Here is a 72,089-nt window from a genome sequence, read left to right as displayed (position 1 = left end):
GTAGGACCAATTATAAATTCTAAGTATTAACTCTTGTTCATCCCAGGTGGGAAAGATAAAACATTTTATGAAGAAAGAAGCAAGAATAAGTAGGTTCCACATAGGAGAAGCTCTGGTTTTGTGACAATTATTATGTGCCTACAGCTCTGCATCCTCAAGTGGCTATGTATTCTCATATAACTAAAAAAAATGCCTAATGACATCATTCTATAGCTGATGGTTTTCAATAGACAAACTGTAGTTTTGTATATGTCATTATGATGTGAATCCATCAGTACTATGTACTGCTGCAAAACCATCCCCTTAGTTGTTATAAAAACCCTAGAAATTCACCCCATCACAACTTCAGATTCTTTTTCTTTTCCCCTTCCAAAATACACTGGGTTACAAATAGACTAAAAAAAAAAAAAAATCAAATTCCCCTTACGCCATAGAACATAGAACATGCCACATGCTACTGGCACTCTGAGCGCACACATGAGCAGACAGCAGGCATTATCTCTGGCCCAGACCCTTGGTCTTCAGCTTTACGGGTGAGTTATGAAACTCACACCAACCTGGAGCAGCCTGAGCATTGTTTCATTGTCTTTTTCAATATCAGAAGACAAAAAGTGTGACTTGGTGATTCTCTCCTCTGTCTCCAGATCCTGTGTTTGCTCAGGACATGGGTCACCTTCATTTACTATCTTGTTTCTGCTAGCTTCTTCTTTTAAACTTTTAATTGTCTTTGGTCTTAAAACCTCAAGCTGAAAACTATTTAAAAGCCATGCTCTGAGCCCTCCTTTATAAATGGCTGAAAAAAAAAACAAACCTAGTTTGGTAGGCTAGTGAAGTGGCTTGAGTGACTGCATGGGTTTCTTTGCTGCAATATCAGTAGCATGGAAGGAAGAAAGAGAAGAACGAGAAAGGCAGGAAAAATGGAATATTCAGAAATGGAGAAAAAATAACGAAGTCATAGCAGTAAGACTGAGGAATTTTACATGGTGTAGAAAAAGGGAATATATCTTTATAGACTTGTAATATTATGCATCTATATACTCTGCATTTACCACACCAGTCCTTTCAGTTGGCCTTGCTGACCTGCCCTATGGTTCTAATTTCTCATGCTGCCTGTATACTATAATGTCTTTAATTAGATACACTGAGGCCGAGGGCTAAGGCTTTTAAAGGATTAGACATTTATGTAGATAACGATAGCAACCAGGGTTGCATTAGATAAGATTAAACACTTTTTTTTTTTTTTTTCTGAGGAGACATAAGCTTCATATTTTATGGAACAAGAGAAGTTCAAGTGACAGAAAGAAGAAAACTTCCCAAAAGGCAAATTATTTCATAATTGTTCACTAAGGGATTCTTTTGCCTTCTTTAAAGCGTGATGCTAGGCTGCATCACAGATAAAATATCACACTCCAAGGATTCATGTTTGATCCTGTATTCCAAACACGAACCAAAAGTATTTTAACTAATACTAACTTATTTCAGTACTTGATCTCTCAAAACTTTATGACTCTTCTTTTTTTCTTCCCATGATACAGCTAATTAAGGCTGTAAGATCCATTGCCTGAAGCCTATTACTATTTCATTACCTAACAGTGTTACACAGATAGTAATAATTAAAAAGTATAATCGTAATATTAAATCTCGTAGATGGTAATTCTACCCACAAACAGAAGTATATAATTTGAGTTTTTAAATACATTTACATAATAAAAAGTATTAGTAATAATTGTAGTACATTAAAAGTGTGATAAATATACATGTTAATCATGTTTGTCATGTTAATTTTTGAAAAAATGGTAAAGGTCACCTCATTTTTCTCCTACCCCCTCTTCTTCCAGAAATTTTTTTTTATGGCATGTCACTCTCTCTTAAGCAGTTGCTTACTGCACTGTCCAGACTTTATTCTTACATTGTGCTTATCCTTACGTTTTTTTTATCCTAACATGTTTGGACTGAGTAATAATATGAAGCCTAGGAGAAAAGGTCAGTTTTTGGATCTGTAATCTGGGCAGACCAGGGTCCCAAGATGAACTATTTTTTACTCCCAAGTATCTGGTATGTGGTTGTGAAAACCATAATGTGGTAATGTGTCACTTGTATCTATCTTTGAACTGAGAAGCCAGATTTCTTATAAGAGGAAAAATAATATTCTATTGTCTTCAGCAAAGGAAAAGTATCTATCTCATTGAGTAAGCACTTGTTGGCTACCTGGGCTATTGAATTTCTCCATTTTGAAGAATTCTGAACTCAGGAAAGAAAAATATCTTGATAGAAATTTATGCTATTTTGCAATAAGAGAAATGTCGAAAGCTACATCAACCCTAGAAGACCAACTTTCAAAATTCATTTGGAAATACATTCACTGATAATCTATTAAATTGGATTTATTATGCTTTCTCTAGTAACATATTAAATTCAGGAGCAGAACTAGTGCTCAGATGGTCCAGTGGTCTAGGGATAGTGCAAGTATCTGTAATAACTTTTGTTCAAGAACTGCAGCTGAATTTAATGGATGAAAGATCCACCTTCCCTTGTACAGGCCTAAGAAGAGAGAGGGAACTATTAGAGGTGTACAGCAATTGAGTCTGTGCCAAGCCAGGCACCCTATGGATCCAAAACCTGACCCAGCCCTTACACTTGACACAACCTCAATCTCATCACTATGAACCTCTCTAGCAACGTCACCTTTTGGTGGACCCTGGTCACAGTCCCTTGGACCTGCTCTTCTCACCTTGCTCAGGTAGCATCAGCTTTGCTGGTAAAGCCACTGCCATAGCTTGCCTTGTTACTACTCTCAGCTCCTGGAACTTTGCCATTTGGAGCAATGTGCCCTTGCTTCTTCCTGACATCTAAACACACACAGAAAAATCCTGAGATTGCAGCTGGAAGTGTCTGGGGCACCTGCCAAATGGGGAAGCTCTAGATTCCTCTCCAAACATAACCTAATGCTTAACTTAAAATCTGCAATCCTTAACTGAAGAGGGAATAAAACTTAGGGTCCCTGGTCATGAAATTGCATTTATCACAAGTTTGCAAGCAAGTTCACCCTCTTCCTTTTTATTTTCTGTACCAGGAAATCTTTAATTATTCTCTGAAAAGTGTAATGGTTCAAATAAGCAAAGTTAAGAACATCCTATCACCTTGTTATCATAAGAATTAGAATTGGCATACATGATAAGATCAGCAAATTCAAAACACTTCAGGCAAACTACAAGTGAATCATCTAACTACCTTTAACTAAAATGGGAAGGCATTTCTCCTGTATCTTGGGATTAGCCTATTAGATGTTCTTTAAAAATACCCACTAGATTTGAATTGGCAGGCAGAAAGCCCAAAGCTATACTTACATTCCCAGTAAGATTTATTTTAGTAAGTCTTGACAGTTTTTCAGGCTTATGTAGACAAGCTCAGGACCAGTATTTCATTGGTTGGGCAATTTTTTTTCAATAATAATAATAATAAAATAATAAAAAATAAAAAACAAAACAAGAAACAATGTAGTAATAGTCTTTAAATCTCCAGGGTGAGATAGCAAATGAGGAGGACTTGTGGACATTTCACATGTGGACTTAGACATTTCTAGGGACAGACAGAAATTACTTAACGCACTTCTATTTCTTGTACACTTCAAAAAACTGCATAAGATGCCTGCTGAGCTGTAAAAGAGTTCTGAAACATGTAACTTCTGTTGTTGTTCATTTTTGTTATTCTGTAGAGGTACCAGAACAAGCAATTTACTTCCGAAAATGAAAACAGATTTTCATACAGCCAGCTGATAAAGCTAACAATGCAACAATTCTGATTTAAAAAAATCCTTACAGTTGGAAATACAGAATTGTATTCATCAAAATTAAAATTTCTAAGAAGTTTCTATAATTATTTTTGGTGACTGTGAAGGGTAATACTACTCACAGAAACTGCAAGATGATATTTTAGGTAGTTAGAATTTTTATTATGCAAGTTGAGGCTTTGTCAGTTAAGCATACTTAGTACTAGCATGGCTTTTACATTAAATAGCAAAGCTTCTTATCCAATTATGTTGCTCTGTACAATCCCACTTGCTCCTGCCAGAAGCTTTCTCGTGCTGCAGGGCATATGCTTCAAACAGCACCACCTATATATTTCTGTTCACAATGGGAAAAAGAGGTTTTAAGAAACTAAGGTTTTCTTTACAGGAGAAAAAAAGAGGGATCTCTTTCCACATATACTCTTCCAAGGTCATGGGAACTCCACAATCCTTGGATAGGTTCAGACGAGTTTTATATTTACATGTTATTCCTGTTCCATTTTCTTTCCTTGTAGCCTACAATCTGCATTCCCGGGCAAGCCACTTGTATAAGATTTTCTGCAACTACTAATGCTGGGTTTCTAATATGAAGAAGAATGGTACAGAGTAGAAAGGTACATAAGTGCACTGAGTTTTGCTGAACATCAGTTTGCTTTGGAGTAAAAGGCTAGGCTTGAAGTTCAAAGAGATTACATACAGTCAATCTCAAATTAAGGCCATAAGGGTACTAGACAGCAAGCTGGAAGAAAGATTGGCAGGCTGAATGAAAGAGGGAATTAAAACAGCTTCTCAGTAAAAGTGAATTGCTACTTTGTGTTGAATAGTTAAGTAATAGAGAAGTGTGAAGGAAAATGAGAAAAAGGTGAGCCTAGAGTTCAAAGATCAACCAGAGCTAGGACCCTTCTTTCTCTCAGTTGATAGAAATACATTGTCTCCAGTAGGTAGAGACTTCAGGCTCCTACCAGTCAGGAATAGGGTCAAAATTGGGAAACAAAAGTTGACTTTTCACATAGCTCTGTCAGAGACAGCTTTCACAAAGAATTGACTTCCCCAGATGACTAGAGAAAGGAAGTCTAGGAATTGTAAAGAGCAGCATCAAATTCCCAGGCAAAAATAATTTTCATCTTTTCCTGCTCTATACCATGCAATATCCTAGATTTTCCCCGTGATAAAAGAATAGCCTCTCTTTTATATTTTTCTCACCAAAATATTTTTATGCTACGTACAATATTTTTCTGATTACATTTCTTACTTTCATAGTGATCACAACAATTATAAATAGAGAAAAAAAATTCTATTGCCACTTCTCTCTCAATCTTTTCTTTTGTCAGAGAATCTAGCCTGTTATTCAAACACACCAAAAAAGGCAGGCCAATATCAAACCAAGTTACAATGGACTCTGATAAGTATTGGGAATTATGTTTGGAATTTCCAATGAATCTAACACTTTTAGCAAATCTTTGCATGTTTGTCTTCCAGTGATTTGGTATACAGTGCTTTCAAGAATGATTTGCACCAAGAATACACTAGGGGCAAGAATATACTAGGGAGCAAGCTAGCTGGGCTCACTGTGAGGGCTTTAAACTAGAGCTGACGGTGGAAGGGTATGTACTACTGAGAGCCAGAGAAGAGCCAGAGAATGCTGTCACTTTAGGAAACAGTTGGGGAAAACCTCAAATTTGTACAGGAGGTTTGTGGAAACGCTCCTCTGGGAAAGTAATGTGTATGAAAGTCCAGCTGAAGTACCCCTGCAGCAAGAAAAATAAACAAGGGGAAACAGAAATTCTGGTGTACTTGGAAAACTTTGGTTTTATTGCTATCATGGAAACATGATGGAATGGTTCACATAACTGTAACGCCACTGAGAATGACAAGCTTTTTAGAAGGGATAGGCAAGGTAGGAGGGGCAGGGCAGTTGCACCCTGTATTAAAGAATGGATAGACTGCAAAGCGCTCCCTCTGAGAAACAGGAACAGGTGGAGAACCTGTCATCTACCTGGAATTGTGCAAGGCCTTTGACATGGTCCCCTACCACATCCTTATCTATAAATTGGACAGATTTGGATTTGAAGGGTGGATTATTTGGTGGATAAGGAATTGGTTGGAAGGTTGTAGCCAGAGTGTTGTGGTCAACAGCTCTATGTCCAGGTAGAGGCTGGTAACGAGCAGTGTCCCATAGGAGTCTGTCTTTGATCTGGTACTCTTCAACATCTTTATAAATGACATAGATGAGGGGATTGAGTGCACCCTCAGAAAACTTGTTGATGACACCAAGCTGAGTGGTGCAGTTGCTGGAGAAGAAGGAAGAGATGCCATCCAGAGGAACCTTGATAAACTCAAAAAGTGGGCCCTTGTGAATCTAAAGAGTTTCAACAAGGTTTTGCGCTTGGGTTGAGGTAATCCCAGATATGCAAACTAGGAGAAGTAATCCTTGAGAGTAGCCCTGCTGAGAAGGAAAATTCATGGTTGACGAAAAACTTAACAATAGCCAGCAGTTTGTGCTGGCAGCCCAAAAGGCCAATGGTGTCCTGGGTTCCATTAGAAGAATAGCCTGCAGGATGAGGGAGGTGATTGTCCCCCTCTACTCTGCCGTCATGAGGCCCCAAGTGGAGTACTGTGTCCAAGCCTGGGGCTCCCAACACAAGAAAGATGTGGCGCTTTTGAAGAGGTGTAAGAGATTATTCTTTTATATCACTGTCTCAAAGCTTGCTGGGGACACAGCTGAACAAATCCAAGAAAGGGTTGTGAAATTCTTTGTCTGAGGGACACAGATGGACAAGGCCAGGGGCAACAAGAGAGAGATATGCTGCAGATTAATGGCCAGGAAGCAGTGTTTTGTGTGGGCATATCTTGAGGAAGATGGCCATCTCAGGAGGTGCTGCACGTGACTCTTACCCAAGCGCCCAGGAATGCCACACTGGCAGAAGAAGAAGGAGAACCTACAACCATGAGGTTAGGTTTTCTGGCAACAGATTCCTCAAAAGAAGAGGTTTCTGACATGAGAAGCCTCACAACCTGCCTCTCTCCCTCCTGGACTTGCTCTGTGCTCTACTTGCATGCTGAAGAAGAACATAGGTGTCTGCCATCAGATTCCACACTACAGAATTCCTGCATGCTGAAAGACTCTCCTGGGCCTGCTACCTGAGTCCTGCTGCTTCCTCCCAGACTGGCACTGTGATTTTTTCCTGCTACCTACTTGCTGCCCAGGCTGGCCACGCTGCTGCTGCTCTCCCCCTGCGCTTTTGCCTTGGACCTTCGAAACGGTGTGCAATGGGACCGCTGCTGGATCCTGCTGGTGACTATCCCTGCTTCATGCAATTCTTGCTTATTTCCTATCTTTTCAATCTCCCTCCAAGGAGGGAATGATTTTAAACTAAAGGAAGAGAGATTTAGATTAGATGTTCGGGAAGTTTTTTACTGAGTGGAAGGTAGGGCCCTGGCAAAGGCTGCCCAGAGGGGCTGTGGATGCTCTGTACCTGGAGGTGTTTAAGGTCAGGTTTGATTGGGCCCTGGACAATCTGATCTAGTACAACTCTGTGAAAGGAAAGCCATTCTATGATTCTGTCAAGTCAGCACTATATTCTGCAATTGCAAAAACTGCCTTAGAGAGTCTCCATCCAAGTAACAATCTGATCTGCCTATTAAATGTGTCTGAAATAGTAAAATAAACTGTATCAGCCAACAGTTCTACTCTCTTAACTAATAGCTAATCAATTCTGGATAACCAAACTTTCACAGTTCCGTCTTTCTGATGCTAGATACTGCCATGATCAGCAGTGTTCTGCTTATTGACTACAAGTGATGCTCTATTTTATTTATGGAATGTCATTGAAGAAAACTGCACTGCAAAGTATTGACAGTGCTTACAGAAAAACATGGATGCTAGGATGACCTTAAAAATGAAGGAGTGACATAACCAAAGACAAAAGCATCAAACCACAGCTCATGACTTTTCAAGCAATATTTGACAGAGAAACTTCAAAAAATATCATATATGCAGATTAAAAAATACAAGGCCATTTTATGGTTAGCTTTAAATCTGGAAGTGTCTACTCTGAGTAAGCTGAATTTACTGGGCTACACTTGTGCTAAACTCAGAGTGTTGTAATTAGATTTTAAAATCTACCCCTGTTTGTGTGTGATTGTGACATGTTTCTTTGTAAAAATGTGTATACTTATTTTTAAACAACAACAAAAAAATGAGATGAAGTCCTCTTTTTCTTATACTGGAAAAAAGTAGACTGGCTAAGAAAAGAAATCAAAGCTGACTCCACTTCAATATTTATTAAAACACTTGTGCCCTTGTGCCTTTTAATTTTCCTCCTCCATTTTATAAGACCAACATCCTTCTGTCTAGAAAGAAAAGAGATTTGTGTTTGTTACCTGTGCTAGCCAAAATACATAACAAACCAAGATAACTGCTGTTTAAAGGAGATTAAGATAATTAATTTCAAACTTGAAGTCAGGAATTTTGCTGATACAATTCTCAATCTTTGTCTTTGAGCCATCTGTCTGTCTCTGAATCTGTTTGTATTGGCAGGTTATTAGGGCTGTTCTGTGAGTTTTCCTACTCTTTAAGGAAATCTCTCTGGGAAGAACATATAGTAGCCAATTATCTTCCATCTAACTTACATGTCATTACATCCAGGAAAGAAGAATTGGTATAAAAAGAAGAAAACCTGTGGAGTCAAGTCACAATAGTTACATGATCCCAAGGATTCAGGTTTTTGCTGATCTGTTTGTTCCCATTTAGTGTATGCCATGTGACAATGTTCACACACTATTCTGCGCTGTTTGATGATCACGAGACCTAAAACTGCTAGGAACACAGCATCAGTACATAAGGTATGCTTAACTATATATATATATAGATTTTTTTTTTCTCCACAGCTTGGTGGGAAGATATTTTTCTACCTGCCTTTTCTGCTGCTGGTAATTTCCTTCCTCTTTAAGTGTCTAGATCATTTATAGTCTGTTCCAAGTGCTGTTGTCATCCCTACTTCCAGTCCTGCCCTCTTATTTATCTTTTTTTTAGACATATATCTTTCTTTTACTCACATATGTTCTTAACTTTCCTCATTTTCCTCCTCTCATATAGCTGGAAAAGCCTTAAGAGCAGAACTGAACTATCTCATATATTGCCATAATGTTCTCCTAGTAGCAAGCAGAGGGTATGTTTACTTCTTTCCATTTTTGCTGCTTTCTTCTTGAGTTCGGAGCACCTCCATGGTTTGCATATAAGAGACATAAAGGGCAGATCTGTTTTGTACCGGGAATATCCTAATTGAATTTATCTGTGAGAGTCCAGTGACTCTCCTTCGATGCACTGGGCATGTTTTCACAATGGTAAGAAAAGACTTTTAGATAATAGAGATGACAAAGTTTCATGACAAAAAAAGTTTTTAGATTTCATTACTATTTTATGCCTAGTCAAATCAATATTTCTTTTCCGTTTTGTACCTGGAAGAGAAAGATGAGTCATTTCAGCACATGAGAATGACTTTTCACATCATTTCCCTTTCAGAGACCTTCGTCTTCACCTTTGGAATGTTTCAAATCAAACACATCAAGTACAGTAGATGTACAACCAAATGAAAATAAATTATTGCAGAAAACATATTGAGAAGCCACCTTGGAAGTAATCATCGTATAATACAATCCATAGATTTGCTTACTTTGGAGAGGACCTTAAGGATCATCCAGTTCCAGCCCTCCTGCCACAGACAGGGTTGCCAACCACTTGATCAGGCTGCCCTGGTCCTATCTAACCTGCCTCAAGCACCTCCAGAGATGCAGCTTATACAACCTCTCTGGGCAACAAGTTCCATCACCTCACCCCCCTCTGAGTAAAAAATTTATTCCTAACCTATATCTAACCTATATCTCCCCTTTTTCAATTGAAAGTTGTTCCCCTTTGTCCTATCACAATCAGACTGCGTAAAAAGTTGGTCTCCCTCCTGCTTGTAATCTCCCTTCAAATACTGGAAGATCACAATGAGGTCTCGCCACAGACTTCTCTTCTCCAGGATGAACAAGCCTAACTCTTTCAACCCTTCTTCACAGGAGAGGTACTCCAGCCCTTTAACCGTCTTTGTGGCCCTTCTCAAGGGCTCCAACAGCTTCAAACCCTTCCTGTACTTACGGTCCCAGGTTTGGACACAAATCCAGATGGGACATCACAAAAGCACAATAGAGGACAATTACCTCCCTCTCCCTGCTGGCCACCCCTGATTTCATTCAGCCCAGAACATAATTGGCCTCCAGGATTGCACTGCTGGCTCATATCCAGATTTTGGTTTATCAGGACCCACAAGTCCCTTTCCACAGGGCTACTCTCAATGAGCTCTTCTCCCAGTCTGCACTCAGATCTGGGATTGCATCGACACAAGTGCAACATCTTGCAATTGACCATGTTAAACCTCATTAGGTTCTCATGTGCCCACTTTTTGAGACTTATTGAGCCTGTCCAAGTCCTTCTGGATGGTAACCCTCCTTTCTGTTGTGACAACTGTACCACTGAGTTTAATGTCATCAGCAAACTTGCTGAAAGTGCACTCAATCCCACTGTCTATGTAGATGATAAATATGTTAAAGAGAACCAGTCCCAAGACAGACCCCTGGGAGATGTCACTTGTTACTGGTCTCCACCTGGACATGGAGCTATTGGCCATAACTCTGGCTGTATAACTTTCCAATCTATACCACTTAATAGTCCAACCTTCATATCGATTTGTCTCTAAATCCATAAATGCTTCCTCCATTATGTTTGGTATCCCATATGTGCAGAGAATTTCCATGCAGAAAACAACTTTGACCATCTGCCCTGGTCTCCTTCTCGAATCCATCATCACTTCTCCACTTATGTGTATCCTACGTATATCTAAAAATACTCACTTTATACCAATAAAAGTCACAGACCACATCATAAGGGTTTACATATTGATACAGAGATTGATAATGATTGGCAGGCTTAAACACTTTCATTATAGAACTCCTTATTTCATCCACAAACCTTTAACATTTTTTGTCCACTTGTCCAATGTAAAGTATTAAGCCTGAACAATTTTCTTTAGATTACTCTATTCATAAGCATGGAACCTGAAACTGACAGTGCCTTCACTTCTAGTGAAAATGATTTCCCATTCATGTGCAGAAGCCCACCAAAGAAAACTACCATGTGAAAAAAAAAAAAAAAATTCTTTGGCTGAGTTAGTACCAACTACTTATTTTAACAGAATAGCTGAAATGGAACTAATGTTAAATTTTCAATAGGAGACTATTGGCCTTCCACAGTATTTGATCACGAGAATAAAAAAAATCCGTTCATCTCTGATTACATATACCTTCAAAAGCAGAAAGTTATCTAATAGGAAAGCATATTTTCTCAAGAAAATTTCTTGCCTGAATAATATCCTCAATTCCTGTTATTGGAATAAGCGGTTAGCTACTGTTTTACTCAACTTGATAACACTATTTCACTTTTTGTGGCAGTCATTTTCACTTTCACAGATACTATGAAGAATGCAGAAAAATAAAATGAAATTATCTTATTTTTGCACTGATTAGATGTCTTTTTCATTCCTTTTAACTCCCTCAGTAATTGTCCAATAATTGTTCAATGAAATATGAAACAGGCACTCTGACATTTATTGGTGCACCACACAGAAATCATTAAGATGAGGCTTCTCTGGTTGTGTTGCAGAGTCCTCTGAAGTCAACAGTAAAAGTTCTATTAATTTTGATGGGGGCAGAACCTGATCCCAAGCTCAGTGACTTGTGTGAGAAAATTATCAAGATTATACCACAACACTGCTACCTTGTGGTATGACAGAGAGTAAAAGCGTTATTGCTTTTGTGACATGACTGATTCCAATAACGGGGATGCCATATGTCACAAAATGCAAACACCTCAACTTACATTTAAATGTACAGCTCCCTTCACAGTGTAAGTCTTTACATGATAATTAGTGGAAAGCTACTCAGGTTAAAACTACAAAGTATTAAAAGATGATGCCAAATTACTTTTCCATTAAAGATTCAATTCATAAAGTATTCATTCTTAAAGATGCTAATTATCCTGCAAAATTTTGTAATGCTGATGTTAGGGAAATGGATATAGTTTTCCATTAATAACCAGAACGGGTTTGGAACTAGTTTGTATATCACAGATAAAAATACCCTTCTCAACTCCACTATATTTGTGTCTCATTAGTTTATGGTCTTAAAGCCCTCCAGGGATTGTCACTCACAAATCCACCTAATGTTTATGAGGTCTAGATTTTGCATTTGGATCTCTAATTTAGCCAACAGATATGGAAAATCGTATAGATAGAAAACTCCCTAGTGACTACAAAGCTGTAGGTTTTAATAGAGAGGGCAGAAATAGTAAAAGCATAATGTTTAATATAAGCATAATGCTTAGCACATTAATGGTAAGCTAAGTGTATCACCTAGGAGGAAAGACATTCGCTGTATTTCAGATAAGTATAATACTATCCCTTCCAGAACGGTTGGCTTCTAATGATAGACAGTTTAATAGGGTTGTGTATTAATGTCACCCAGTTTCTGTGGAAGAAGGTTTATTAATGGAGCATTTTCTACACAAGCATAGGCAAGTGAAGATCAGCTGATTTCTGAAACGGTAACTCTAAACCTTGGGGACCCGTGGGCCAGAGTTCTCATAGGCTGCCACACACTCTAACAATACTCTGTATTTGGGAGGTTGGAACTAGATGATCTTTAAGGTCCCTTCCAATACAAGCCATTCTATGACTCCATGATTTAGAAATACTATAAAAACAGCTCTGTCATAAATACATAACAATGGCAGGGTTCAACAACACAGCTCCCAAAATTATAGGCTGCATAGTGCAGTGAAAATACTGTAGAGTTAGTATTCTCCAAAGCTTATGTTAAATGTACATGGGATTAGCCTTTCTTTAAGTTTTCTACATCATTACACATGCTGCAGTTGACAGACACTAGGACATAGAAAATTATTCGTCTTCTTAACTGTCACATTGGGCATATAGCCTCAAAACAGCTACTGAGATATGTATTAAGCAAAAAAAAAAAATGTATTTTTTTTTTTTTTTCATCCAAGAAGAGAGCTGTGGCTTAAAAGAATACAAGTGAATAAAGCAAAGGTCTGTAAAACTGTACTGGACATATGGGATTTTTCTGAAAGTAAAGATTTAGGGAAGAATATGAAGATACAGGATAGCTACCTAACCAGACTTTCTAAATAGATGAGCTGTCAAGAGCAGCATCTTTACAATGAAAGCTAAGTGAAAATTTCCAATAATCTCTTCAAATGCTGAAATTTGACTAAACAAATAATACATAACTCATGCCTATTTTGGCATTAACTGCATATATCATTTTTTGTATGAAAATAATATTCAAACTAGAAGACCTCAGAGATTATGTTTTCTTTTTTAACTGAGTGTTATAAACTTCATTTTACCTCCAAAAATGTAACCGAATACATATTTCCTGGATGTGTAAAGCACTTTTTTATTATTATTATTATTTTTAACAGGGATTCCAATATTACTGGGATTGTTTTATTCACCTAGGAATTTTGAGGTGAAAATGATATGCCAGGTAAATAGCAATGTATCACTTACACTCACAGTTCAGCTCTGTGAACAAGAAGACAGATACTCACATTATTGTTCTGCCTGCTCTGTGTTAAGATGAATTCAAATATAATATTACTGCCCTGATAAATATATTCTGAGTTACATAACATGCGTAATATACACATCTGTACCATAATTCTTTGAAACTAATACTGAAGCCAGCGGATTAGGTATTTTATAAAAGTAATATTTGTAATAAAACTTGCTGGCACTAGCAACCTAAGAGCAGATGGGGTTTGCAGAGAGCATATAATGATGATTCATTGCAGTTAGTACATGCAGATCCCTCAGATCTTCCTTCAGTTTAGTTCTTTCTTTGGTTTAAACAATGATTACCTGGCAACATAATTATTTGAACAGCCAAGCAAAAGCAATGTCAGCCATCTGCTAAATGATTAGCAGATACAAGCAAGCTTTATCTTTCGAAAGCAGATTCTTTCCTGCAATGCCACTTACTGATGTGAAATTAAATACCCGTAGTTAAAATGTTTCACTTGATATGCTCTCTATTGTGAAGTTGGCAAGTGATCCTTGACTGATAAAACACATTTCAGAAATGTATCAGTGGGGAAGAGAGGGAGATGATTTGATGATTAAAAAACTGAACTGAGCCTGAGAGCCTGGGACAGGCATTGACAACCCCCTGTGTACCTGAGAACAGCGTCTCCCTCTGCCTTGGCTGCTCTGATGTGGAATCAAGGAGCAGTGAAGAAAAAATTATGAATAATTGACAGTTGTTTTAAACTTTGATAAATTATACTTTGCTATGCTGATCCCACTGTACCTCCTGATAAAAATAAATAGATCAGTTCCCTTTAATTAACTGCAATTACTTTTCTAGATGGGAACAGTAGGAGCCATATTTCTAACTAGGAGCCATATTTCTAACTTCTAGCAAGAGTGAAATCGCCCTACATCCAGACCACTTCATTCTTGTGTCTTGCCTTTGGCTGCTGAAACAGGGGAAAGATTTCTGTTGAGCCTCAGCTCCATCCACCCACAAGCTGTCAGGGACACTCCTCTAGCCCTCTCACCATAAGTGGCCTGCAAGAGATGCTGCCTGGTAGGTAAACCAAAAGTAAACAGAAGCAAGGAGAACTTGGCATATGTTATATTACCAATGCAGCCCGTGCCACACTGCCTCATCTTGATTGGTTTTCAACTCAATCACACTGTTGGCAATTTATGCATCTCTAATATCTATAGAAGACACACAAAACAAACCATAACTAGAAGGAAAATTTGAACCATATGTTCTTTTTTTGAAAGAAGGGAAAGACACTAAAAGAGGAGGCTCTGCAGATGCTCTGAAGATCTTAAGAAAATTTGTGTGCTACCTCTACTGGGGAAATGTTCATGGCATCAGTTGGCAGTGTGAAAGCTTTCATAATTTTTTTTTCCCCAGATTAAATACTACTAACTTCTTTCCCCACTTCATTTTCACTAGCCAGTTCGACAACAAGTTTGAATTTATTAAACAGTTCTTCAAGACTGAGCTTGTTTTATGTGTGAAAATAAAGTGACTGTTATGAATACCACTTACCATTTTTCAGATTTTAGGCACAAGGCATTAATAAAACTAAATGAAAAGGACTAAACTAGTTTATTAACACTGATTTTGCTAGATTTAGAGGAAAAAGGAGTTTGTTACCAAATTACTACTACATTACACTTTCTTATTTCTGCTGGATTCCCCATGTCTCACTCAATTTATCTTGGTGTATGAGCATACCCCTGAATTAAATGGGAAATCAATCACAGACAAGAGATTTTATCTGAAGATACAAGGAATGTTTGTGAATTCACTGTGGTAGCAATATGTATAAGAAGGAAGATATCTACCTGGAGTCAAATGCAAGAGGCTTCATAGAATCATAGAATCGTAGAATATCCTGAGAGGGAAGGAATCAATAACGATTGTCAAGTCCAACTCCTGGCTCCACACAGGACCACCCAAAAATCAGACCACAAGACTGAGAATGTTGTCCATATGTTTCTTGAACTCTGGCAAGTTCAGTGCCATGACCACTGCCGTGGGAGCCTGTTCCAGTGCCTGACCAACCTCTTGGCGAAGAACCATTTCCTGGTATCAATCCTGAACCTCCCCTGTAACAGCTTCATGACATTCCCTTGGGTTCTATTACTGTGGTCAGCAGAGAAAGGAGATCAGCCCATACCCCTCTGCTCCCCACATGAGGAAGCTGTAGACTGTGATGAAGTCTCCCCTCATTCTCTTCTCCAGTCTGAACAAACCAAGGGACCTCTGCCTCTCCTCGTGTGTCTTCTGCTCTAGAACTTTCACTGTCTTTGTAGCCCTCTGTTGGAAACTCTCTAAGATTTTTAAGTCCTGTTTTGCACTGTGATGCCCAAAACTGCACACAGTAATCAAGGTGAGGACATACCAGTGCAGTGTAGAGAAGGACAACCACTTCCCTTGAGCAGCTAGCAATTGCCATGCTTCTAAATTATGTAAACTGAATTACAATATCAAAGTCACTGTCAAAATAAGATTTTTCAAATTACACTTTTATACCTGCTCAATAAAATATTTTAAAGAAATATGTTTTATTATTTGACTAACAAGAATTATGTTTAAGAAATATTATTTTATTTTGAACCAGCATACTGCTGAGGTCGGTACAACCATCCATCTGAGTTGTACTAAAGAAAGGGTGTGAGATATGAAGCCAAAGTTGGATCAGATTTGAGAGTTTAACATGTTCATTTTATCATTTAATTATTTAAAATCAGCAAAAACTCAGACATGAAAATAATTGAATTAAATTTCTTCTACTGCCATCATATCAAAAAAGCTTTTGGTATTCATCTGAAACCCCTGAAAGGAAGGCTTTCACCAAGGAGGAAGTTTGAGAAAAGAAGCAAACAAAAATTCTATCTGTACCAACTGTTATATTCCACATACTCTATCTACATTTACTAGCATTTTTTGTTTCTAAACATGGCTGGTAAACAAACATATTATGATCATATGTTTGTGTTATCAAGGTTTTTGACACAAAAATTATATGGTATCCCTATTTCATTTGATCCTTCACCTTCCAATATATTGTTCACAACTCTATTATAGCATAATTAGTGTACTTAAGTGGGAAACATTGCCATCTTTCCAAGGTGAAACAATCAAAGATACTGCACCTAATATCTACACCTCTGAGATACTGAGATGCCCATAAAATGATTCAATACAATTGATGCTAAAAATTTTTTTCTGTTGCATATCAAAACTTCACAATCAAAAACACATATATGGAGTTAAGATAAAAACAGATTTCATAAACTTTAGCATAACGGTTGAGTCATCATGTTAATACCATATTAACATTTCTGTGTATTGGTGTCCATCTTACAACTAATTTCTCAAGCAACTATCTCCCTACAGTAACTTCATTTTTTGATTGACTTAATTAGTACCTGGCAGATACAAGGTCACAGAGAACTCAAGGTAGGGGTGGAATTTCTATTTTTTCTGGCAGTTCAAACCATCTCCAACATTAGGTTTTGAGTAGTTGCCTATAAAAACAGTGCTCCCCTGTAGTAATTAAAATGTGCATAAATCAAATCTGCCATGGTAAAGAAATTTTTGGAATAGCAGTTCTACAGAGAAAATCCACATCCTTGAACCTTTTTGCGTAGTTCCCTATACGTGTAAGGTCCTGCACATATGTCTGCAGAATTGCTCAGAAAATGAACATTAACAAAATGTTATTGTGACAAATTTCTTTTAAGAGAAACCAACTACATTATCACCAGAAGGGAAGGGGCAGACCAGCACACCTAAGTCCACACACTCTGATGCCCGTTCTCAGCAAGGCACTCCAAACTGAGTGAATGGGTAAAGTTGCTTACAGATTAAAGCTAAAAGATTGATATGGTGGAATTCTCCATGCGAATTCAGAACAATGCACATTTATGGCCTCTGAAACAGCTCCTTGAGTCTGAAACATGACTCCTTCAATATTGCTTATAAATTCCCTCTATTCCAATGTTTTATTCTCTGTTGTCATTGGACCTTTTTTTTTTTTTGGGGGGGGGGGGGGGAGGCCTACAAGTTATCATTCTAATAAGCCTCATTTACAAAATGTGAAATTATACAGTTAAAACTACAGATAACCAGAAAAAAGTGGGATTTTGCCACAATGTAACAGCACCATCTTTGAAACTACTGTACTGCTGCAAAAAAAATTTATTTCAGCATTCCCATGAATTCTAGCAAAATAATGGGTAATTACTTAAATTCTTTATTGCACATAGTGACTGCACATTTAAAGCTCTACCTTGTAAATTTCTGCTTTGGTTTTTTTTTTTTTTTTTTTGGCATGGACTTCATTCTCTATCTTTTTAGAAGGCATTTCCATGTACATTCTTATTTGTAGAAACACTCCATTCTAACTTAGGAAAAGATAACCAGAAGAGTATATCAAACCTGTTAATCAAAGAGTAAAAATATAAATTTCGTAAGTAACTTTTCGTAAAAAAAAGGCATAATTGCTTTTAATCGATTGCCATTTTCTTTCCAGGCTGAGAATATAAAATGTAGTTTATATAGAATTTAGTTTTTATTCATACAATAAAATCTGCAGAAACAAATACTCTGCTTGCAGAGAAACGTCTCTTTTATAGTAATAAACTTTAAAAAACCTCTTTGTTCAGTCTGCTTTGAGTATTTTTAGTAGTAAGCCTTTGTATTTACTAATAGGAAAATTTCCATACAAAAGCACCAGTAGAGCTGATCACAGCCCAACAAAGATAAGTTTACATTCAAGTATTTCAGGGTGTAATAGCAATTTATTTAAAACGGCCTCTATATTTGGATTTGATAACAATGGCCACATTTCTCGTTCTCTTTTACTTCATGATAAGAACCTGATTAGGCATTTTGGCTTGTTGATTTGGACAATCCCTGTATGCTGAGCAAAATCCAACCTTGCAGAGGAATACTGGAGTTTCTACATTCCTTTCAGAAACTGAGTTTTATGTTCTCTCCAGTAGCAATTGCAAACCTTTTACTCCATTCAGTTAATGGAGATGTGTTCTTTGCTGCACGTAACGACCGAGTTTAGAAACTGTAATATGAAATTCAGTTTCTGAGAAGATATGTTACAATTTCTGGCAGAAAAGTCAGCAGTAGCAAAAAGATACCATCCTATTTTAAAAAAATTATGTGTGCGGTACATAAAAGTCCATTAGAATGTTTGATTCTTCCTTTTCTCCTTCTGACAGATGCAATTTTCATCAAGAAAATGATCCCCTGAAGAAAAGAGATGGAGATGAATCCAGTGATTCAAGAAGGTTTAGGAAATGTCTTGTGCAATGGGAGTAATTCATATAGATGGGTCCTTAAGGAGAAATCTTTAAAAACATCCATATGTTTAGAAAGACATTATAAACACCTGTTATAACCAAAGTTGGAGATGCAGAAATTTTTTAAAGTTACAGCTTATATTTTTGCCAAGAGAATTCCAGATCATTTCAGGTCACTCCTAATTGACATACATTTATAGCATCCACTTTGCAGCAGGCCTTCTGGGTAGGGAGATTTCCTTCTCAGTTAAAGGAGAAAACCTGAACTTCACAGAAAGGAAGCAAGCATACTTTTGCTTATGCTTTTTTTCCTCTCTACATCTTCATTTGTAACCTTACTCACTGCTTTGTGAAGCTTTAAGGTACTTTAGATCAATCCCCATCAATATACATGTACAAGTTCACATATGTTAAAGCACTCAAACCTGAGATACACAAGTGAGACAAAGTTTATATCTGCATGGAACCTATCATACAGAAGGAGCTTAACTCTCACTGATCAGTAACAGTGAAGAATTTAAGTACCTTTTGCTTCAAGTCATATGAGTTAAATTCTGATTTTAGTGAAATCATATGGAATTTCACCAAAAATTCACTTCATCTAAGTAAAAAAAGTCCACTGAATTACCCAATATCTCCATCACTTTATCTTTCCTAAAATCATTTTGCATCAGGATTTTTAATGTCAGTTTTTAAGCAGAAAATGAAATAAGAGATTAATTATACAGCTGAAAAACAAGTGAATAGTTTAGATAGACAAGGATGAACATGAAGACATCTCTTCAGCATATTATGATTTTGTATTTTATTTATATTTTATTCTTACTCTTTCAAGGAATTACGTTGTCTGTAAAGTAGACAGCATTCCTAACATTTTAATTTTTTTCAAACAACATCTAGCAGAAACAAATTAGGCATGGTTGACCTTCATTTAGAGGATGAGAGATCTATTGACTGAATAGCCACTTGGTGCCCCTACTTGTTCAATTTTCCTATGATTGTATGGAAAAAAAGTTGAAAAGCAAACTTTAAGCAACTGCTTGCAGTCATAACATTACTTCTCTACATCTTCTGAAAAGCAGCTGTTCTAGTATCTGAATTACCATCATAAGGCACATGTTTTCAAGAAAATGTAATAAAAAAGTCATCAAAAGTCACCCATAATACAAAGGTTTTCTCTGGGAAAACCTGTTCCCATTACTTAAGATATATTACCCTTTAGTGTGTGTATATTAAGGTGTTTATATTCATTGAATGTGAAATCTGTTTCTAATTCTGTGCCCAAAATACATTAAGAGAATGCTAAGTTTGCAAATACAACTTTAACTCTGCTTTCTTGACTATCTGCACATAAATATAGAGTGAACTTTGAATAGCTTATAAAGTGGCATTCTTCTATTTTCCACAAGCAGTTGCTCCAGTAACTGTTGTTGCACCTCTTGTTATGTTCCATGTAGAGTAGAATAAAGTGATAAATAAATTCCATCTTGAAATGTTTTAATGACTATTCACATTTAACAGTTTACTTGCCTGTATGTCCTATTCTATTTAAATAAAATGTTAGGAATAAATAGATATAACCTGATATATAACCAGTTTTCTTAACCAAAGCCACTATTTAACAGCCAGTAGTGATCTTTGTAGACTGAAAGAGATTTTTTGAAAAGTACTGCTAATAGCAAAAGATATCCAGGTGCTGAAGCTAATATCAATTTCTTTATTAGCTGCTCCATTGCTGAAGCTAGCCAGCCTAGAAGGTGACATAAAATTCCAGCAAATGGTAAGAAGATTTAAATTTGTGACCTCATGGAATTTGGAGTCTTAGGAGGAAAGCCTGTGTTCATAGTACCAGTTTCTGTCTCTGGGTGATTCATAGGACATAAAGAAGAACGATATCAGCAGCTCTGCTCTATGTGCCAATGACTTTCAGCATACATTGAACTGTAAGCAAATAGGTTCTCTCATTGCAAGCTTTTTCTTTCTTCCACAACTAGCAACAACCTGAGCAGAAGTCACAAAAATAAAGTCACACACAGAAGACAGGAAGGAAGAGAAGAGGGAAGGAGAAAGGGAGGTGCTATTATTCATCTTACTGTGCAAAAAACCCTTTTTATTGTACAACATATTAAAAATCATTTAAAATGTTTTCATTTATAAATTGGTCCAAATAAAATGTTTCACTTTGTCAATAGATAATGCAAGCATACCAGTTTGTGTCAGAGAGTCCATAAGACCAACAAGAGGCTCCTATGGTTTGAATTTACTCCACAAAGACTAGATCTTCAATAATCGATTCTAGCTACTGGCTATTCTAATAATAAAAAGAAAAAAAATAAAAAATAAAACAATGAACAGAGAAGTCATTTGTTGAGTTAATTGAAAACTGATCAATGAACAATGAGAAGAATTGCCCAGAAATTTTCCCTCATTCCCAGGATTTTTCAACATTATCTTGTATACTAGTAAGATTTGCAATATAAGCAGATATAAGCAAACTGACCCCCAACTTGTCTTCCAAAACACCTGATGCTTCCAGACTCCTGTTCATTGCAGTGAACAAGAAGCTCTCAACATGTTCTGAGTAGGCCAAAAGGCCTAGATTTTGTTACCAGTATTATTTAAGATCATATAAAAACAGCAAAGCATACATTTGCATTACTCTGTACAGACCTTTGTTAATTTTCATTATAGCCTCAGTTAAATGCACATTTACAAAATAATCACTTTGATTTTATATACGAAATATAACTTCTGGTATTTTACAAAACCACTAAAAGCATAGAACTGCTCAGTGAGGTTTACTATTTCAGATGTACCAGCTTTCTCTTCCAATTCCTATCTGCATTGGACTATAAAAATTAACCTGAAAAAACTGTGTTCCACTATGAAAGGTATTTACCTTAATTTGAACTAGCAATAATCCAAACTCTTGTTACACGAAATGTCACCAGGGATAACAAATACTTTAATGCCTGGGTAAATAAGTGGCATGCCAATAGCGTTTCCAAAAATTAAATAGTATTTTAGGAAAATAATGAAATTGAAAGTAAGTTTTTGGGTGTTTAAGTATTTCTGGGTCCAATTTACAATATAACTTTTAATTATATTAAAATTCTTATTGACTGAAATTAGACACTGTGGAATACTGCATGATAATGAAGGCAATGTGCTATTTTAGATATGTTGAATGAAATGAACTGTTTTTTGGTAAGGAAAAATCTGTGTTCAGTAATGCATTGCTAATCTTCCGTAGCAATGACAAAGTAATGGTGAAGCTGTGTGGTGCGGTTGACGTGCCCGAGGGATGAGATGCCATTCAGAGAGAACTAGACAGGCTGAACAGTGGGCCCATGAGAACCTCATGAGGTTTAACAACGCCAAGTGCAAGATCTTGCACCTGAGTCGTGGCAACCCTTGCTATCAGTACGAGCAGGGGGATGTAAGAGCCCTGCCAAAAAGGACCTGGGGGTACTGGTGGATGGCAAACTGGGCATGAGACAGCAATGTACTCTCACAGCTCAAAAAGCCAGCCATACCCTGATCTGCATCAACAGAAATGTGGCCAGCAGGTCGAAGGAGGTAATCCTGCCCCTATCATCTGTGCTGTGATACTTCAACTGAAGTACTGTGTCGAGATGTGGAGTCCTTAGACCTGTTGGAGCGTGTCCAGAGGAGAGCCACAAAAATGATCCAAGAAAACACCTCTCCTATGAGACAGGCTGAGAGAGCTGGGGTTGTGCATCCTGGAGAAGAGAAGGCTCTGGGGAGAACTGGGAGCGTCCTTTTAGTATCTAAGGGGGGTTGTAAGAAGGAAAGGGACAGACTCTTCATCTGTGTGTCTGTTGTGGTAGGACAAGGGCATTCAAACAAAAAGAGGGGAGGTTTAGAATGGACATAAGGAAAAACTGTTTACAATAAGAACAGTGAGGCACTGGCATAGGTTGCCCAGAGAGGTGGTGGTTGCTCCATCCCTGGAGAAATTCAAGGTCTGGCTAGACCATGCCCTGAGCTGTAGGAGGCCCTGTTCATTGCAGAGGAATTGGACTAGATGGCTTTTAAGGGTCTTTTTCCAACTCAAACAATTCTATTCTATGAGGAAGTAATTGCACTGTAAAAGAGCCCGTGTTTGTTCCGCTTTTGATTCCAAAAGAAATTTTCTACCTAGATTGAGAGAAAACATTTCCAAGAGCCTGATTCCTCACCTAGTGATTTTTCCTTAGAGGTCACCTGAAAAGTTTTGTCCTTGAGAAGGTAACAAAGCCAATATTTTTCTGATTAAAAAATAATAATAATAATAAAATTGACTGTGCTCTCCAGCACTTTAGGTTTCAGTGCTTTTTTGTATTATGTAAAAAAGCTCTTGTGGAAATTCTAATCCAGCTAGTACTATATCACATACAAAGAGTGTATAATCTATTATTTTCTGCCAAAGGGTATTTTGATTCCACTAAATGATGTCAGTTGTCTTTTAAACACTTCTGGATATATTCTGCCACAAAATGTAAGAGATATCTATAGATAAGCTTAAAAGTAGCACATAAAGGAAATGGCAAAATACATTAAATTCTGTTGTATGATTTTGAGGATAATGGGAAAAACTAAAAGCTGTAACTGTGTTTATGTTTTTCATTGACCAACAGGAAATGGTAAAAAGTCACACAACCTCACTGGAGATTAAGAATAAATGTGTCAAAATGGGGAGAAAGGCAAAGACAAAATAATTTTGAAAGGTAAAAACACTCTAGATAACAGTCACCGTAAAGTCAGACAGCTGTGAAGTCCCATTTCAGGTGTTAGAACTGAAAACAGCTATTGTTGTATCTGTAATAAAGGCATTTTCTCATATAGCCCCTTGATGCTTAATGGTGATTATTAGGATGGTAAATGGAGGAAGAGAAAGAGCAGAAGTCTACCTGTCCTTCAGCTACCTGGCCTTTAACAAGCCACTGGTGTATTGAATGGCAGAATGGCATTGCAGGGGCATGTTCCCAGTACAACAGGGTGGTCTCCTCAAGAAAAAGAAGTAATCAGAAACTGATTTGACTTGATAGCCCAGATCCTTTCCTATTCCTTCAAGCCAGTGGTTTTTGTAGAACAATGTGACACATTACAAATGCACATTCCTTCTGTCAAGTGAATGCGGTTTATCTGCAGAAAGACTTTTTCAACTGTTACTCCAAAAAGAACGAAATGTAAACCTCCTACCAAAAGAATAGCTTTGTTTTCCCAGAATAGAATCATAGCTGACTCTGTTTTTCCTGGTAAGAAGAAAGAAACCAATTTCAGTCTTGTTTAAGAAGATGAGAGATGAGGGGCGAAGTGAAGCAGATTGACCAGTAGTATCATGAAGGTAATACAACTTCACTATACTCAGACCAGAATATTGTTTAAATACACGAGGAAGACTGATGGTCTGTTATGATGGAACTAAGTGCTTGTGATCTTGAACTTCTATTTTTACCTGCTAAATTGAATGTAGAAGTCTAATCCTTACATAACTGAAATAATAGAAAATTTGCAAATAACCAAACAAGAGTAACTTGTGTTTTGGTTTGGGATGGATGTAACAATAGCTTGCATGCGAGCATACACTTTAGTGCCAACTGAAACGGAGACAGTATGAAGTGATACACACTTAATGGAAGTTACCCTGACTGGTATAATTCAGTGTGAGAAACAATTAATCCATGTATTGCTAGATAGTGCTAATGTTTTGCAATATGCCAAAATGCTTCATCTTTTATTTACAAAGCCCAATATTGAGAACGAAAGTCAGTGCAATCACAAAGCAATCTACTTGGTGCAGTGTACATGGAGCAAACCAGGAAGCCAGCTCTCCAAGTTCCTACACCAAGAAAGCGTTCTCTTAAACAGACAGATGAAATGCTACACATTCTTCAGAATTATATAATATTTTTAAAATACTGAGTTTAAACTTATCCTCTATTCATTTGTTCATGTACTTAAAGTACATATCTCCTTTGTATACATATACTAGGATACATGTATAAGTAAGTAAGTATGCTCTGTATGTGTATGTATAAATATAATAATAGCACATATCAATAAAATATATATAAATTTTATTCTATATTCATATATATATATATAAATTTTCAATCTTCTGGCTATAAACGGCTTTTCCTTACTATTTCTTCTTACCCTAAGCTATTGATATTCTGCCCTGATTTAAAAACTAGTTTAATTTAATCACTTACAAGTGGCAGTGGTTGGAGAATTTCAGAACAGATTCATTTTTTTTCCCTTAATAAGTGATCTGCTCACGATGAATACAAAAAGCAGTCAAAAGCATTAAATTAGAGAAATATATATGCAAACTATGTAAAATTTTAAACGATGGATCAAAGCTTATTTCAAACCATTGATCTACATTCAGATATTGTTCTGAATAGAAATGATTTAATTCAACGTTCAACCTGAGACTGAAAAATACTAGTGCATTCATGATCACCATCATACAGCAAATCACTCCTAAAACAAGATGTGACCACAAATAACATGAAAATATAACAAATCTTCCTGTTTAAAAAAATATTTTATTCAAAATGTACAAAAATATGCATTTGTACGCTGAAATATACTAGTAGATTGTATATACTGAAATATTCTAACACATTTATTATAAAAATTATTCAGCATACAATGTACATATCATGTGGGGAAATGTATTCAAGCTATTTACAAAAATTTCAGATTGATCTAGGCCATTGCAGTTTTCCAAGGAGAATGTCTGCATTTAAATATATATACACATATATATGAATTCTACATCGCAAAACTGAATAATTCAATCATATATTAATATCCAGAGACAAATTTGGAACCCTCTAAATGTTCTATATTATCAACCTGCTAACTATGAATGCATTCCATCCACAAGACAGCTTTGTTTGTGTGGTTAAATCATTTGTTAACCTTATGGGTATTAATTTTTTTTCATGAAATGGCTTTTTATTATACAATCTATCATGAAAAAGATCCTTATAATACAATGTATTTTAAAGCAAAAAAAAAAAAAAAAAAAAATCATTTTAAAAAACTTCCCAGATGGTTTTAAGGAGATTTACAAATAAGACAAATAAACATGAAATATTTGTTTCCATTTTAGACTTTTCCTGCAAGGCTCCAGAACCAAAGATTTGAGTGACATAAAGCAAATTCATATCTATAGCATTCTCCAAAAAATCTGAAAATGATATAGAGAAATAAAGCTTCGTCAAAACTTTTCCTCTCTTTTGTTTCAAGACCTCTCCATGGGGGAGATAAGACTTGAAGCTTCTTGTTTTCTGAAGGAGACGTGGACCAGGCTAGGAACAAATACCTCTGTCAAATGTTAATTTCAGCTAACCATGTCTGTTAGCTGTAAAGTTATGAAGAGACCCTAAAATAGACATTTAATCTCACCATATTTATTTAAAAATAATATTGATTTCAATTCTATTTCGACTTTCAGAATTTAGATTACTAGTAAGAACAAATCTATTTCTATTAAAGGTGTGGGTTATATTTGACAGACTGACTAATGGTTTTAATAGTTACCGTTAACCAGTTCTCTTGCTCATTAACTATTTTCCACCTTTTTGTTTGTTTTCACAACTCAGGATGATATGCAATTAAGGACTTACCTGTGATCTGCCTAGCCGAGTCGCTATTCAACATTTGTCGCTGGCCACTTCAGCTACAGTGATTTGTTGTCCTTTCAGGATGTGTGATTATTTTTTTTTTAAAGGAGACTAATGGGAAGGGAATAAAAAGAACAAAGTATGTGTGTTTACACAGGAATATTCCTCTTTGAGTTCATTTGGGTATACAGGCAAAAAACAAATCACTGAAGATGAAGGGCACAAAAAACTGGGCTACTATGCTAGAAAGGCATCTATATTTCCTATTCTCATACCTTTCTCTAGACTCTGTTAGAAACAGGAGACAGGAGAAAGAAATAGGTTGTGCTTTTACATTACAGATTTTATTTTATGTTTGTTCAATAACCTGTTCCTAATTCTCTGTGTGAACAAATGCATATGAGATAAAAGTCTATATCTAAAAGTATTCTTGGATAGCAAATAATGAGTGAGCATAGCCAAATGAGCAATAGTTTAAAAATGAACAGTCTTCAGCACAATTTCTCTATAATTTTAAGCAGTTTTATCTCCTCCTTTGAATTCAAATAATTGTGGCACAAATAAAATAATGCTGTAATGTTCACTAGCTGATGGGAGAGAGCACTAGCCACAGAAGAAGTGGAAATTATACTGATTTCAAATTGTAAAAGATATTCGCTTAATAAGACAGAAAACAGAATTTTCGTATTGCAAAGAGGTTTATCTTTTAGTTAGAGAAAATGTTCGTTATTATCCTCTGGGTGGTATTTCCGTAGCTTTTGTTTTGATATTAAAGTTATTAAACTTGCCTTTTCTATTCTCATTACCAGAATTTTTTATGGGTAAATCCACTTAAGAAACCTATTGTGCTTTCTGATCAAAGTGGAAAATGAAGCCAGGTTATAATAAGCAATTTAATTTTTAATGAGCTGATCGAGGCCCAAGGTCATAACAAAGGGCATAAAACAACAACAACAAAAAACAAACAATAACAAAATTCCTAGCATGGAGCACTAATGATAGCACCTTGCACATGACCAGGGCAAGGTGTTTGCCAGAGTACATCTAAAAGGTATCCCAGTTGTATTTATTTTTTATTTTCTTTCAGAACTCTACCTAAGTAAGGTGTAGCATATTAAATAATACAGAAGCACATAAAAATGCATGAGACTTGTTTTCTAAAGGAAACTTAGCTAGGATGTTTATTGAATTTAAATCTCCCAAGCTCAAATTTAAATGCTACAGCTACAAGCTGAGTGTTTAACCCTCTAATATCTCTAGTAAATACTTAAAAGGTAGTTAACTGTTTTCTGGAGTACAATTCTGCCAGAATCCTGAATATAAGTAACCTCCACTGAAGTCCTTGGGATCTGGCCTTTCAGTCTTTGGAAATAATAAATCAAACATAAGTGGAATCTTTACATAAACACGGTGTCCTTGCTTTCTTTGCAGTTTGTAAATTAAGTCATCAAACTTTATTACTTTTGAATACTGGCTTGTTTAAGATCTTACTTAGCATATCGTTCGATTTTTACTAGTGGACTTTCTCACAGCTTTCTCTAGCAGTAGAAATGTTTATGATGCTAAGCCCCCAAGAAAGCACTTAATGCCAAAGGCACACATCGTTTTGCCCTGACAAAACTGCTATATGTATTGTCAGTAACATCCTTATGAAACATGCTGTCTCATTAAGGGAATATAAAATTTGAAATTAAATTGCATATACCTTTACATGTAGTAGAACATCAGCAGTAGAGAAGATACTGATTAGTTCTGCAGGTTCTACGGGCAGTCTATGGATCAAGCCCAGTCACAAGATGGTTTCAACTGCTTCACTAGCATTTCACTAGGGAATAGAAGCAACTGTTTGAACGGCTAATTGCTGCTGGCACGGTCAAACAATTCATCACTGCACTGTCACTGCCTCTGCTCTCCCAGTGAGCAGGGAGAGGAAGAAAGTAAAAAGGACAGACATCTTTTGTGTTCTGCCAACCACTTCTGGTTGAAATCTAATCGTTTTCAAAAAGAAGGAGAAAGTATCCCTGCAGAGCTCAAAAATAGCTGCCCTTTCTTGGTGAAAGCAGCATGAAACACAGGACACACACGCCTAGGCTCACATCATCCTACAGAGCCCCAAGCTGCAATTTTTTTCAAGTCTAAAGGTAACAACTGAGTTCTGAAGGCAAATACTGAGTTCTAGTCGCTGTGTTTGCTGTGATGACACTGACCCTGCTTAGAAAGGTCATACACTTCCTCAAAACAATTTTCTTAGTGAAACATATTCCAGTCCCTCCCCTTTAGCTGTTGACAGGAGGGGGGAAGGAAGGGGAGGAGAGAAAACAATGGAAAACATGAAGAGTATGTAAGACAATACGGTTTAGAACCAGAGTGTTTGGAGATAACACCGAGTTAACCAATGCATTTGCTATTTTAATAGAAAGAATAATGAACAAAAAAGTGTTAAAATATGGTTAAGCAATGATGTGTGTATGTAGATTATTCAAAAATTCTGCTCAGTGCAATTTTATTTACTTTATTTTATCTATTATTATTTTAATAATGCATTAATCTATTGAATCTAGAAGGGGTATGGCTATCCATATCTCACCAGCAATCCAGTAATGAGATTGGAAGATCACATCAATTTCCTAAATCTAAAGATGCACAGAGATGGACACATAGCTTCAAACCTTTTTGAGGAAAATAATCCAGATCAGACAGCTCTGATATAATGCATATATGCATTCATTTTGCTGAAGATCTGTATTACAAAAGCTTCATAACTGCTATTTTAAAAGCTTTAAGAAAATTTAAAAGGATCAAAGTGAATCTTTTAATTGAATCACTTCTGAATCAATATTTCATTTAACATACATTAATCTAAGTTTTTTTTAAGTTTTAGGATACATATTGCTTTTTTAATTTTTTCTCTTGATTGTTTCAGACTGAATTAAAATTAAGATTTTGTTTTGTTTTTGTGGGGAAGGATGAATTCAAAAGAAGATTTCTCTTTCTCATTTTTTTTTTTTTTTTCAGGTAGCCATGTAACTGCAGCAAAAATACAGACTGATTCTTCAGTATAAAACTCTAAAAAGCAGTACACTGCTTGGTGTTATTTTTTTCATCTAATTCAATTCCTCTAACTTTTCCTGAGCTCTGTCAGTTTTCAGGGGCTATTCCTCTGTTTTCAAGCATTGTCATGAATTTTGGATTGACAGCTGAAAACACAAACAGAAAAACAGCAGATGCAGGTAAAAAAAAAAAAAGATAGCAGTATAATTACATGTAAGACAGTTGCCCAAGACAGTCTTGGACATGGTGAAAGTAGTTGTCCATTAAACTAGAATACAGTTGCATAAATGACATAGTCAATCTTTACATGAATACATAATTGCCAAAAGAACTCTGGAATGGCAGTGAATACAGAGAAATCAATACCATTCACTAGAGAAAAGAAGCTCAAAAGTCAATCTGTATTTGTAGTTATCAACCTACCAGTGCAGTCCCTGTACCAATATTATAAACTTCTTGAATGGCAAGAGAGTTACACCTTGCATGCCTATTATGACACATAAAGTCAACACCTATACTCAATAAACTCAATAAATACTTTAGTAATAGAAGAGTAGAGAAAGTCCATAGTCTCAGTGCTGGCAGTTATGGTGATTTTTCCTAGACTGAAACTTGTTGTCTCCTGTATTCCATATTCAAAGATGACTTGTTTAATTTCTCAGTCTAATATTCTTTTGCAATAACTTGACATTGAACGAAAGTATTGCCTTGACTTGACGGTAAATTACATTTTAAAAAGCAACGTGAAATCTACGTGCTCTTTCCACATTATATGAAAGCAAGAATCAATTTCACAGCAATTCAAAGGAACCAATAATGTCTACTAGCTACAAGTAAACATGATGTAAACTGTGACAATTATTTTGGCATTTCTGTTGTCTGATGCTAGGAAAATCCTAGCATGTCCAAACTGAGCAACTCAATTTCTGCTTTTTTTTTTTTTTTTTTTTTGTAATCTGCCTTCCCAAAACTTCAATGTGGAGTTAGTAAGTCACACTACACACCTGACCTTTAGAGCCTTACTAATAGTATCAAGTCAAATTGCAGACTTGGCTGGCTGACTGTTGACCTAACTAAAGGTTTTGACAATGTAAATTACAAGAGACTCTTAAAGCTTTTGCAGATATGCGAAAGCACTGCAGATTTTATCCCTGAAACATTTAAGTCTTTTGTGGTAAGGTGATGGCTATACACATGGAAAATGGCAATATCTCTTTAATATCATAGTTTCCATACCATTTTTGATCTTGTTTCTGGTATGCAGCTGAGAGCATTTCATGCCACTGACAGAACTGTATTCTTTCCTTTTCTTTCAGATGCAAGTTGTTCAGTCTGTAGACATGTGGCTGATTTCTTCATTAGTGAGCTTCTTTTTGCTGATGACTGTAAGTTGGTAGCTCACTCAGTCAATAACAGTCAATTTACTATTGATGACTTTCCTTATGTAACCCATCCCTCTACATTTCCTGTGAACTTAAAAGACAAGGGAAGCACCTCACCAACCAAAACAGTGGCACAACCCCCTGTACTAACAGCTTTGCACTTAGCAAAATTTCCTCAATTTTGATGAATGCTTTTCTAGATAAACACTATTCAGATACATAGTGAAACTGCTACCATGCTGGCAGTTTTAACATTTAATATATTATCATACTGCCCATGCAGTCATGTGAATCAAAGTCCCAGGACATGCTCTGGCCCTTTTTTTTTTTTTTTTTTTTTTTAATTTCTGTCAGAAAAACACAGCATTTTAGTGAGATATGACAATTTATTCTCTCAACATGGGAGACTCAGTTTCATATACAGTGCCTTTAGTATATCTGGAAAATTAAATGACTACATGCTTCTAAGAGTAGAATTGTTAAATAAACACAAATACTGAAAACTGATGTCTTAATCTCCACAATTTGGCTGTGATGATGATTACATAGAATGGCCAAACTCTTATATTTCTGTGATAATCTATTGATGTCTTCGTTCAAGAAAGTAAATGCAAACTGCAATAGCCTTTGAAATGTTAATGAGAGTATAATCTGAGCATAAGAAGATAGTTATGGGACAGCAGAATTGAAACATTCCAGCTAATTCTGATTAGCCCACGATATTTTCTAAAGTTTCATAATGACATTTTGTATTAAGACAGAATTGAATAAATGTTTCTGCGCTCACTGGGGTGAGGAGAGAAAAGATATTGCTGGCCTATCAGTCAGCCTGAAGTCCAGCACCTCCTCCAAAGGACATGCACTGCACAGAAGCCTGGCCTTTGTCCTACTCTTGCATGTGTTCTCTTCTGCTATGATGACATCAACTCAACTTACAGACAAGGTGGTGGCAGTTTTTTTGAAACAGCAGCTCCTAGTGGGCTCCTAGTGACCATCAGCCAAATGTCTAATCATCTGGGAAAGAAGCTCTCCATACAGAAATGCAACACAGTGTTCAGCATTTTCATTGCAACTTTTCTCTCTCCACAGTCCAGCCCCTAAATACTAAACCTTTCTGCAAAAGACAACTTGAGCAAATGAGTTTTGCTACACCGTATGTCCATCAGCTAGGCCTTACCTGTCTCTCCCATCTTCTGAAATTAGTGGCTACAAAGCAAGAAGGAACATTATAATTCTCTGAAAAATTAAATATTTTCTTTCTCCTGTATTAACTAAAGACCGCATACATTTTTTTCTGAGGCCTGTGAGAAGACTTCTGTATTCTAATTGCTTTATAAAGATTTTACAACTGATACTTTCTGAGGAAGATTTTTTTCCACATTTATTTCTCAACTCTTCTGTGTGATGCAATGTTATCTTGATGACTGGAAGACTTTTTTTTTTTTTTTTTCTTTCTTTTTAAGAAACTTTAAATAAATTCTCTTTTATTATGTGAGTTGTCACATGAACTTACTGGCTGAATGAAAACCTGCATTTGCAAGAGTCAAAGTTTGTGCTTCTAACTACAACTCAACCCACTGCTTTCAGTGGAGTGAAGCCATTTAGAAAAACAGTATTTCTTCATAAAACTCCTGAGCATAATGTACTGATATGTTGATAATCTGAATATTAATACTTCCACATTTAATATTATATATCATACCAATGCCTATTTGTTCAGACTTTCAATTCCAGTACTTGCTGGACACTTCTCAAGTGTCATAATGGCTTTGAATACTGTTTTACAGCACTTGACAATTTGCAAAACAATCCATAATAAAGTGAAATCCTATAGGAGACAGGTAATTTTTTTATAGCTTCAAATTTAGACAGACTACAGCTTTTATTTCACATTCAATGATACAAACAGGTGAGAAGCACATGGGAACAGTGCTGCACTCACTATGGAACATTCATGCAAGGGCATGCAGGAAATCAATAGAAAATCCAGAAATAGAATTATTTGTTCATAGTTTCATGTGAGTTTTAAATGCTTTTTGGCATTAGGAAAAAAAGATTGCTGAATTCTTTAGTTTATATCAACTATTGTCGATCACTTGTAGCAGACAAGGGAAAACACTTCCTCCATGGTTTGTTTGGAATTGTATTAAACACTTGCAAGACCATCACTGTGACAACAGGCTAAAGGCTGAAGTTGTGGTCACAGAACAGATCCTTGTTGAGACAACTTCCACAGCAGACTTCCATTCGCTGTGGAAGTTTTGACCAATGATCTGTTTATGGATGAACAAACTTTTTGATTGCAAACTTGTTGACGAGGAACTCCAGAAATCTAGCATGCATAAAAGGATGCCTGATAGAAACTTGGGGGGTCTTCGAGACATGGATATTTCGGAACTTCTGGGCAAAGTCCCCTTGTTAACTGGACCAACGCTGGTACCAAAACTGTTGATCTCTTTCTGTATCCATCCATCTCCTTCTCCCCTCCACCACACTCCATTTCTTTCTTTTTCCCTCATAAAACTGTTAAGTAACATGAGGCTTATTTGGATTTCTTATAAAGTCACATAATTGAGCTGCACAGCCTACATGGATATAATTGTAAGAGTGCCAGTACTTTTAAGATACTTGTAGTACAGAGATTCTCATTAAAACTGATGATTGTTTTTGGATCTTGAGTGTCATTTTCACCTTAATTTAACCAGGGGGGATTTGTGAATCTGGTCACCCTCCCTCTCTTCATGGGAAAGACATATGTCAAATGATGAGAAAATAATTAACAAAAAAATGTCCTCCTATAGAACAGATTACTTCACAAATTGCACAGTGAAAAGAAATGAATTCTTTAGTTATAATTTATGATATTTTTACATTTTTTAGGAAAGGAATTCTGTACTTTATTTATTTATTTTTATTTATTTTTATTTATCTATTCTGCTACACACTGATGAGCAATTCTTATCAGATCAGACTGAAAAGTACAAATTTGAGTCTGTGCACTGATCATAATGTTATTTATAAAAGTAAGTGTTTTTTTATTGTAATACATATTTATATCGTTTCTGTTTTGTAAAGTTCAAGTTCAACTGGCTTCAAGTTGATGGAAAAATTGCTTTCTGAATGTGAAGAAAGACTTTCAGAAAAATTAATTTCATGAATTGAAAGTGGTGATTTTCAAGTATATATGATCTTTGGAGAAAGTTTAATCTTCATTTTTCTGCATTACAGAGCATCACATGGACAATGAAAGATTATAAAATATTTATCAAAAAAGAAAAAAAGAACAACACAAAAAACAACAACAAAACACAGTATCTAAGGAAACAACCTTCATTTCCAGGCTCCAATCCCACTGCAAGCTAACCTAAATACATTCCCACTTGGAAACAGAAGATAAAAGCAATGAAAATGATCTGATTTAATAAACGCAAATTAAAATCACCTAGAAGACTTCAGAACTATTTACTTGAAACTCAGATACATGTTTGGGGAAACCACTACATTCAAAGAGATTTCTTTTATATATTCATTTTATATATTTTCTTTATAATTTTCTTCTCCAGTTATACATTCTAGGTTGGTGGTAAGTTTTCTTTTAGCAAAATATTCCTTTTATTTTTCCTGTTATTCTTGCAGGCAAGAAGTAATGCTTCACTGAAGGAAGAATCAGATGAAAAAAAAAAGAAAAGTAAGAAACTGGGGAAGAATCGATTCCATCCCAAAGGTAAGCTCTTATTCCCTTTTACTGAAGACAGTTTCATTACTCTGGAACTTGCAATACCTGTTTCTTTCTTGAGGACCTGTTTCTCTCTTCCTGGCCTAGTCAGATTCTCTGAAGATTGTTGAAATTGCATTTAAATTAACAGCTGTCTATGAATTACAGTGTAGCTCAACATTTGTAAAGACATAGGGATATGCGTGTAAGGAAAACTCAGGTAGAACAGAGTGTTTTGGAATTTTTTGATGTTGCCTAGGGATGTTCAGAAAAAAAAAAATCCTTCCAACTCTTTGATGTTTTCTAGTAAGGAAGTAAGGGAATTAAATTGCCAGAGGAGAGGCATTTTAAAACACAGCCTTGATATTTAGGGACAAAAGAAATCATCCCCACAAATCAAGTACATAAATAAAAGAATCCTGCTAAAACAGAAAAATAGAACCTAATAAAATCTTTCTTATAATCTATAACGTGATGTCATCAGAAAGCAAATTAAACAAATATGATCTTGCATTTTAATAACCTTCAAATCTAAGCACAGTTGTGTATTTTTTACAAAAGTTATTTCATAACATCTTTAATTTTCTTATTCAGCTTCTGTACAAGCTCCAAAGTTTGAACTGTGAAAATGTCTTCTTTTTTTTTTTTTTTTCCATTTTATATTGATCATTTAAAATAATCTTTTACTCTCAGAACTTAAGAAGAAATAATGGTTAGCTGAAAACACTTGAGAAAGCAGGAAATAAAAAAAAAACACAGAAGTTAATAAAGGAATGATAAACTTCCTAATAAACTCGCTTGAAGATCGATAGCTCCACCTAGAGAAAGAGCTAGGAGGAGAAAGAAAAGGAGGAGGAGGAAAAGGTAGGAGGAAGAAAAAGGTGTCTTTACCCTTGCACGTGCTGATTCCAGCTCAATATATTTTTCTTCTGAAGTTGTGATACATTGCAGTGTTCCCTGTTCTTTCAAAGAAGGAAGAACTACTCTGACAAACACCAATTCCAGTGGAAAATAAATCTTCCTCAGAAATCTCAAGTATGGTTCCTAAATTCTAAACTGCTCTTAATGATGAAGTTCATTTTGAAAAGCAAGTACTGAACAATAATATTGCAAAATATTTACAAATAAATTTTAAAGGTTGTAATCAATAGCACTTCATCTATTGATTTTGATTTTTATGACTTTGCCCTTTAGCCACTTTTAAAATGGAAAATGTAATATGTAAAATATAAACACTTGTTTTGACATAAAGATAAATTATCTAATTTGTGTAATCTATCTCAGCCTTGGACCAATGAAGGAAAATACCTGGGAGGCAGACAACAGGTCTGAGGCAACAAGCAACATTTTGAAAGTCAGAACACAAATAACCTTGATATGAGAAATAATCACTGTCTCTGGCAATTTATTAAATTGCATCTCCCTTCTACTTGTGTAAGTTCATTGGACTCAGTTAAGATTGGGCTAGTTCTTCCCTCTTTAGCATGGACAGTCAACTACTGACTATTTTGTCTCTTCTTTACACAAATTGAAATATCAATACACAGATTTAATACAAATCCCTCATTTTTGACATTTGTAGAGGCATAAAATGTATTTTGGATTGGAAAGTTCAGGTTCAGTCAGGTACTGAAGGGGTCATAACTCCTGATTACAATCTTAAAAAACAAAATGAAGAATAAAGAATGAACATGAAATATGTCGAAGAGCATTGAAAGGACGAGTATGTAGGACATCACTGGTAATCAGTGAATGTGGTAGCTTTAAAGTGAATGCACAGGTGATAATTCGGGGCGAAAAAAAACAACATAAGCACGATTCATTACACTCTACACCACCATCTGCAGTACTACTTTTTTTCTTTTTTTAAATATGTGCTTTGGTATACGTTTAAGAATTGGCTTAACAATACCATACAGTATTTAGCACTGCAGTACTCCCTATTGTCTTGGAGTACATCTTAGCTTTCCAATTTTAATTTTTTGTTCCTTTTGTTCACGACAGAATTTATCAGACTTCAACTCAGAGGAAAGGTGGCAAGGACAGAAGGGGATAAAAGCAATTAACTTAGTGAAATAAAATAATCAACATAATGCCAAACAGCTAAGGATTTCTTATGTAGCTACATCAGTACCAATATCTGAGGGAGGAACTCCTATGTTGCTCCACTGCCTAAATTACTGACTGTATTAAAGATGTATCCCAGATTCTTTGTGCTCCATTGACACAAAGCGGTCATTCAGAACAGAGTACAGCAACTGGGAGAGACACATGAAATTAGATCTCTTCGAATTTTTATATAAATTCCTGATCTGATCATAACAGTACATGTAAAACAATCACAGTTGTAATTACCTCTAAATCTATACCATTACTTCTGTTACTAACACGAGTCTATTAACAAGCTTTCCCTTCACACTGTAAATAGGCATTACCATTGAGCCTGCTTCTGTAGAACAATGCAAGCCAACAGGAGGACCAGTGCACCAAAACTTTTCAATAGCTTATTCACAATGACTTATAAAAACATTAATATGACAGGAGCATTCCAGTGCTGTGGATGAGATACAGAAAACATTCTTGCAGTTTAAATATTATGTTTATCTGATGGATTTTGTAGTGACACAGGGAAACAAACTGGATTTGGAAATGTAACCCATTTATTTGAATGTTAGCATGCTTTATCTCATATGACTGTTCTCAACAGCAAATCTATGACACTGAATCAGCCAAAAGCTTTCGGCATATTTTAGATGAACTTTTGGCTTTGATATGTTAAAGTTCCTTGCAAAGCAAAACAAAAATAACAACAACAAAAAGAAATTTAAATAGATAAAAATAAATAGGCATTTCAGAAAATCTTAAATCATTCTCATTCAAAGCAAGATCTTACTGTATGAATAATAGAATCAGAAAACATAAAATGATAGAATGGCTTGTGTTGGAAGGGGCTTTAAAGATCATTCAGTTTTAACCCCCTGCTGTGGGCAGGGTTGCCATAAGTACAACTTTTCCTGCAGTAAAATGATGGCATGTGCCTGAAAAATGTCACTCGTATAAACAACTTATGAATTGCAAAATTCAATACAATTAATTTATGCTCAAATAATATGCATAAATACTGACATCTTCTTGCACGTTTCTGTGACTATAGAATGCTTGCACTGGTCTGAAGGCACACACAGTTTTAGCAATTATTAATTCAACTCAGTTTGATATAGCGAATGCTGATTTCCTTGATTCTAGGGAATATTTCAAGTCTTAGATATTTCTCAAGGACAAGTTATAGCCCTTCAGAATGAATGATATTAAATCATCATTTTCCAGAATTAACATTATAATTACCAGAATTTCCACATTCATCTGAAGTTTTCTAAAATATTCTTTAATCCCTGTTCTTCTGTACCTAAAACACTATCCTATGGAAGGAGAACAGCACAAAATTATAAACAGACTAATGGAGGAGAGAGGAAAAAGAAATCATATTTACCCCATAAATGAGAAAAAGTTATGGATACCTGACTTACAGGTATTTTTTCCTCACCAATAAAAGACTTGATTTAAATTCCACATACTATTGAAAGTGCAAATATCTCATAGGACTTCTGATTTAATAGGCATTTTTTTTTTTCAAGTCTTCCACTAAAGCTTAAGAATATCAGTCCATCTGTGGACATTGAGGGATTAGATTTGCACACGAGGTCTTAAGGTATCTAATGAATTTTACTACATGATATGGATAACATTAACTTCCTAATACATGTAAATATGAATTTACCACACTTTTAAATTTTCCCATGGGAAAATCCTGAAGAGAAGCTCAGGGAAAAAAAAATAAAACAAAACAAAACACACCAAAGTGGAAAGAATTTGAAATAGGCAACAAGAATTCTTCTGATATCTCTTGGAAAAGCAACAGTGAGGATGTTCCCCAGTTAGATCCAGCCCCTACATCATCCCACTTCATCTAAAGTAAATTTAGGAAATCATTCAGTTTTTAATATCTTAAAATCATAAGTAAATAAATATACAAATTCATATGATACAATAGATAAATAATTTTCCTCCATCATTGATAGACACAATTCTTCTTCTGTGTTACTGAACCCATATTCCCCAGAAAAATTCAAGATTCTAGAAGGTAAAAATGTAAGATGTAAATTAGAAGGACTCCAAAGCAGACTATGAAAAGTAAATGGCCGAAGACATGAACAAATAATGAAGAAAGATGGAAAGATAAGAAAGAACTGGTGATATGGTATGAATTTTTAAAATGCTAACATTACAAAAAGCATGAAAATACTTTATTTTCTCACTTTTCTCCAGAAGATGGAGAAGTCGTGTACAAAGTTTCTAAACATTAGTAGTAAGAAAATGCTGGGAAAAAAACCTGTTACACAGAAAAGCCATACTTCATTAGGCCTAAATACAGTTATCCATGAGTTCTGCAGGAGCCCCGAAGTCATCTAGCTGAACTGTGAGTTTTATGCAGTAGTTAACTGAAAATGAGAAAGGCTGCAGGGTAGCAAATCTGCTTATCCTATCCTAGCTACAACTCCAAAATCGTGGATAACAGTTGTCAAAAACAATTACTTTGAAAGGGCATAATATACGAAAATATTAAAAACCGGTTCAGATTTTGCTCTTGACAGTAAAACAAAGTACTCATGGGACAAGAGGAAAAGCTTTATCATGAATTAGGCCCTGGTTAATTGTAAAGAGAGGGAAAAGAAAAATTAAATCATCCATTTTCATTATCTCCAGAAGATAGCATGTTAGTTAATGTGTTATTTACGATGTTTAGTCATGTAAAGGATCAAGAAGTCAGGAGCTGAAATTTGCAGGGGACATAGAATTATATAAGCTGTAATGTCAAGAGAACACAAAATGGTATGTGAGTGCAGAAAACAAAAGAAATTCAATGTTAAAGCATGAAATAACATATGTTAGGAGCAATATTTTAAGCTACCTGCAAACTATGGACAGTTGTAATGGTTGTAATCATCTATAGTGATTCAGCTGAGAAAAACAAATGTTACAGTTTATGGCTGGTGGCATGTAAAGTTTTGCAAAACCATGTAGCATACAAAAGAAAAGCCAAAACACACAAAGAAACAAAAGCAACCCCACAAAACTCTCTTTAAAAAGTTATGGAAAATAATATATCCATGTCGGTAATTCCAAAAGGAACAACCCCTATTTATTTCCGTGGAAAATACAACAGATACAAAGAGCACAATAACTCTGTTTGATAGAGCAAGCTCTCAGCTACAAAACCTTATTTTTCAACACAGTCACCATTACTATGCATTTTTGCCACTCCTCAAAATCTGCACCAGTGGAGGTGACCCTCCGTTCCACAGTGTTTAACCACCCAACACCTCACTGTGTTAACACCCATACCATTTTGTCAGATTGCCTCTCTGCTACCATCTATTACACAGCAACAAAATTTACCATCAACATCTGCATCTGATGGGCCGACATAATTACACTTCTGGAATAGCCCTCATATATTATATATATATATACAAACTTACAATGCTCTTACATGTTATTCATTTCCCAGTATGTGAAATTCAGTTCTCATTATCCCCTCTTGAAAAAGGCAATTAGAACTGAAGGTTGCATAGTGAAACATTTTTTCATATGGAGACTCAACAATCATTATGAGTAAGAGGGCAGACAATGAAACCACACAGAATGACAGATATCACAACACAGAGCAGCACTTCCAAAAATACTTGTGTGACTTAAGCCTTTCAAGTTTCATTTTCAAAAACGTTTATGGAACTTTAAAGCAAGATTTAACATTGCTAATTATCTTCGGTGCTCTGGCAAATTATATGCAAGAAACCAGACGCTTTCACTTAGAAAGGACTGAGAGGTCCAATAACATTTTAAGGGAACAAAACAGAAAAACAGAGAAATTTTTATAAATGTATCTAATTTTACATAAATGTGTGTGTCTGAAGAAAATGCATAATCAACCTATGTAATTCAATGCCATAAAACGTTATGGTAGAAAACTAGGAACATACGTAATAGGATAAAAATAGTAAGATGTAGCTGTGGATAATGATATTGGTCACAGTTACCTTAACAAAGGAAAAATACTGCATGTGTACCTTGTAATCTAGTTAGTGGTGAGCTTGCACAAGCAAGCCAAATCCTCTGGCAAGTAAGAGTGGCAGCAACTCAGCAGACAACAAAGTCATGTAGGTTCAGGGAAGGGGCAGAGGCAGCTTCTTTTCTCCTCAGCAAAGCAGCTTGTTTTCCCTCAGAGGTCACAACTAGAAATTCTTTCTCCCAACTGATAAACTATTTTACATGGACTAAATTGGTCCAGAAAGGCGTTACCACAAGTCCCTCATGACATAACATTAAACATGGCAGGGCTTTTTTTTCTTTTCTTAGCAAGACTTCTGACTGCTAAGGCTTGTGAAAAATACAAATGGCAAATTAATGTTTGAAGGCTGGGAATTCACCGATTATGATGGATTAGAAAACATATAAATAACCAAAGCATTATAGGCTGGCCATGAGAGCTTGATGTGAGATTTTATTCAGCTCAGTCAAAAGAACTGTCTGGGTATACAGACTGACTAAGACTGACTGAGACAGATACACTGTTCAGATGGGTGGTGTGAATAACAGAGATGTATAAAGTGTCAGGAAAAGATATACTGATGGTATAAGAAAGAAATCCAAGTGTAGCAACACAAACCATGATTATATGGCTAACAGGCATCCTTGGCTGTAGCAGCAGTATAAGTTTCCTCCATCACAGTGAATTTTCTATGAAACTTTCCAATTTGACATTTCTTGCTGTTGGAAAATGAGAGTGAAAAAATTCTTATGATCTGGTCTAATACTTTAATTTTTACTTTCATAATATTAAAAGGGAAAATGTAATCCTATGAATCCTGTCTCTGAAATTCCAAAATGTAATAAAGTACTGCTCAATTTAAAACTTTAACATATCCATAAAATAATTTAGTATCTCATTTAATATTAGAATATTTAGTATCTATTTTAATTTAATAGAAGAATATATGGACATAACTTTGACCAGTTTTATATGTACCAAAGGTTTAGAATCCTCTAAAATCCTCAGCAATTAACTAAGGGAATACTAGGTGAAAGGGGAGTGTGAAGTGAAAATACAAGTGTTATGTGTATTGGTACATGGAAAGTGTGTTACATACAAACTTGGAATTAACCTCCAGAAACCTGATTCATATCAACTTATTTTGAATAAATATAATTGTATACTTAAAACTGACATTGATCAGAATACTCAAGGACAGAAAGAACTAGATAGATCAAAGGCCCTTCCATTTGCCTCATACTTAAATTTAAATGTTTTATTTGGTTAAAACATAAAGCGCACATGATGAAAAGATAGATAGGATTTTATTTGAGTACCTGAGGAATGCAGAATAGGTCATTATTTTTGGTAGTTTCCTCTCGTAGCTGATCTCACCATGAAAAATATGTATGGTATTAACACTTTAAAGAGTTCTGGTGGTAATGACCAGAAGGAAGGATTATTAAATCTTTCTCTGTTAGATTAAAAATTTCACTCATATCTGAATTTTCCTTCCTTATCAGCTAACTCTTTACTTGCTCCATATTAGACAGTTTTCCCATTTTACAAAGCACTTGGGACTCTTCTCCATAGGTTTTCTGGTTTTTCATCATCGTCTGCATAAAAAAGTTGTCCACTTTATCTACACATGTAAACAATTTAGTCACTCTTTTCTCCTTACCACCACTTATCTCTATGTATACCAAACAAATAAACAAACAAATCCTCTAAATGCAATATAGGAATGATCCTCTGAATGCAATATAGGAATGTGCGGTGGTGGTCGTGGTACTGCTTTAACTAATCACTGATTTGACAAATCAATTTTACAAACTGAATTATTAGAAAAATAATTATTCACAAGGGTAAAATCCCAGTTTTGAAAATGGAGTTTATCTACCTCATTTCTAAGCATACAGCTATCTGCCCAGACATACAAAAGCATTTAGTCCTACCATCCAAACTCCTAACATTCTCAAGGAAAGAATTCACATTTGTTTGACAAGACCTTATTTTACAAAATCCTTCTGCCTCAAATTCTAACAGTAATTCAAAGCTTTTGAGCCACTGCGTTTTGAATCCCATCTTGCCATTCTACTAGCTTTTCCTTTGTAATATGGATCATGTTGCATGGGATTTTATTTTTATTTTATTTTATTTTTAGTTTTAATAAGACATTGACTATTCCCAGAAGTTTCTAGAATATTCCGAGAAAGTATACATCTACATTTGAATTCAGTTCATCTGAATCAGCTGTATTACAAAATATTCAGTATAAAAATACTGCTTAATGATTCTTTAGAAGCTAACTGCTTGGAAAATACTTCACAATCACTATGGAATACTAGCACATTCTCCTACTTCTTTCCAGGAACACTGTTAGCAATTTGATTTTCTTGAACTTTGAATGGTTCCATTTTTATGTATGAGATGAGATGAGATGAGATGAGATTCTTTTTTTCTAATACAACACTACATAAATATATATAGTTGTTTTTAGCTTTTTTTAGTTTTCTTTTTGTTCCTTCACCTCACTTCCATTATGTTTTACAGATTCTAATTCATAACAAATTATATTTGCTTCAGATTTTTTACATGTTAAACGCAAATTTTTTTGACTTCTTCATATTGTCACCAAACCAAGATGGGTTTTTAGAAGTTGCTTCTCTTAATGCAAGGTGCACTGACTATTTGGCTAGTTCATAAGATGCTGCTTCTTTAATTTACTTCTCAGTCACAACCATGCACCTACTTGCTCATTTATCTGCAAAGAATATGATTCGCAACATGTTTAACTTTGAGAGATTATCTTCCTTGACCTATCAGTTCTCCACAACATTGCTAAGGACTTTCCTCTGTTTACCAACACTTAGTACAATCAACTTAAAACCTCTGGTCCCTAGGCAATTGTGAAGTTCCATTGCAATGATTAATTCATCTATCTTCAACTATCCCAATAAAGTCCAAAGTGGAATAAGTGCGTGTATATCCAGCTATACATCTCCCATACTGGATTTCCAAATATTTCTGATTTAGAAGAGTAAATATTTTAATTGTTTACCCCAATAGCTACATGAATATCATATTTCAGCTAAAAATATGAAGCATGCAAATAAATGTTTGCAGACAAGCAAGCTCCACTAAGAGAACAAGGATTAACAAGTAATGAAAAACAAAGAGTTTTTAAACAACAACATTATAAAACATTTGTAATGTTGTAGCAAACTAGGTGTTTTTTGTTTTTTTTTTTTAAATATATTTATTCTCTGTATACATGAGTCCTGTGTATATTGTGCAGAGGGGACATTCAGCAGCTATTTAACTGCAGAATCACATAGGCTGGAGCACGAGAGCAGAAGTTTGCTAAATATATTAGTTTCAGACCAAGAGTGTTGTGTGTAAACAAAGTGTAACAAGCAGCTTAATTTACTGATACAAAAGCAATAAGTACAATCGTTTCAGAAGACAAAATAAATTAACATGAAATTTATGTCTACTTGAAACATCTATCTATGTTTCTTTTCTACCTATAAATGTCAAATATCTATTATATCAAAATTCCAGTTGTGAAACATATTACTTCAGACAAGTCATTTTAGCAGTTAAACTCTCTTTCAGCTTATTTGTTCAGATATCTATTCCAGGCATCTCTATATTATACAAGAGCTTTCATCTTTAAATGTTGCTTGTTAACATCCATTTTTACTACTACAGTGACATAGCTTCTAGCGCAACTTCTTGATTTCATAAGTTTATAATCCCATGAATCCTTGAAGTAGCATTACTTACTCCAGTGTGAGCTGCAGAAGAGATTCTAAAACTGTGTAAGAGCAGACAGACTGGACAAAAAAGGCATTTGCTACAAAAGGAGACATCTAATGGTAGACAATCACAGACAGTGATGATTTCCTTGAAAATTTCCCCCAACATTTGGCACTATGTGGCTCAAAACAGACCATGAGTGAAAGGTGTTGCCTATATGTTTAATGTGTTCATTTCTTCATCCTGAAAATATTTAAGTGCAGGCATACTGTCAACATTCACCATGTCGTATTACATTGTATTGTATGGACTATCTTGAAAAACATAGCAAAAGTCTCTCTTTTGGCTATTTCCGTATTCTAGGAAATTAGAAAATCATCTTCTCTTGGGCATTTCTATCAAGTAATCTTTCCAAATGCAAGGCAGCTTTTACGTTTTGTACAATTTCATGTTGTTATTTATGTGGTCAGCAGTAAACACCTGAATAGTGAATAAAAAGTACTACTTATGAGAAGATACTGTTATTCTGAACATCTGAACATTTCAGGCACAAAATAACTTTAAAAGACAATGTAAGGGGGAAAAAAGAAAACAACAAAACAAAAATAAGAGGAAATAAATGCAAGATATACAACTGCAGACTGGGCTGTAACCATTGATTCACTCCAAATCACGACAAGCACACTACTCAGAGTCTGATAAACATTCCTAAGCAGCTCTCTGCAGTTTCATCTTTTGCAGCCAATCTCTTTACAGCAGCATCCACCTAACTGTGTGCCAACACACGCCACCCAGAGAACTCTCTGGTTCATCTCTGCATCTCCGACTTGAGTACGTCACTTCTCTGTACAAATGCTACAGAACCATGCCAGTTATAACATATGACTGCAGTGAATGAGTATTCAAACACCCTCAAAACATCCAAAAATGTGCTCTTTTCAGCTCCCTTTATGACACATATGAAAACACACCAACACACCTATCTGATGAAAGCAAGGAAGCTCATCCTTGTTGCTGAAGGACATGTGACATGGGGCTGCTCATACGTGAACGCCTTAGAGTTTCAGTAATGACAATGGTCTGTGTAACATTTCTATTCATACTCCACAAGACGCCGATCTTGAGTCACCAGAACAGAGACAGACTCTGAACAATGTCCACTATCAAAGGCAGCTGCTCTTTCTCTTTCTGTCTAGAAGCCATCAGCATCACCTGTGCTGCATGTCTTCTTATCCTAAAAAAATAATCTTGCCTTAACTTATTGGGAAAAATAAACAGTGGTCAGGCTCTGAACTTATTATTCAAACATATTTACATGACTTGAACTTAAAAAGCCTAATTCACAGGGAAGCAAATCATTGTCCTCCAATACATCAGCATGAGAGAATCCACATTTTCATAAAATCACAGAATCACAGAATCATAGAATGGCCTGGGTTGAAAAGGACCAGAACGACCACCTAGTTTCAACCCTTCTGCCACGGGCAGGGTTGCCAACCACTACACCAGGCTGCCCAGAGCCACATCCAGCCTGGCCTTGAATGTATCCATGGATGGGGCATCCATAATCTCCTTGGGCAACCTGTTCCAGTGCTTCACAACCCTCTGTGTGAAAAACTTCCTTCTAATATCTAACCTAAACCTCCCTTGTCTCAGTTTAAAATCATTCCCCCTTGTCCTATCACTATCCACTCTTGTAAACAGATGTTGCCCCTTCTGTCTACATGCTCCATTCAAATACTTTTCAGTTCCCTGAACCTTTCTTCACAGGGGAGGTGCTCTAGCCCTCTGATCACCTTAGAGGCCCTCAAAGGCCACATAGTTTTCTCTTGACAGATCTACTTGTTGACATGCCTTTATTTGAAATACACGGTTTTAGTGCATGCTTCCAAATCAGTTAGAGATATTCATCTTTGCTTACAGAAAGTTGAGAACAGGTCAGACTGAAATCTTGAATAGCTATCGGATGGGCTAAGGTCAAGGCAACACTCTGCTTAGTGAGCCTGAAGGAGGCATGTTTCCTACCTTGTCTTGCCTTTGAAATGCTCACAGTAGGAAATTTTTCTAAATCCTGTCTGGCTGAAAGAGCTATTCACCAAATCTTTATATAATTAGACGAGACTACATAATATATCGTTATGCACTTTAACATGCACTTGTATAGAACTCTTGATTCTTTATAACATACGCCAACATACAATTTCTGACACAATTTTCAAACTCAAACTGTTCAATATATATTCTTGCTAGTTTACCAGAGCTTTGCCTGACATATTTATAAATTGTGATCAAAAGCATTTCAGCTACCTGAAAAGAAATTGAAAAACGAAGTGGAAGCCTGTGTGTTCAGCTGTGGAAGAAAAATCCATCTTTTTCTTTTATTATTTATTTGTAGAAAGCCTCCTCCAACACAGATAAAATGGCTGGGGATGGCAAACAACATTTGTTCTGGAGAAACTTCTTCCTGATGAGCTGTGTCTCTTACTATTTAAACAGAAGTTTCTCAGATTTGACTGATTAGAGTCAACATTTGAAAATATTAATGGCTACATTTCATTTTCTGCTGAGATTATTAGATGCATTTCTAAAGTACAACATATTGCAGAGGATGTGCATCAGCAGCTACATGTAACACTACTACCTTTTTAAAGCCCTCAGAAGTAGGCTATTAGGAGTCCAGACAGAACTCAGGGAGTGAAAAGACAGTAGAAGAAAGCAGTTTTAAAGTTGTATTGGTGTTGGAGGGTGGCAGTGGGGGCTGTTATTTTTTCATTTAGCAATCTCAATTTGAAATACCTTAAGAAACCAAAATGCCAAACATAAGATCACAGGGATGTAAATGATGAAAGAGGCCAAATGAAAGCAAGTAAACAACACACAATGAAGTTTAAAAAAACATTATGGCTTTGCCTTTTCTTTCTTTTTCCTTTCACTTTGCATTTTTATGCCCTTTTTTTCCCCTTGTTTTTTTTTATTGTTGCTATTTATTCTTTGCCTTCTTGCAAATTTCTCAGCTGTAACTCCAGAACATTGAATAATATTCATAACTCAGGTAAGCAGCCAATATACTCAGAAGCCACCTAATTCCTCATTAGCTTGACCTCATCAAAGTCCTGCTGAGTTAGATCCTCCGGCCGACTGAATTCATTTTGATAGAAGCAGATAGAATATGCAGATGATATACATGTGATATCAGTCTTTTGGGGGGCTTTGCTGTTTTTAGATAGTGCTTTCTATCCTTACTATTCACATAGAAGTAGGAGAGTCTCAAATCAATTGTAAATAAATTGCTTTTAAAGGCACTTGAAGCTGTTGAAATTTCAAGCGGTCATCTACAATATAAGTGTCAAACTGAATTTAACTGAAATCGTTTGGGCTTTCTTCACTGATTTTGACAGGTGTTGAAAATGGCCACCATTAGTAAAGCAGCAGCTTCAGTAATCTTCCCTATTTGAAAATACAGTAGTTTATTCCAGTTAAGGACACGCTGTGCTCTTCTGAACCCTAACATTTTATGGATTAAAACAACACTCAGGCAGCCAACTATGTATGTATTGCTTAAATAACGTTACATGAAATTGGTGGCTTTCTTTCAGGCACGGACCACATCTGTCATTTCTATTTAGTTGACCTTGAAGCTTACTGGTTAGAGATGAAACTCACCTATTCAAAGAAAGCCCTTTAAAACACTCAAATAGAGAGTTTTTTAAAGTGCATTTTACTTTTTAATTTCCCACTGTACTTCTTCCATTGAGAATGCACTGTCTGAACCCAAAGGGATTTCTACATCTAACTTTCATGCTTTTTGTTGCTACATGGCAGTGACCGCTAGATTGGCAAATAGAATAATTGCCTCTGAGAGATTCCTTTAAGGATGTTAAGAGCATGAACCTCGTTCTTTTTAAGTAGCTTCTTAAATAAATGCTTCAAAACAAAGTCAACTATTGATCCAGTTCTTTGAATAAAAAGTTCTCCCAGTTTGACAATACGATTTACTACTGAAGACAAAATGTACATTAATCTTTCTAGTTTATTGTCTTCAGTTGACAAAGGTAGAATTACAGAGTTGCTGCACAAAGAAAGATTTGTACCCTCTGTTTGAAATGGCAAATCTACATAAATTCATTGACTGACTTGGGATAAAAGCAATCTGTACATTTCTACATCTTGTCACCTGAAGAGAAATGGGGATACAATTTATGTTTTACTGCATAGTAATATTGCCAAATAACTATTTATTCTCTAAGCACCTTTGCAATTTCCTTGTTTCTCACCAGTGCTGTGAATGTTTGTTTTTTTTTCTTCCCTGGAAGTGAAAAAGAATAAGCAGAGTGTTTATCTACTACTGGGGAAGAAGTGGGAGTGGGAATTCTATTCAGGAAAACAAAAACCTAACAAAAACCCAAATCAGATTATCTAGGAGACTTTGTACCAACTTCGGGGATCACACATTTCTGTCTTCTGCCACTGGGACATCTCATTTGAACCTTAAATTCCAAAGGGGAGGGATGGGATTGAGGACCACAATGCCGATATTCCACCTGTCACGTGTATGTACAGCGGGGTAAAAACAGCCACTGTGGGACAGGAACGTTTGTTCCCCACTGACAGCTGCAGAGAGAAGCGATGCTCGGACGGATGCTGCAGGAGCGCTGAAGGGAATCCTTCCTTCATGCAGCCGTCGCCGCAGCTCTCGTTTATAGTCCCTTCCCTTGCGATAATCGCGGGGTGTGCATGGCCCTAAAGAGCCGACAGGTGAGACCCGCTGTGCCGCTGGATATGGGGGACGGGAGTAATGGGTAGTTAAATAAGAGAGTCGGTACAAAGGGTCAGAAGCCCATAAAAGGTGAAATGAAGCTTGATCCACACCAGTCACACACAAGCTGCAGCGAAGCGACGCGCACCAAGCACACTGCGGCTGGCGAGCCTGGAATCTCCTCGAAAGCCAGCGCGGCGCCGCGCTCCCCAGGAGCACGTAGACAGAGGCACGCAGGGGCAGGGACAGGCCATGCCCTGCCGTGCCCGCTCCCCGCTGCCGCACCGCATACCGGCCCGCTCCCCGGGCATCCCTCATCGAACCTCCCCGTCCGGCTCCCCTGCCGAGCCCAGGCTCCGCGCCCCGCCGCGGGGCGGCCGGCGGCGCCTCGCGCCCGCTCTCGCCCGTGGCCCGGCCACGGCCCCGCTCCCGCCCGCCCCCACGCCCGCCCCCGCGCCCGCCTCCCCGCGGCGCGCCCGCCCCTCGCAGCCGGGTGCGGAGCGGCGGCGGGTGCGCTGCGCTGTGCGGAGCTGGCTCGGCTGCGGGCGGGGGAGAGAAAGGCCGGGGAGGGAGGGGAGGAGTGAGGAAGAGGAAGGAAGGCGTGTGTGCGTGTGCGTGCAGGGGGAGGGTGGGGGGAAAAATCAAATAAATAAATAACCTCCTCACCAATAAGAGAGGCAGCGGCTGCCGAGAAGGCTGGGATCGGATGGGAGAGGTCTTTTCTTGGCCGTATTTGTTTGTTTGTGACTGGAGCCGCAAAGTTCGGAGCCGAACGTGTTGCTCGCCGCCAGCCGCCCCGCTCCACCTGCTCCGCTGAGGGGCTGCCGGCCCCTGCCCCTTCCCGTCCGCCGTGGGGCGGGGGGAGCGCGGGGCCGCGGCTCCGGCCGCCTGCCTTTCCCCCGCCAGCGCCGGAGCGGCGACGGCAGGTGAGTGAGTGCCTCGTCCGCACGTGTGCCCGCGCGATGCGGGGCCGGCTCCGTGCTCGGCAGGAGCCGCTCGCGTGTCAAACTTTGTCTCCCGCAGCCCGGCTCGCCTCGGGCGAGAACGCTCGGGGCTCGTTGGTTGTACGCGGGGGGCCAGGCGGCGGGTGGCGAGGTCCTGCTCCCTGCTAAGCCCTATTGGGCACGGGGGCGAGCACGAGCGCTGCCTCGCGCCGCTGCCCGGAGCAGCCAAGTTTCGTCTCGCGGCGAGCCGCGTGGCCGCGCAACAGGCGGGGTCCTGCGGGGGCAGCGGCGGGTCCCCGCGTCGCCGGGCGGACAGGGCTCTCGGGGTAATGCCGCATTTATTTCGCCTTGCCCGCGGAGTCGCGCTTCAGGAAGCAAGGAGAGAAACTTACGTCTTACGCGGGACTGGACGGGAGGTTCGTAACGGGGAAGATGCGCGGGGCGAACAGGGGGCGGAGGCCCGGCAGGTGGAGTCGTGCGGGGCGCTGCGAGGGGCTCCGAGTACGGCCCCACGCGTGGGCTGCGGCTCTGCGGGGCTGAGGCTGCCCTTGGTCGCTCGGCTTTCCCTCGCGGCGACCGTCAGCGCGATGCCCGCTACGTGTTGGGAAAGGCGGGATTCTGGGGGGAGTCCGTCTTCATTACCACTGAACGTACAAAAACGCGGTGGCTAAAATGATTCGATAGCAGTTAACAATTAAAAGATTAGCCCGGTACTCCGCAGCTAGCAAGGAGCAGACTGTACTAATTGGATAGTTAATGACATTTAAATAGGCTGGCTTTCTGAAAATATAGTAAGGTGCACTCTTCTAGGGAAGCGAATAGGAGGTGAGAATACTTAATTTATTGTGGCGATGGTAAGGTTTCCAAAAGGGCTGCAGCGGTGAAGTTGTCAGCGTGGCCGGCAGCACTGGGACGCACGTTGCGCACCGGGGAGGAAGGCTGTATGGCTCCGCGTGTCCCTGCGCTGCGTGCGCGGCGCTGAGCGCTTCGGGGGCTGTGTGGAGCCAGAGCTGATGGAAGACAAACGTTGTACGTTTTGTCCGGCGAAACGCTTTTGCATCTTGTATTGGCATCTTGTGTTTGGCTGAACTGGTAAGTGATCCTCAGTTTCATGCCACTTACCGCTTAGGGCTGGAGTTTTATGTCACTTTCTGCCTCTTATGCTGATTAGAAATTCGCTGCTTAGTGTGGGTGTGCTAAGGCTGGATCAGAAGTGGTGGAGCAGCACTCCTCTTGTCAGTCTCCACAAACTAAGTAGGGAATGTAATATTTTTCTCTAGCAATTGCATACTGGTTTAAACACTGCTCAGTACAGTGATAAATCAATTTCTGCATGGTTAGACTTTATTTTCCAAGCTCTTTGTTCTCAAATCTCTCATATTTCTTCCTAACTTAAAATTGTGCTGTGAGAAACTCGAGCAATAGCTGTATGAACTTGTTGCATTTCATCTGAAAGTTTTCTTGATACAGTGCGGTATGAAGCTGGTGTAACAAGAACCAACACGGCGTAATCTGATGGCCACATTTTCCAGAGAAATGATTCCCACTGACTGCAGCAAAGACATGTATTGAAGAGAAGTGCCAGACATTACATTAAATATGAGATTAAATGTAAAAAGTCAAATAGGCTATGCTATTTGCAGAACTCACGTTGAGATTGACACGTTAGTAAAATTCTTAGTTATCTGTGGGCTCTTACATCTTTATACTTTTTCCCTCAGCTTTAGGTTTTGTTTTCTTTTAAAATAAAAAAAAGTAAATAAATGAAGTCCCAAACCACCAGTCCAACTATGGAAAATGCTTGGAGCGTGTGCCTCCCGAGTCAGTGGAAATGCTGAGTTTCACACAAGTTATATTCACTACTGTAAAGCAAGCCCATTTCCATCTCACATCAGATGCTGCAGCTTTCACTGGGGAGTCTTTTTGTGTTGTATCCCAACCTTCCTCTTTTTACTATTACTGATGCATTTCTCACATACTTTATTCTTGTATGTCAAAGTATTCAGATGTTTATAAACATCTGCTTTCCCAAATGAGGGTTTCTAAAACTCAGAAATAATGGAGCTTTCTTTTTTCATCCTTTTTTTTTTTTTTTCCTCCTTAGTTCCTGTAAAAGTGCTAGCTTGAATGAGATGGAGTTTAATGTTAAGGCTGGATTTCTTCCAAAACAAACATATGACTTTCTATGTAGCTGATAAACGTATAGCTGAATGTGTTATCAAAGATTTACAAAACATCAATGTCCTGACATCTGTATTTGTGCAGTGTCTCTGGTACAATGTGGAATATAAGGAAGTGTCAAAGAGTGTTTTTCAAGAGGGTGAAAAAAAAAAAGAAAAAAGACAGTGCATTCTGGTGTAAAGCTGCTTTGGAAAGTTGCGTTTGTATATTTTCTATATATTTTATTATATACGTTTCCAAGACAGGTTTTACATCAAGAAGATGAACTGCTTGAAAAACCCTCCTAGTGAAACTCAGATGCCTATCTTCTATAACATCTGCATGTTTTTCCAAGTCTTCTTCCCAGCTGTTATTTGTAAATCTACACAGGAAGATTCCCCACCTTTACTGAGCATATTCTTCTGCATTGCTTCCAGATTTGACAAGTTGAAGTGCTTCCTCCAAATATTTGCAGTACTGATGTTAAACTCCAAGTTCTTACTAGATTGATTGTACTTTCTGCTGAAGATAGGTTACTGTCTTTAGATGTAGTTGTGCTTTAGACATACTATATCTAAAAATGCAGTGCCTAATGAAATCACAGCGCAATATGGATGTGTAAACTTTAACCATAGAAAACCCTGAAATTTCCCTACTGCGGGAGAGGAAGGGAAGTTCTTAATTCCTGTGTAATTACTTTATCCATACTGCTTGTTAGATGAGAGAATGTCAACTTCTGGACAATTGCCTCTGTCCTAACTAATGTAGAGTATTGTTGCCTTTGAAGCTACAGGATACAATACAATTCATTCCAATTAATGCAGATTTTTAGGAAACAGAGATGCAACATTTTTTAAAGCAGTGAAGGTAAGAGGCTGCGGAATTCTGTGTCTGAAAAAATTTATTGTGTAGCTGATAAAGTAATAATTAATACTAGTTGGAATCTGGCTTCTGTAAACCAATACTTCTGCTCTTAAAACAACAATATGTTGGTTTCACACATAGTGAAGTTTTTTTTTTTTAAATTATAATAACATGCTACTGTATCAATGGCAATTAAAGTTACAAATTAATACATTCTATGGACTTAGCAGAGTTGTGGTTTGCAAGTTATCATAATGGCAAAAGGATTACATTTCACTTGCATCTGCACGATGAAGATGTTTTCCTACAAGATGACTCGCAGCTCTGTTAGATTGCAAATATGTTTGTACTTCTGAAATTGTGTTTTTTGAACAATTTTGAAATTGTGTCATTCAAGTCTGTAAATAAACTAAGTATTATGTATCAACCTGTTACTTTTGGGCAATTATTTTAGCAGTTCAATGATGGATTCTGTAGGACTAGTTTTTTTGTTGAGTTAGTTACACGGAGAAGTCTGATTGCAATTTAGCACACACATGTGCACTGATTCATATATAAACACTTGCCTCTACAGGCTGTATGAATATCTGTATTTTTATTAAATCAGTCTTAGTAAGTGAAACAATGCATCTGCTTTGTAAGAAAGAAAAAAATTGTAGACAGTCTCTTTTAAGCATAAGAAGTACCAAGTGGAGACACCATCAGCATGGGGTATTTGCAAATACTTTTCCTCTAGAAATGTGAGCCAAAGATGATGGCAGCTTTATTCTTTCAAATGGCATCTATAATCTTAAACTATTGCAGTACTGTACCTAAAGGCAGTCTGCCTGTGAGCACTGCTGAAATCTAGAACTCTTGAGAATGTCTCTTATAATAGCTGCTAAATGTTGCAGTGTTAATTAAGAGGTAATGTAAATGGAATCAAATGTTATGACAGCATAATGGTCTCCTGTTGAATGTAAGTTCTGTGGCTTAGCAGACACACTTTCAGAAAACAAGCATATTTCAGTACTACCTGTTCAATAGGAACTGTTTCCATGAAAGCCTTAAATAATCCCCATAGAGTTTTTTTTTCTTTGGGGTTCTCTTTAGTACTCTAATAAGGCAAAGAGATGATGCTCTCAATTTGTTGAATGTGGGGTCAGTTTCTAGAAATCTGTAGGGTCACACGTGTGGTGGTTCTCTACTTAGGTCCTTGCACTGATATGTGGGACTACTGCTAGCTTCTTTTCCACCCCCTGCAGAGAAGAAAAATCTAGAATATGCTGTCATGGTGGTTTGGTGATGTAGAATGCAGGGGGCAGACTTCCTGCTGTCCCAGTGCATGTGATTTTGACCCATATGCAGTATTTGGAGTGAGAGCATTTTGAATGTGGAAAAAAAAAAAAGAGAGAGATGGTCAAGGTGGATTTCCCTTCTGATAGACTGATAGACATCTCTGTGATCATGGTTCCTCTGTTTATTCACAAAACATTTTGTCATTAAAGCTATGTTCATTTACTCTCTGAAGAAATATGTAACAAATTGTTTTGGCTGAAGTAGTTGCTCTCACATTGATCTACCTTTTTATTTTAAATCTTTTTAATCTTTTCTCCCTTGGGATGGGGTAGTGTTGAGCTGTAGCCATAAGGATGTTCAAAAGAACATCAGCCATTTTCAAGGGCAGAAAGCAGGGCATAATGAGGGAAGGTGGGCAGCCAGCAAGGTCTCAGCCCAGATTTATCTGCTTCCTGAGCAAGTGGGGTGAGGAAGAAACAGGGATTAAGCATGTGCTAACTGACAGTTCTGTGGCCCCTACATCACAGCAGGAGTGAAGGTTGTTGAAGTTTGGTCTGAGCCACTTCCATTATCTTCACAGCTAATTCCACTTTATGGCAGACTGACCACTGTATGTTTGATTTCAGATGAAAAAGTATTTGAACTGCTAACAACATTATCTGAAATTGCATTGATTTATGCAGTAACAACTATCAAACATTATAACTGATAAAACCCATTTTAGGCCCTGTTCTTGCAGGCTTTACATACATGTTTAATCTCATGACGAATTCTGCTCATATTTTTAGGTCTACAACCTGATATAATGAGAGATACAAAATGTAATTTTTTATTAGAAGTAAAGCCTGTTTAATGCTTTCTGGAAAGTAGCAATTTTAATTTTAATTTTGGTGGCTTTGTTTCTGGCAATGAGTCACCTCAGCACCAGTATATAATACACTTTTGGTTGTGCAATAACCCCTTCAAATCATTGGGGCAGACCTTGTTCTTAGACAGCAGAGATTACTAAACCTAATCTTATGTTACACTGAAATAAAAGAGCACATTCAAGGAATGCACAAATCCTATCAAGGTAATTTTAAAATATTTCAATTTGCTGCAGTGAAGGGGGTGAGATTGAGGAATGAGAATCCAAATGGGTGAACTGGTGGTCTAAGGGGAAATCAAGCTTTGGAGAAAAGATACAGTAGCTGATACAGATTAATCCTTTATTTGGTGTCTCAGCAAATCTGCTAATTTAGGGTGTGGGCAGAGTGAATGAGATACAGTGGGTAAGAAGGTACTGTCCATTCACTTAAGAACTACTGTTAATGTAATTGGATTTTTAGCTGCCTTTTAGATTAAACTGCGTGTTCCTGGACTATTGCAGTAGGAAGTAAAATGTGCTCATTTGCAACTGCAAGACTAAACTAATTAATTTTACTTCATTTTGCAAAAGATTTATTATAGCTTATGTGTCCCAGGGAAAAGAGAATAGTAGATAGTTGTAAAATGCTCTAGAACAAGGATTTTTTTTTTTTTTTTTTTTTTTTTTTTTTTGAATAAAGATGGAAGGGTTTATTTCATCAATAGCTAGGATTAGCAACACTGAAGTGCAAGTGGGATAAAGGTTAGGCTTTACCACTCTTCTTTAGATTCACTGGTAAACACTTACGTAGCTTAGTGTGTATTCACTCTGAGATGCTCTTTGTTTTTTTTTCTTGCAAAAATTGAGGAAGAAACCACAGGAAAAGAATGAGAGGAGATTGCATGGGACTGATTGGCAAACTAGCAACAGCTGTTAGAACAATCAAGGGGGACGGCAAGGAGTCCTTCTTCAGTAGGAACTGAAGGAGTGAGGACTGGATTTAGCATAACAAAGAGAAAGGCAGAGCGATGAGAAAGGGAAAGTGGTTAAAGAAGGATTTCAAATACTACCTTGTTCTATGTACAGAGGGATTAGTCAACAGGGGGCAGAAAATTATTAATAAATAAACAACCTCTTCTGAGTAAAAAATTTTTGTGTACGTGATGTTTTTCTCTTGAGGAGCTTGTGATGTACAGTTGTGGGGGTGTTTGTATCTCAGACAGTACGTGGACTCTTTGGGTTTGAGTCAGATGGGGGGAACTACTCTCTGTATACATATTGCATATTTTGTGCTGCCTGGACATATCTGTCTTCCTGCAGGACAGGAAGAGCTTTTAGCAATTTCTGAAATCTCTCTGCGCTTGCTTTCTTTTTACAGACTTTTATCCTACTGTCTTTAGCTTTGTTTTCTTTAATTCTGTGCTTCAGGAGCACAAGGATCTGAAGATAAAATTGACCTAAACTGAAAACTCCCTGAACCAGTAGAATTGACTGGGGCTGTGATCACACTCAATTTCACACTGCTGCTAGTGTTGTGCAGAGTAATATTGTGAAGGATTCTGTCAATTTTTGGTTCAGCTGCTTGTAGTTATAATGGTGAAGAATCACAGGGAGGTTCACTGTCTTCAGTCAATGATTGAGAAACTTTATTAGAGGAAAGAAAACTGGTGTTTTCTCCAAAGTTTTCTTTTTTGTCCTCATTATAGCGCTTTCACATAGAATATTTTCATTTATTGGCTGAATAGCTGCAGCTGATTTTCAAAAACTTTACATGACATTTGAAGTCCTGGTTCCATACATCTTTTTCTTGATGGAAAAGTCAGATTGTTCCAGGTCTTTGGCTATTTGTTTCTACTCTTAGAACTTTTTCAGTTCAACAATTTAGAGCACTATACAGACAACCAATTGTCATGTCCTGCTTGCAAGTGTCTGAGTCATACCAACCATATCCCCAGAAGTGTTTTTTCACTGGTCCTTTACAGCAGTCTAAACTGAGTAATTCTGTGGGGAAAAATAAATAAATAAATAAATCTTTTAAACCATATTGAAATATTTTATTGCTCCAGAATAGTTTTGCTGGTGATACTGAGGATGTGGAATAAGGGCAGCACTGAAGAGGGAAGAGGAGGCAAGATCTGTTTTAGCCAGTTTTGATGCCAGAAGAAACATATGGAGAACTTCAGCCTCGTACTTTGTATCATCTATACTCTGAAATCAGAATGTTTAGTGATGTATTCATTACTAGCATTAATCTTTTTTGTTCTGCTGTAACAGCTAATGACTCAGTTACAGAGAAGGATAGGACTCTCTTGTGCTATGTGGCATGTGCATTTGATGTACAGATTGTTTTATCCTTGTAAAGGGCATAGAATTCCACTGGTAAGCACTTGCATATGCATTACATCTAATAAAGTATGTAAGAATATATTTTCCTGTTTATAGCTTTGGAAAATGTAGTTAAAAAAAAAAAAAAAAAAAAAGCAAGATAAAGATGGATACAATTAAACTTTCTTTTGCCCATCTACCATTCAACCAACTATTCTTTTCAAGGACTTTCATGGCCTTCATATCATATACTGAATTTTCCATATTGTTACTTACATACTGGAATTATTGGAATTAATTCTTTGCTAAGGGAGTTTTCTGTTGCTATCCTTGTTTACTCAGAACAACAATCACTTCTCCCAAGTCTTCTCTCCTGCTTTTCTACTTTGGTCCCATCTGTTTCTCAGGTGCTACTGTATTTCTGCTGTTGCTGTATTTAGCTACATTTACAGCAGCTCATGATTGACTTCACCGTGGTCAGTCCTGACTGCAGCCTCCAGAGCTTTGTGTGTAACTACCTTTTTCACTATTTGTCTGACTGCCTCCCCACAGAAATTTACCTCAGTTGGTATTTTGAGAGCCAAATCTGAGTCTCAAAAACGTGTTTTGTGAATGACCTGTAGTCAGGAAAAAAGATTTATTGTTGAATCTGTGTTGCAGTGCATCTTAAGTTTTCAGTAGAAAGAAGAAAACACGAGGAAGAGATGCAGTAACTATATAGCTTTTTAATCTTAAAAATGCAATCTGTTGTATAAAGTTATGTTTCTTCATTAGTGCACAAACCAATCTGCTTAAGAGTTGTTCTCAACAGTCATACTTGCTCAGAAGAAGTGTATTACCTGTGTTTGTTTTTTTGTTTCTTTGTCTGTTTATTTGAAGCCAGTGAAAGAAGTGTTAGCTGCATGGGAACCTTGTCAACGTACCCAGAGAACAGATGTACACGTGATACATAGGTATAAGATTCTATTTCATCATTGCCATGGTAATCCATCTCAATCATACTTCTGGGAGGCTACTTCTAAGTTTAATGTCAATTTACATTTCAGGGAATACCTTGTTTTTTGTTTCTTCACTGCAGTGAAGATATTCTTACTTATTAGACGAGAGCAGTTTTGAAATGTCTATCATGTTTGTAACATATCTATTGTGACAAAATATACAGAAGAAAACATAAGCTGTAGAAAATAATGCATATTGAGCAAGCAATTATTTCAGCCCTAATAAAAGGAACAAACAAAAACCCTTGGAAGTTACCCTGTTTTCCCAAACAGTCCTTTGATGCCCCAAGATTATGAATGACTGAGCACCTCTACACGTGTAAAGCTTGCTGAGACTGAACTCTGAGGGGACCCACTAGAGAAGCTGAGCTGTCATTAGAAAATGCTTTGTTTAAAGGCATTTCATAATCACAGCAGAAATACTTGTTAATAGGGAGAAAATGTTTGTCATAGACAAAACGTTTCAGGACTTAGAATTCAGATTGCTGCCATGAAACTTCATTTAAAAAACAAAACCCCCCAAATTGTCATCATTTAGTGAAACCAGTATTCTTTCTTCATGGAACAGTGTCAAACTTAGATGCCTGAATTCCGGATTAACTCTATCTCCTAAATGTTTGAAGATGTTGTATTATGTAACACCTGCACTCTCTTTACATGGAGAATCAGTCTATTATCTAATATAATCATTTTTGCAAAGAGATATGAGAACAACATGTGACACTGAAAGTAAAACATTTTCTCCACTCTGCTTTCTGTGATTTTGCAACTTTAAATTGTTCTCTGTTCCTCAAAACATGTTCTTTGGGAAACTATTGCAAGATACTTTTTATATTATAGAAGATAGATCCTCTAAAAACCTCCATGTTTTTTGGGCAGTACTGTGAAAATGGTTAAATGTAAGTAACTTCTTATGAGATTTGATTCTAACTCACTGATAATCAAATGGTTTACATGATTTGAGAGCTGTTAACATATACTGTACGTTGGATATGCTGCCTGCTGGTGCAAAACTGTTGAAAACATCCTTTTCCCACTTGACATGAGTCCTATGTCTTCTCAGTTTCTTCATCTCAAGACTTGTCTTCGTTAATCTCTAGTTCTCTTCTAATAGTATCTCATAATTTAATATGAAGCAAAGTGAATTAAAGTAGTCTTCCAAATCTAAGTCCCTATTTGACTCTTTTTATTTATTACTAGGTAAACATATATTTCATTAACATTTTGGACCAGAAATCCACTGTTAAAATTATAAATACTAAACTACATGGGGATTGATGCTAAAAACTTTGGTTTTCTGCTAGAGCACTGTTTTTTCTTCATTATTTAAACCCTGTGAACTATTCATTTTTTCCAACTTTTCTCTGAAGGTATTAAAATATATATAAATGAAAGAAAGTTGTAAGTGGGGTTATACATTTTCCAGCACAGTGTGCTCTACACAACCATTCTTACATATTAAATAAATTCTTTGAGTAAGCTGGTGTGAAACTGAAGAAAACTTATAATAGTGACTGCTCTTCAGATTAGTGAGCGTGTTTCCATTGTTTTAAGGAGCCCTTCAGCTGATTTGTATCAGTGCTTTTGCTTTGAGCTTTCTCAGCTTTTGTTTTTCTTTTATATTTAGGTCCATTTGGGCTAGATGTTTTTATTTATGTTAATTTCAAATGAGTTGTATTTTTTTTCTGGATCTTAGAGCAGGATTAGGCAAATTGGAGGAAGAAACTGAATGCATTTCTTGCTGCAAATAATCTGAATGTTTGGCAAATGTTTATCCTTTTTTTCTGGGTAGAGGTGGGATAAAATACTTTGTCTTGCACTGAACTTTTCTGTAAATTTTGATAACCTTTAAAGCTAAACTTCAAGTTGTAGCAAATATAGTTCAAAAAACCAAACCCAAACATGTAAATGAGAGTAAACATTTTTAAAAAAATTCAACATTAACTACCATATTAGTCTAAAAATGTGTCATTTTCAGAAGTGTGATAAAATGTGTTTTTAAAAAATAAACTTTATTTGTTTTCTTTTACATCTGTTCATTTTCACCTCTTTACATAGTACATCTGGTTTTGCTGTTAAAGCTAAGATTATTATGTGGATCTTTTTTAGTACTGATTATTTCTTATGGTGCATTGGAATAAATTTATTTTTAGATCCTTTCAATTTATTTGCTCTTTGTGCAAACAAATGTTTTGACTTTTGAGGATACTTGCTGGCTTTTCACTAGAAAAAGTGAAAATCATTCAACTTGAAGATGGAAACTTGGCAAATAGCAGTGCTGTAGTTCTCCACTGAACAGGGGCTGTAAGGTTTGCACTGTTTAGAATGTAATACAACTTGTTGTATAGAATAGAATTGTAGAATCACAGAATCACCAAAGTTGGGAAAGACCTCTGAGATTATCCAGTCCAACTGTCCACCTATCACCAATATTTTCCACTAAACCATGTCCCTCAGTACAACTAAATGTTTCTTGAACACCTTTAGGAACAGTGACTCCACCACCTCCCTGGGCAGCCTGTTCCAGTGCCTCACCATGCTGTCAGAGAAGACTAATGTGTTCTATCTCCATTTTTTTTAACTAGGAAAAAAAAAAAATACAAAAAAAACCCTATACAATTTGATGTGAGAACTTACAGTGCAAGAATAGCTGGTAAAACCTGAATGTTGCTGAACTTAGCTGTTTGTTGGCATGTTTGTTCTTAAATGCTGAAAAGACTGCTATTCTTTTATAAGGGGACTGTGACATCTTAGTGTTTTCTGGTTGTGTGTGTGTGAATGATGGATATAATTTGCTACTACTAATTTGGTTTTAAATTCAAAGCTTTTGTATGATTTCAAGATGACAAATACCTTGAATTCTGTTCTTACATTCAGTTAGCTGATTCTGTTATTGTCCTGTTTATCTTCTATATTTTATTTTCCTGTAGTATGCTGGTTAAAAAAAAAACAAAAACAAAAACAAAACAACACTTGTTCATAAAAAAGTAATTCATAATGATGTTTAAATTGGTAGATAAGATCTCCTTTTTATTTTAGTTTTATCTGTAAGATTTTCATCACTGATTCATTTTTTACAGTTAAATGCAGAAAGTAGAGTATTAATTTCTTATTACTTCAGTGATTTTAGAGTCTTTACTACTACTAAATCTTCACACTTTAAATGTGTAGCTGGTGAGAAAAGTTATACTGTCTGTGAATTTCACATTACACGCTCATTTTCTTTCTGTACACTTCTTGGGTAAATTACTGTTTGGACAGTATATAAAAAGCTATGGAAAGAGTTTTACCATTGCTTAGTTTTCTTCCCATTGTTTGATGATTTGATATACAGAGGTCCAGTGGAAGCCTTGTTCTTTTTTACTGTGTGTTAAGAGAGCTAAATGTAACCTTTGTCACTGGCTCTGGAGAGCTCTTATACAAAGTAATTTTCTTCTAAATTGAAGGCTTCTCATAGTCAATAATCACTTTGTGATAGACTTATATCTTATCTCGTAGCTCAATTATCATACAAAGGTGCTTTATTGTGAGAAATTCTCTTTGGTAGGCCAATTGTTTGGTTGAAATCCAGCAAAGTAGTGAATCAAAAGTGTGATACCCACATAAAATAAAACCTTACAGTTTGTAGCCAAGTGATGACTGGCTCTGTAGCCTCTGCAGTTTGTCACTGATGCACACTGTATGTGTTAATGGTAAGCGAGCTACTGTGTTGGCATGGGAAGCTAATTTAATCTACTTTACAATCTGAATGGCTTAATCTCTCATTTACTATGTGCTCTTTGTAGTGTCACTTTTAATACTGCTTTACAAGATATTTTTCTTCCTGTCCTTCTTTGCTTTCCTTATCTAATGTTGTGCTAAAGCTAGTGTGTGCCAGAGCTTGTGCTGAAGATGTCCATTCCTTGTATTTATGTTTTGTCGATAACTGCCTGTGTTGGTCTGATTTTTTTTGGATTTGCCAGGGATGGTCAGGCACACATTGGAATTCAGTGCAATTGTGCAGAACATCCCAGTCTGCTTAGTTAGAGCACTCCAGCTCTCTATGCTTTGTGATGAGAATGTTTTCTGAGTTATGATAGAGTACTACATGTTCATTGGAAGACTGCACTGAGCTGGTCAGTTGAAAATGATGCACAGTGTACAGCGTCTTGCCCGAAAACTCACATCACTTCTGGGTTTGAAATACTGAGTCAAGAGAAGTCTCTCCATTTAGGAGCTATAAATTAGACATTATTTTTCTAGGAGTAAATATGAAAGTGAAAGGAACTTATTGTCTCTATAAGGGCAGTGGTAGTGATTGCAGAGGATGCTTGGGGTACCTACATGGCCAGCAGAAATGCCAATATTCCAATCTGCTATCTTCCAAAGGGACAAAAGTTAATGACTTCTGTGTCTCACAGAAACAATATGTTACATCATTGTATTACTTTGTGACAAATGATCTTGAGAGAGAAACAGAAATAAAGATCATTACTCTGTGATGTAATGAATATGAGAGGAGTTCTTGGGTGTGTCACCAGGTCACTTCTGCTTTTTTTTTTTTTTTCCCCCCCCACTGGAAAGAAAAAAAAAAGGGGGGGGGAATAACATTGGAATGTTATTGGGCAAACAGATTTCAATCCTGTGAGTAGAAACTAGAGTGTGGGTCTCAGCTCAGGAAATCAAAGCTGTTGATTGTTAGTCTGGACATACAGATTCTCATTGTCAGAACCAGATATAAAGAATCTGGCATTTAGTTGTTATTACTAAATGTCAACTATTGTATATGAAGTATAGCTTCAGAAGAAAGTTTGCTGAAGCATTTGAGCTGTCTTTTTATTATCACAACATTTTACACACTTTATGCATGGGTCGCTCTGAAAGTGATGCCTCCTATTCATTACTGTAGAAACTATGGCAGATACAAAGAGCACAGTAACACTGATGAGAAAATTCTCAGCTACAAAATACTATTTTTCAACAGTCACAACCTTTAGCTGTGCATTTTCATCAACAATGAACAAGAGCTTGCATTCCATCAGTCTGTTCTATATCTTAAAAGAATTCATGGGTGGGGGGAAAATATATTTGCTGTCAAGTTGTTCAAAGTAATGGCACATACAGCAGATCAGAAAAAAAGAATAACTTGCATATTTAATATGAGCAATTGCTCAATTACCACTAATATATTTTTATTAAAGTGTAAGCTCCTTGGCTTTCTGCATCTGACTTTAGGTGTTTTTTATTATTATTATTTTTTTTTTTTCTCATGGTGCTAACATGTCAATATTATCCCAGAGAGGAAAAGAGTAAATAGCCAGCTGTCTTTTTTCCTTATTAAATATCCTTGTGAATATTTATAAAATTCTTAAGATTCATTCTTTATCCTACTATTTAACCTGAGAATGCAGACTGTTTTTTTTGTTTGTTTGTTTGTTTGTTTGTTTTTTTCATGAGAAAAATGTACTTATTTGTAAAGGGAGGTGGTGTGGGAAAAGACTGGAATGCTAATTGTGCTGTGTTTCTGTATGATATAAAAATCTGGACATTTGTATGTGCTTAAGCTTGAAATGGAAAGCTAGATGATTTTGTCTAATTACCAAAACAAGAAGGAAGTATAACTCATAACCCATAACAAACCTGCTAAGTACTTTCTCTGTATAACAATAATGAGCTGAACTGTGCTTTTAAGATGAATGAGCATAGTCTTCATAAAATTCATTTGTCTCACTACAGCTGTACTTGTGTAAAGTAAAAAGATGACTTGCATTTGTGTACAGGTATTAAAGAGGGGTTGTGAGGCATCATTGTGCTGTAATCAGAATTATGAATATTCATAAGGCTAGAGGAAGAGAACTTTAAAGAATCCAAGTTAGAAGTTTGGAAAAAGGTTTCTTTGTAGTGTTTCAGATTATGCACTTCTCTTACGTGGGTATTACCTTTTGCAGGAGGGCTTAGTTAAGGGAAAAGAAAAATCTCAAAATATGGTGAGCCTTAAACTATTAACACCAAAAGTGTGTCAGCCAGTTTACTAGAAACTTGTGTGCACTTCCCAAATGATGAGGGAGAATTGAAGATACCATGATCATTTCTTACAATCAATAGAAGGATAAACTACAAAGTGTTCTGAGGTGGCTTTTTTTCAGGGGCATTTTAAAAGCAATCCCAAGGTAGCCCTGCCTCTGCCACACGCTAACTGAGATTTAATAAATGGAGAATGTAAGTTCAGTTACACTGTGTAAGAAAGCATCAGTGAGTTTGTTGTGGGATAACTGAACTAGAATTTTGGGAAATTCTTTTGTATTTATAGGCATCTGCTGTTTTGAGATTTGTGATTTTGAGAAAGTGTGCATAGGGAAAGAACAGAAACACTATTGTCTTTTTAGAATCACCTTTGCCGTAGTTTTTTATGTAGTGTGATAGCATTTCTAGTAAATACACTGAAGATGTAAGGATTCAGAGCAATGATGTTTCTTGTTTCAATTGCAAAATACAATTATTTTATAGTATTGCTTCTATTGTCTACATGTATAATATTAACAGCATTGATAACAGTATTATGTATTATCTAATTGGCATTTTTCACTTTGATCCATAATATTAATGGAAGTTATTTTGGATTTGTAAGTTATTAGTAGAATCCACAGTGATTTCAGTATATTCCTATAATTTACTGTTTGATGGCAAACTACTTTGACTAAATCTCTAAATTTGTACTTGCAAATATTTGTCTCATCCATCATCATGCATATTGCTCTGGAAAGCTATTCGGTACTGGGGTGTACAGCTAAAGAAATTTCAAGGATGTTGCAGACTAGGTGCAACAGAAGGAAGGATCTTTTAAGGTTATGGAACAGGAAGTCTACATTCCACTTTGTGCACCAGTAGTAAGCTTGAGTGCTTTTGGCAAGATTTCAAGATGAGACAAATAGTTACTACAAATATGTACTAACTTGCTAGTACAGGTCTACTTAAGGATACCATGTCTGAGTGGATCTAGTGGTATTAAAAAGTCAAGAAAACTAAAGACAATGAAAAATCTTCTGGATAACACTGACTCCACTTATTTGCAAAGCTTTTTATGTTTGATTTGTTTTGGTGGGATGGGGAAAAGGAGTTGACTGAAAACTTTGTGGTACTTGAGAGACTACAAGAAGAGAAAAGGCCAAGGGATGATACTGTTTCAACAGTTTCAGAATGCAACATTTGCAGACAGTGTTGCTGGAATGTATGTATTTTTTTTCCAGCCTGGAGGAGTGGCTCATATCCCAACAAATGGGAGATAGACGTAGTTCTCCAATAAGTAAAAAGTGTTTATGCAGGAAATGGAGGTGCCCTCCTCATGATGATACACCATGATAGAACAAGGAAAACAGACATCTGGCATTTCAGGGGAAGTTATGTCTGAGACCATGAGAATGAACTGTAGCTTGCCCAGAGAACTAGTGGCATTCCCTTACTGGACATGAGTAATTAGTTTCACAGGACCATGGATAATTTGCTTTTAGCAGAATGTTGGATTTGGACCAGAGATCCCTTTCAACACCAGCTTTTTTTTTTATTGCAACATTGCAGTATGAAATTCATGTGTTCCTTCATGTTGCTGACTAAAGGAACTGGAAGAAGCTGACCTCTTCATATAAAATTGGGAAAATGCTGAATAGTAGATAAGTTTATTTCATTTGCCTTTCAGTAATTAATCTTTATCACTGACAAGTCATTGGCATCACTGGCACATGCACATTTGATCATGCACAGTCAAAAATAAATGCTGCATTTGGGAACAGTTATGCAGTATATGTTGATAACCTGTCATGCATGCTTCTACTGTTATCATTATTTGGGTACTCTTTATATGACTGTGGGGATGGAAGGTGACATTGTTGATCATGTCAAATATGAGTTGCAGAAGTGAGAGCAGATGTGGCAGATAGATTTTTATAATCATGTATTTTCTTTTCTACAGGGAAAAAAAAAACACGTATATTTTCATCAAATAATTAAGAAAGTGCATATGGAGTCTCTTCAGCCTTTGGTTTAAGCCTGATTTGTAACTTTGAGCTTGCAACTACACAGAACATGTAACTTGGAAAAAACACTGTTTACACTGTGGGGTACTGTAAGGAAAGAACAAAGTTTCTGACCAAATTTGTGTGAACTGAAAGTTCTGTGACAACTGTAATGTGTTGTTGGGTTTTTTGTCTTGTTTTGACTAGTTCTGAGGTGTGACTTTGTAGGTGTTTTCCTGTAATGTTTATTTTTGTGGAAAAACTTGCAAGAGTGTTTGAAGGTGAAAGGAATGCATTGGCTCTCTAGGGTGGTGTGTGCATTAGTTGGTTGGTGAGCAACTGCACTCTCTGTCTATGACAGACTTTGGAAAAACTCTTGGTAATGGTGTCTGGATTTCTTAGAAGGAAATATATAGCTCATAGTAGAAGGGAAGCCACAAGTGAACTAACTGCATGAAGCTATTGAGCAGGCAGTGCAAAAAAATAGGGAGTGAGCTAACCTGACTGTACAGATAGGATTATTTGAGGGTGTTTGCACCTGTCCTTTTGTTTAGTCATATTCAACCTGGTGTGTAGAGACTACAAGTAAAATATATATAAATAAAAAGTAAGCTAATTGTGACGGCATTCACAAGGGTAGGTAGGGTTAAACAAGCTACTAGGCTAAATGTTGTTAGGCTCACCATGCTTGGTAAGCACCCCACAAGTCCTTCTAGCAGGCACAGCACAGTCAAGAGATCATGCTTAACAGCTGCCTACAATGTTTCGTCAGTGTTGACAAACTGCGTTTTTCCATGGACTCCTTTGAAACCAATCACACTGACAATCTTTCTGTCAAATCTCCCAATGACTCAAGGACTCCCACCTAGATTAGCTGTTGTTTTCCATTAAGATATCTTTTATCTTGAATCCTTGAACTGCTAACAATTCCATCTCAGCAATTCTACCATTGTAATTTTGTTGTATGTTTCTGCAGGCTTCCTCACAGTGCTTTGTTTAAACTTTACAATTTCAATCCTTAGAATACAGACAGCTGAGCGCTGGGATCAGAGAGGTGTGTGGGGTGAGGAGGTTACAGATGGGGCTACAGAGACAGAGGGTTATAGGGAGCACCTGAGATATGGAGTGATTAAAAATTACTGCAAGAATAATCTCACTATTTGAATTCAAATTAGAACTAAATGTAGTAATGAAATTATATGAACATGAAGGTCATTCTACCACAACATATCAGCAGAGCAGACCTTTTCTTTGACACCTGAAATATCAAATGTTCTAAAATGTAATAGATGTGTTGCACACTTTGGAAGTAAACTTGGATATAGCATTGATGTCTGAGTGGTGTGCAGCATTTACATCAGTTCTATATTTAATCCAATAAATTGTTCTATTGAATTAGACCACTTGACTTATTTCTGTTTTCTAACTGGTGAAATCTGATTTATTCAGTGTTCCTTGAATGGATTAACTTAGAATATAATTATGTATGATAGTGTTTGGATATAATATGTGAACAGGCATGATCCTTTCATTTCTTTGCTCTAAAATTATTATTGAGTGATTGACTGAAATTCATGCTTATATATATATATATATATATATATATATATATATATATATATATATATATATATATGTATGTATTCTAGGTCATATCATATTAAGAAAGGCTTCTTCACTATCCATATTGATTAATTGTTCAGAACATCAATTTCAGGTGGCCAAAAGACCGGGGAGGGTTATCTTCCCCCTCTGCTCTGCCCTGGTGAGGCCGTATCTGTGTCCACCACATGAAGAGCCCATGCTCTTCAGTTCAAAAAAGATAAGGAACTGCTGGAAAGAGTCCAACAAATGGCCACAAAGTTGATTAGGTGCCTGGAGAATCTTCCTGTATGAGGAAAGACTGAGAGACCTGAGGCTGGAGGAGAATGTGAGAAGGGATCTAATCAGTGCAAATATCTAACAAATATCTAACAGGTATGTGCCAAATGGATGGGGCCAGGCTTTTTTCTTTGGTGCCCAGCAGTGGAACAAGGGACAGTGGGCACAAACTGTAACACAAATGCAGTAATCTGTTATGCTTATATATGTGCCGCTCTATATGTATGCTGGTGAGCATACGTATATATCTGTACGTGCCTAAACTGAAACTGCCGTATACCGTTTTATATAATCTGTCATTATTCCTAAGAGATGTCAACAGTTTCTGCAAGCAGTCAAAACTAGTAAAATCACGCCATATGCTTTTACCAGCCTGTTCATAAATTCTGACACTCAGACCCTTTAGTCAGTAATGAGTTACATACTTCATGAGCATATAATCAATGACTACTGAGTGGTTCTCACATAAAGCCAACTTGAGTGATTCCCATGATAGACTGTCACTGTATACGCCTTCATCAGAACTCAGTTTTCTTTTGCTGCCACCTAAAAACTTAGAATCGTAAATCTGTGAAGCAGAGTGGAGTGATCTAATGTCTTCTGCTTCTGCCACACATCTTTGGCCAAGTTAAGATACTATAATTTCTTTTTGGCAGAAACATCCTGAGGATGCACGCTTAATCCATTGCATTAAGAAAGTGTGGAAGTGTTTCTTCAGAGTTGTCAGTACAGACTGCATTAATGTCCCTCAATACCTGCTTCTCTGTATCTTCAGGAACTCAGATGTCAAATTTTTAACAGAGCTGTGCTGTTCATCATATCTTGGTAAACTCAACACTTAAAAAACAAACAAACAAAAAAAAAAAACTGGTCTCAAGCAACTTATCTAAAAAATTAGCTCAAGTGAGACTCAAATTAATAATAGTATCTCTGCTATTTATGAAAAAGTAAGCGACTGACTTCTGCTGTTTAATACTTAATCCTGCTGTATGTTGCAGAGGAGATTAGTTTTATAGGAAAGAGTGACTATTTTGGATATGATAGGAAAATAATAGAAGTTAATAATTAATTAAAATTGTTCTTTAAAAATAACTGTGGAGTCCAAGAGAACAGTTTGAAAATATGATTCTGGAGATATGTACTTCATATTTCTGAAGAAAAAGTCATCAGATGAAAAGAGAAAGTAATTCGACCCAATTAAATATGGACATGCATTGATTTCATTTTAGTGCTGGAAATATTTTTTAAATAATACTCTTTGGAATAAGAACACAGTTTTACGGATATACGTGTGACTTGCCCCAGAATCTTTATTGATTTTAGTTGGAATTCTGTAGAAATCAGAGAAAGTGGTGATAGTTTTGTTTTGTTTTGTTTTGTTTTTATTTTTGCTGTCTATGAATTAATCAGGAGCAAAGTAGACCAGCAAGCAGATCTGAAGAACTATTTAAAAGTCGAATTAAACACTCTATTCTCAAAAGGGTAACAGATAATAACCATCCAAAGGCTTGAAAAGCTAATGACTTTTTGGGTAATTCTATATTTAAGTACAGGAAAGCTGTGTAGGAAACTTAAAAAGCATAGTTTTGCAATAGTACTGATGCAAATAATCAATACATCACTGAACATAATCATTTTTGGGTATTGCTAATGAACTTGATGTTTCCAGTTAACTTTGTCTGAATTACAGATTGATGAATTTAACTTCAGAGAATGTTAGAGTTTAGCTCCTGCAATTTAACAGTGGCTTCTAGCATTACAGATGTAAGTGGAACAAGAATAATTATAGAATAATCAGATGCTTGTGTAAAACTTTTTTGATCATTAGCTTTCTTTCACGCAAGGAAGTTCTTTGAGAACTTTGTAGCTTGCATAGCAGTTAACCTGCAGAGATGTCAGGTAATACACACTTCAGCTTGAACTGTTGCTTATGCTTCGCTAACTCTGAAATTGCCAGGGCTGCACTGACTTAGTATATCAGTCCAATCTTTAGTAGCAGCTAATACTTTTTTTTTTTTTTGCTATTTCTGCTTCGGCCGTGTGTGAGAATTTCAGAAAAACTGTTAAGTGTGTGGACCCGATGAAGTCCACAGGAAGGTTCATAACATTGAAATTTGACTCGTATAGATTTTTTTTTTTTTTCTCATATCAGGTGTGTGTTCAAAAAAAAAAAAAACCAAAAAACAAAAAACTTAGAAAAATATCAAAATAGGAAGTGCTGTACAGTTACATAATGGACTTAGTATGGGGCACAGCTGGACTATTTTGATCTATTCATATCAAAGTTACACTGGACACAGCTAAACTGTAGGATATTTGATTGTGGTAATCTAAATGGTATTTTCAGTAAGGAATGTGCCTCTACCCTCAACTTATTTCCCTTCATCCTCTCCAATTTTTCCTTCCTTTCCTTCTTCTTTACCAGAATGTTGGCTTGCTCAAAAAAAATGACAAAGTTAGGACAAATCAGAGGAAATATAATATTGTCTGTTCATTTGATAATGTCAGTCCAGACATCTGGGATTATTTTTCATGCATTCAGGCAGAGAGATCAATCAGCAGTTGCCAGTTTTTGCTGCCACAGTGCTTCATTTCCACTGCAGACTCTATTCTGCTAATAACATAAATGCATATTGTTGCTTTATTCCTATTGTTTATAAGAAAGTAAAAAAAGTGCATGGAATATCAGTTTGAGTTTCCTGGGAGCTTGGAAACTATTATTTTTTTTCTTTACAGAGAAGTTTTTACCTATTTTTTTAATATAGCAATTAACTGAGTAGGAAGAAGTCTTACTGGTTTATCCATTGAAGGAGAAGAGATGACACTTATGACAAGTGATGGATACTTTTGTCTATTGAAAGTGTTTAGGAGGCATATGGAAGGTTTTTTTTGTATACCCTTATAGAAATAAAACTTCTCACTGAAGAAGAAAGACAGGTGACAAATTTGATCAGTCTTTTGTAGCCTTATATTCTGCAGAAAAGAATGGGAGGTGCCTAATATTCTCAGACTTCTTGATCTGAGGAGATATATTTGAGCTGTGAATTGACATCACTCTTGCAAGTATTCTTTCTAGAGCTGTCAGATACAAAATCAAGATTTAAATCCTATGAAAGGCCAGTGCTATGCAAAGAAAGAAAACTGAAAAGTGCAAAAATATATGGAAGACAACAATAGAAAGCTAAAAAATTTTGTGAAAAGCTTCCCAGAAAGCAATATGTTTGTGCCTCTGTTGAATTTCAGGTTTGTTTTGCAGCTGTATCATGGTCTGTAGGCAAAATCACACTTGCTGGGGTGGTGGAATCCTCATCATGTACCAGAAAAACTTTTGTGCTCTTGGCTTTTGATCTTTTCTGCACCTCTCTTTCCTGCCCACACCCACTCTACAGATGAATTTGAGAAATGGGAAAGAAAGTTAAAACTTCATAGAGCAAATCTTTCTGTGATAAAGGCTTTAAACAAAATAGGCAGGAAAAAAAAAACTTCATCTTTCTTTCTAACAGAGAAGGTGGAATTGATTTGAGACTCAAACAATATATTTTGAAATGATAGATATATTTAATTAATTGACGTTTCCAGCATTAGGAATGGAACATGGTTGATATCATAGTTAGTCCTGCTGGGAGGATATATATTTTCTAAACTGTGAAG

This window comes from Phasianus colchicus, chromosome 4 (assembly GCF_987193195.1).
Source record: "Phasianus colchicus chromosome 4, bPhaCol1.hap1.1, whole genome shotgun sequence".
NCBI lineage: Eukaryota > Metazoa > Chordata > Aves > Galliformes > Phasianidae > Phasianus > Phasianus colchicus.
The sequence above is the reverse complement of the archived record's forward strand: the minus strand, read 5'-3'. Positions refer to the sequence as shown.